At 51.6% G+C, this 57,140-nt stretch overlaps 5 protein-coding genes across 17 annotated transcripts; 3 read left to right on the forward strand and 2 right to left on the reverse strand.

Annotated features, from left to right (window-relative positions):
* Positions 1 to 1,954: 1,954 nt before the first annotated feature.
* On the reverse strand, positions 1,955 to 6,185 carry BCKDK (branched chain keto acid dehydrogenase kinase). 3 transcript variants are annotated; one of them, XM_036413035.2, is made up of 12 exons: positions 6,047 to 6,185; positions 5,118 to 5,450; positions 4,938 to 5,006; positions 4,732 to 4,842; positions 4,418 to 4,465; positions 4,218 to 4,337; positions 4,043 to 4,141; positions 3,845 to 3,918; positions 3,370 to 3,498; positions 3,189 to 3,278; positions 2,471 to 2,629; positions 1,955 to 2,386 (listed from the first exon to the last, which is right to left on the reverse strand). In XM_036413035.2, exons 2-12 carry the CDS (start codon positions 5,298 to 5,300, stop codon positions 2,242 to 2,244), a joined length of 1,227 nt encoding a protein of 408 aa, XP_036268928.1. In that variant the 5' UTR covers positions 5,301 to 5,450; positions 6,047 to 6,185; the 3' UTR covers positions 1,955 to 2,241. The 3 variants fall into 3 exon arrangements, with proteins under 3 accessions (XP_036268928.1, XP_045428492.1, XP_036268929.1); XM_045572536.1 differs by lacking the exon at positions 6,047 to 6,185 and adding an exon at positions 5,659 to 5,863; XM_036413036.2 differs by lacking the exon at positions 4,218 to 4,337.
* A 9,630-nt stretch (positions 6,186 to 15,815) lies between these two features.
* VKORC1 (vitamin K epoxide reductase complex subunit 1) lies at positions 15,816 to 18,157 on the forward strand. Of its 3 annotated transcripts, none has more exons than XM_045572435.1 (3): positions 15,824 to 16,230; positions 17,185 to 17,294; positions 17,704 to 18,157. In XM_045572435.1, exons 1-3 carry the CDS (start codon positions 15,992 to 15,994, stop codon positions 17,910 to 17,912), a joined length of 558 nt encoding a protein of 185 aa, XP_045428391.1. In that variant the 5' UTR covers positions 15,824 to 15,991; the 3' UTR covers positions 17,913 to 18,157. The 3 variants fall into 3 exon arrangements, with proteins under 3 accessions (XP_036268938.1, XP_045428391.1, XP_036268937.1); XM_036413044.2 differs by having other exon boundaries at positions 15,836 to 16,164; XM_036413045.2 differs by lacking the exon at positions 17,185 to 17,294 and having other exon boundaries at positions 15,816 to 16,164.
* Positions 18,158 to 19,641: 1,484 nt separating this feature from the next.
* Positions 19,642 to 24,349, forward strand: PRSS53 (serine protease 53). 3 transcript variants are annotated; one of them, XM_045572542.1, is made up of 11 exons: positions 19,644 to 19,782; positions 20,614 to 20,634; positions 20,735 to 20,897; positions 21,195 to 21,460; positions 21,571 to 21,764; positions 21,916 to 22,135; positions 22,844 to 22,994; positions 23,069 to 23,313; positions 23,397 to 23,542; positions 23,702 to 23,924; positions 24,185 to 24,349. In XM_045572542.1, the coding sequence occupies exons 1-11, from the start codon at positions 19,725 to 19,727 to the stop codon at positions 24,202 to 24,204; spliced, it is 1,707 nt and encodes a 568-aa protein (XP_045428498.1). In that variant the 5' UTR covers positions 19,644 to 19,724; the 3' UTR covers positions 24,205 to 24,349. The 3 variants fall into 3 exon arrangements, with proteins under 3 accessions (XP_045428499.1, XP_045428498.1, XP_036268948.2); XM_036413055.2 differs by having other exon boundaries at positions 21,610 to 21,764; XM_045572543.1 differs by lacking the exon at positions 23,702 to 23,924 and having other exon boundaries at positions 19,642 to 19,782.
* A 136-nt stretch (positions 24,350 to 24,485) lies between these two features.
* On the reverse strand, positions 24,486 to 34,022 carry ZNF646 (zinc finger protein 646). Of its 5 annotated transcripts, none has more exons than XM_036413050.2 (3): positions 33,885 to 34,022; positions 26,282 to 31,636; positions 24,486 to 25,070 (listed from the first exon to the last, which is right to left on the reverse strand). In XM_036413050.2, exons 2-3 carry the CDS (start codon positions 31,554 to 31,556, stop codon positions 24,958 to 24,960), a joined length of 5,388 nt encoding a protein of 1,795 aa, XP_036268943.2. In that variant the 5' UTR covers positions 31,557 to 31,636; positions 33,885 to 34,022; the 3' UTR covers positions 24,486 to 24,957. The 5 variants fall into 5 exon arrangements, with proteins under 5 accessions (XP_036268943.2, XP_045428493.1, XP_045428494.1 ...); XM_045572537.1 differs by lacking the exon at positions 33,885 to 34,022 and adding an exon at positions 32,811 to 33,303; XM_045572538.1 differs by lacking the exon at positions 33,885 to 34,022 and adding an exon at positions 32,694 to 33,303.
* On the forward strand, positions 33,679 to 41,912 carry ZNF668 (zinc finger protein 668). 3 transcript variants are annotated; one of them, XM_036413053.2, is made up of 3 exons: positions 33,679 to 33,815; positions 38,685 to 39,350; positions 39,895 to 41,912. In XM_036413053.2, exons 2-3 carry the CDS (start codon positions 38,704 to 38,706, stop codon positions 41,093 to 41,095), a joined length of 1,848 nt encoding a protein of 615 aa, XP_036268946.1. In that variant the 5' UTR covers positions 33,679 to 33,815; positions 38,685 to 38,703; the 3' UTR covers positions 41,096 to 41,912. The 3 variants fall into 3 exon arrangements, with proteins under 3 accessions (XP_036268946.1, XP_045428497.1, XP_045428496.1); XM_045572541.1 differs by lacking the exon at positions 33,679 to 33,815 and adding an exon at positions 34,049 to 34,246; XM_045572540.1 differs by lacking the exon at positions 33,679 to 33,815 and adding an exon at positions 37,477 to 38,524.
* Positions 41,913 to 57,140: the final 15,228 nt, after the last annotated feature.

A 57,140-nucleotide genomic window follows, 5' to 3' on the forward strand; every position in this document is an offset into this window, starting at 1 on the left:
AGGGCAATGAATGCCAGGTGTCTGGAAGCATTAAAAAAAAACAACAACAACAACAACAGCCGAAACCGGTTTAGCTCAATGGATGGAGCATCGACCTGCGGACTGAAAGGTCCCAGGTTCGATTCCGGTCAAGGGCATGTACCTTGGTTGTGGGCACATCCCCAGTAGGTGGTGTGCAAGAGGCAGCTAAGAGATGATTCTCTCATTGATGTTTCTGACTCTCCATCCCTCTCTTTATCTCTCTGTAAAAAAATCAAAATATACTAAAAAAAAAAAGAAATAAAAAGTTAAAATGGTAATGTCTTCTCCCACTCTCCAACCCTCTCCTTCATCTTCAATCTTGTTATTCTATCTACCCAGTGTTCTGGTGCCTCACTTTTGACTTCCCCTGACATCTTCAATTAGGGATGCTATTCCTTCTAGGATTACCATAAACTTTGTAAATCCCTGATCAGGGTCACTCCACCAGCCTCCTCACTGTTCTCCCTCCTATCCACCAACCACCATTGGTTCTTCTAATGTGCAAATCTGACTTTTCTCCAAAACTTAAACAGAAGTTTCACCCAGACCCCTGGAGTCTCTTCGTTGCTTATGTGTGCCAAATTACATTCTGTGTGTGTGCAAAATACAGCACCAGAGGTTCCCTCTGACTAAGAACTATTTCAAGTATCTCCCGACAGTGTCTGTGGAGCTTAGCTCTCTTGCCTCCAACGCTGGCAGAACTTACAGCTCTGGTCTTCTACTGAGATCACATCCTTTCCTGGCCTCCCGCTCTTCCCTTTCATGCTTCCCCGACTCCCTTCCGGGAGTGTTTTCTCAACAAACCACTTGGATACAAACCTCCTCAGGTTACGCTTCTAGGGAATCCAACCTGATATGATACACGCTTTCCTAGCTTAATACACATCCATGGGCCCCTGCTGCCTCCAGGGTAAAACCCCTGCTTCGCTGTACAGCAAGGGTGAGGAACCTTTTTTCTGCCAAGGGCCATTTGGATACTTAGAACATCCTTTGCGGGCCATACAACATTATCAACTTAAAAATTAGCCTGCACCCGGCCAGTGTTGCTCAGTGGTTAAGTGTCCACCTATGAACCAGAAGGTAACAGTTCGACTTCCGGTCAGGGCATATGCCAGGTTCCGGCTTCATTGCCAGTGTGGGGCCTGCAAGAGGCAGCCAATTGATGATTCTCTCATTGTTTCTTTCTCTCTCTCTTTTCTGAAATCAATAAAAATATATATTTTTAAATTAGCCTGCTATATTTGCTCAAACATCTAATTAACTCACTCCTAATGCCTTGGCAAGGCCAGACCAAATGATTTTGTGGGCGTTATATGGCCCGTGCCGCCATTCCCCACCACTGCTGTACAAAGTCCTGCAGCTGACTGCTGCCACCTGCCTTTCCAGCTTGGCAAGTCACTGGGTTCCGGTGCCCCCCCATCAGCAGTCCCACCAGGCCTTTCTCCTTCCCTGGCAAGCTGGGCAGGGGGGACTCCCCTGCTCTAGGGGACCCTTTCCTATCAGTCTCCCCACCAGGGCCCCACGGTCCTCTGGAGCCTGCCAGGGCACAACCGTGTGTTCCTTTCCTTGCAGCAGCAGGCACAGGTGGTGGGCAGTATTTTTAACCTTACTTGGGCTCAGGAATCAGGTGGCTCGGGAGGTTGCCCAGTCTGGTGACTTTCATCTCCAGAACCTGTGACTGCCAGGAAGGCAGGAGTCAGAAATGGAGCCTGAAGCTGGGCCAACCTGGGCCTTCAATATTGTCCGAGAAGCAGAAACATTTGTTAAACGAAACGAATGAAAGGTCTTTGAACAAACTGCCAGGCACCCCCAGCCCCACCAAGTCAAAGTGCAAGAGACTTGGGGCAAATTCAGGGTGAACACAATGGCCCAGGGAACCTGAATGGGGTCAGAAACGAGCTCACCTGCCCTCCCCACATGGGGCCCGAGAGGGGGCATTCAAAATGTGAACTTTAATAACAGCAGGTCAGAATGGAGTTCCCCAGGAACAAGAATGATCAGGCCGGTGCTGGGGTCCCCACTTCCTCCCCTCCAAGGCCTGGAGGCAGCCAAACACTGGACCCTGTTGAGGAGGAGGGTGTCCGGCTCCATGTAAGTCCATCTGCTCGGCATCGTAAGACCCAGGATGCAGAGGGTGTGGAGCCCAGTGGCCCCGCCTGGCCCAGAAGGTCCCGGCGGCTGTGGCCCAGGCTGGGCAGCGAGCAGGCCGGGGCTGTGGGGTCAGATGCGGAAGCTCTCCTCCCGGCCATCAATGTGACGGAGCCGCAGGTAGACATCCGTGCCAATGCCCTGCAGGGACTGCAGCCGAAGGGAGCCACCGAGGTACTCGGCGTAAGCCCGCGACGTGGGCAGCCCGAAGCCGAAGCTGGGGGAGGAGGGACAGGACAGGAGCTTCAGAGGCGTGAGTCTCCAAGGCCCCGCACCCTCCAGCATGGCCAGTGGGGCTCACCCGTGCATGGGTCCTGTCTGGACGCCACTGTGCATGTCCAGGTGGCCGAAGAGGGGGTTGATCCGGGGATCCTGGGTGCTGGACTCGGCCGTAGTGAAGTGGTAGTCCATGACCCGGTCCAGGTCTTTGTGAGCGATTCCCCCGCCCCGGTCTGAAATCCTGGCAGGACGTGGATAACAGGAGCTTGCCTCAGCTTGGGGGCAGGAAGGGGGGGCTCACTACCTCCCATGCAGACAGTGCCGTCTTGTCCCTTTTAGCCAAAGGTGGAATGCTGTCCACCCAGCCTTGGGCCTTGTTTTTTGTGAGCTACATTTCTCTATCCTCACTCTGCCTGGGCCACTGACTGCTTATACCTTCTACAAGATCTGACCTTTCCAGCCAGCATTATAGACCGTTTACTCACAACTCTTTCCCCATTCTAGGCCCCTCACTCTCGAACAAAGACAAGGCCCTGGGGCAAGCATGCCAAGCATGTCAAACTTGCCCGCATGCCCGTGCGCCTTCTTTTCTTGGCCCGGTTGGCCTTTGAGGTTGACACGCTTGCCCTAGGCCCTGCACCTGGCCCCGGACTCATTCTTATGCAGCTCATGGCAATCTCAGGACCACAGGGTATCTTGTGACCAAGTCTCAGAGTGGGGCAGGTACCGGTTTGAGGTCAAACAGCAAGTCATAAACATCGCCAGAACAACCCGTCCACCCTAACCCACTCGGGGCAAACCTGATGACGAGATCAATATCGTTGTTGGCGATAGTGATGACCACATCTGGGACATTGTAGGGAGTGTCTAGGTGACTCTCCATCGTGGCTCTATACAGGGGGAAAGACCAGTAGTGGGTGGGGGGACCCCAGCTTCACCCCAGTTCCTGGCTGTCGTCTTCCAGCACACCAGCCAGCCCACCTCATGGCGTTCTTGAGCAGCTCGGGCAGCACGTAGTCCAGCGGCATGGGGATGAAGGGGAAGCGCGCAGCCACGTGGCCGTTGATGCGGACGCGGGGGGCGTTGCCGTACTTGTGCTCACACAGGCGTCTGTGCGGAGGGGCAGTTCAGACCCGGACCAGCGTCCTCGAGGAGATGCTGCTTCGCCCATGCCCCCCCCCCCCCGGGGGGGGTTTTGCAATTTCTAAAGACACTTTTGTTTGTTACAACTGGGAAGTACTACTGACATCAAGTGAGTAGAGGCCAAGGATCCTTCTAAACATCCCAGCAAGCACAGGACAGCCCCTCACAAAACAGAATGATCAGACCCAAATGCTAACGGTGCCACAGTGGAGAAACCCTGTGGTAGAGCATGCTCCAGGCAAGGGCTCAGACCGAGCCTTCCCTGCCCAGAGGCACCCCCTTTCCCCCACCTCTTCAGCTGCTCTAGCCTCACCTGGCAAAGTCCACCCACTTTTCAATGATCTTCTTTGGCGAGAGGCGAGTGCAGATGATGCCGACAAAGTCAGGCTGTCAGGAGAGAGAAGGCCAGGATAGCAGCTGACCTGCTTCTTGGCACCAAATGCTTGCAGCCTCTGGATTGCTGAAATAGCCCCAAGCCCCTCCCAGGTGGACCCGGGACCCGGCGCCGCACCTTGTCCTCATGCAGTGCCAGGTGATGTGTGGCCAGCATGCGGATCCCGAGCCTGGAAGTCAGCGTCTTGTCCAGGAAGTAGCGAACAAGCTTCTCGTCCTGCAAACAGCGGGGCCTCAATGATGCTGTGCCCTCCCCAGGCCCCCCAACAGGCCACCACCGTGCTGCCTCTGACCTCTATGTGCTTCCGGCTCTCACGCAGGCCCTCGGCCAGGAGGGTCACCACGTCTTTGTGGTCGTCCAGCAGCTGCCGCACCAGCTGGCAGTACTGGGCTTCATCTGTCTGGTCCTTGATCTGCAGGCCACAGAGTCATGAGTATGGATGGTCCAGCCCTGACCTCTCAACCCCTCACCCTGCCCAGGCCCAGCCCTCACCGGAGGGAAGTCTGTCAGCTTCTGGAAGGCACGGATGTACAGCTCGTGCTGCAAGGAAAAAGTGTCGTAATTCACAAGAACAACTACCTGTGCCTCCCAAAGGGAACTGCCATCGCCCCAATTCAAGAGGTTCAAACCCCCATCGTGGCCTTTCAAGCCTCTGAATATGCAGGTGTGGGTCCGAGTCCTCTGTGACCCTGACACCTTTTGGCTGGCAAATCTCTGCCTCTCTGGTCCCATCTCCCCATCTGCCCCTTGGCTGGTAGGCACACTGGTCTACTGGGGAAACCCATGCTCCCCGGAGGCCAGCTTACCACGTGCAGTATGGTGGGGTTGCAGCCAATGATGAAAGGCAGGCTGCGGAAGCCCTTGATGCGGTGAGCGATCCTCACTGGCAACTCTTGCTGCAAGTACCGGGCACTTTTCTAGTAGAATAAAAGGAGGGAAAGCAGGGCTGGGGTCTGGGTGGCTGGGCCAGAACTCCGGGAACCAAGAGAAAAAGAAGGGGCAGGAATCTTACCAGAAGGTGGCTGCCATCCTGAGAGCGGCCGGAGTACAGCATCATGGTCGGAGTGAGGCGGACTGAGGGCTGGAGGAGGGGCAGGTGGGGCTTGAGCACTGGATCTGCAACCCTTCATCCCCCACGTCAGCCCCACCCCTTCCCTGGACACCCTCTCCACCTGGACACCCCAATGCGCACCTTCTCCGCGGCCACGTCGATGGCGGACTGGTTGTAAAAGGAGGTGACCGTCTTGGAGCGCTCCCTCGCCATCTCCGCGTGGTGAGTGTCGGTGGCCGATGTGGAGAGGGCCCTGAGCAGGAGTGCGGGCCCGAGGAAGGGCCGGAGGGGAGGGCCGCTTCCCAGCACCGACGCCAGCATCATCGTCCTGCTCCTCTGGGCGCTAAGGACCAGGCAGATGGAGGCGACCCCCACAAGGGGCAAGGTGTGGGCAGGCAGGGCTCTTCTCTTGCCTGCGGGGGCGAAGGCTGTCGGAGGATGCTGACAAGCTCAGCCCCAGGGAGCAGCGCCCATCTACAGGGACGAAGGAAGGAGAGTTGTAAGGATCCGGATCCAGGCGACCCGCACCCCCTCTTCACCTGGGCACCGGTATCCTCAGACCTGGGCAATCTCCTTCACCCTAACCCTAACCCTACCCCTTGGGCAATCTCCTTCACCTTCACCCTAACCCTAACCCTCTCCCCTCTACCACCTCCCCGACACACACAGGCACAACCCGGACCTTGCTTCCCGGGGCTCCTGGCTCCGACCCGGGGCTCTGTCTGGTGGTCCGGCTCCTCGGACCGGTCCAGCTCAGAAGCCTCGCCCCGGCGCCCGGGCGCCCTCGTCCAGGGGACGGAGCCACCCCTGCCCAGCGCCTGCGGACGCGCCCGCCCGCCCTGCCCAGCCCCCGCGGGGCCTGCGGACGTGCGGGGCGGGCATCGTGCGCCCGGGGAGGCTGCAGCGAGCTGCGACCCGGAGCCCCCGCCTGGGTCCCCCCCGCGCAGGCCACTTGGTTCAGCCCGGATCCCCCGTATGGTAGAGGCCGGCCCGCGCCCGCCGCGGCCCAGCGCAATGGCGGGGAGGCGGGCGCGCGCTGCGGGCGGGTCTGCGCCTGCGGCTCCACTTACCGCGGGGCCGGAGCTGGGGCCCGGGTCCGAGCGGAGCGGCCCAACTGTCGCCGCCGGGCCACAGCGCTGCCCTAGCCCTCTGTCGTGTGACGTCGCGTGGCTGTGGGCGCCCGGTGCCTCCTGGGAATTGTAGTTTGGAGCGAAGTACTCTCCACCCGGGAAGCCAGCTGGTTCTGGCTGTGCCCTGCTCCTGCACACCCAAGTAAACCCCACGACTCCCTCCGCAAGGCCTCCTCCGTCTCCGATGGCTCCCTGGGGGAGAAACGGGAGAGGGTGGAAGATCCTTAGATGTAAGGCGCACAGACAAAACCCCTGTATTCCTTCCCCGAGGCCTGGCTTTCTCCTTCCAACCAGACCAGCTCAAACCCCAGCTCAGCCACTTCCTGTCTGAGACAAGTTACTTAAGCTACCCAATGCTTTAATTTCCATTTTGGTAAAATGAGGATGTAGCAACCTTGAGGTTGTTGTGTGGTTACGTGAATTTCTATATGGAACGGCCCTGGAATACCGCCAGGTGTGGCATTAGCATCATATAAGCATTAGAGGTGACCATTCATTCATTCATGCCTGCAAGTAACACTGAGTGGGTGACTGCTCTGCCAGGAGAGGAATCAAATAAAAAACACGGGTCTGGAATCAAATAAAAAACCCGTGCCTGTCTGTCCGGGAAACAGCTTCAGTGTCCGCTGTGATGGGGCTGATGAGGTGGAGGGAGCACCGGGTAGGGCCCGACATTGGTGCAGGTGCAGCATGAGGAGGACCTGGCCAGGCACGGGATCTGGACTGGGAAGGGCAAGATGGCCAGAGAGAGAACAGCTGGAGCATCTGAGGACATGGCTGCAGCCATGTGGACCCTGGGAAGGACAGAGTGAATGGGTGTCTAGTCAGATCAGGAAGGGAGAGAGCCACTGAAAAGATTTAACTGTCAGCTTTGCCCCTGAGAACCCTCTGGCTGTAGTGATGGGGAACATGGGGATTGGTGAGACCAAAGGCAGAGAAACCAGTGAAAAGACAGTTATTTTTTCAAAGCAAGAGATGATGGGAGACTGTTCAGTGTGTGTGCGCGCGTGTACCTGTACTGACTAGATTTTTCTTTACTGTGGTTATGTATTTTATAAATATTTAAAAGTTTTTAAATTAAAATAAAAGGTTAAGTGAAGCAGGTGATATCTTTGGAGCCAAAGGAAGGGGCTCCCCACCCCACTACACACACACACACACACACACACACACACTCCCTCTCACACACACACACACACTCCCTCTCACACACACTCTCTCACACTCCCTCTCACACACACTCTCTCACACTCCCTCTCACACAGACACACACTCCCTCTCACACACACACACACACACACACTCCCTCTCACACACACTCTCTCACACTCCCTCTCACACACGCACTCTCACATTCACATATTCCCTCTCACACGCACACTCATACACACACACACTCCCTCTCACACACTCTCTCACACTCCCTCTCACACACGCACACTCACATTCACATATTTCCTCTCATATGCACACTCATTCACACACACACACACTCCCTCTCACACACACTCTCTCACACTCCCTCACACACATACACACACTCATATTCACATATTCCCTCTCATATGCACACTCATTCACACACACACACACTCCCTCTCACACACACTCTCTCACACTCCCTCTCACACACACACACTCCCTCTCACACTCCCTCTCACACACGCACTCTCACATTCACATATTCCCTCTCATATGCACACTCATTCACACACACACACACACTCCCTCTCACACACACACTCACACTCCCTCTCACACACACTCTCTCACACTCCCTCTCACACACGCATTCTCACATTCACATATTCCCTCTCATATGCACACTCATTACACACACACACACTCCCTCTCACACTCACACTCCCTCTCACACACACTATCTCACACTCCCTCTCACACACGCACACTCACATTCACATATTCCCTCTCATATGCACACTCATTCACACACACACACACTCCCTCTCACTCACACTCTCACACTCCCTCACACACATACACCCACTCACACTCTCACGCAGTCATTCACACACTCTCACATTCACACACTCCCTCTCATGCACACTCATTCACACAACACACACACTCACACATAAACACACTCTCACTCACACACACTCTCCCACCCTTTCTTTTTCCTGGCAATGTGCTGGAGGAAGCCAGGCGGCCACTCAGCTCGGAGGCAGGACTGCCTGAGCCCCTGGGAGCTCCGCCAGGAGCGTGCGCAGAGAAGCAAAGCGGGGTGCTTGCGGGGAGCCAGAGCTGGCGCTCGCGGAGCCGCTGTGTGAGCGGGCACAGGACTGGCACCTGTGGCTGCCACCGGGCGGGGGCGGAGGGGCGAGCGCCTGGGCGCGCACTCTGCTGCCTCCCAGCTGCCAAGGTCGGACACGCAGCCCATGATCCCTCTTGCAGAAGCCTGTCCGCATTTAGAGTGGACAGTTGGTCAGGCTCTCTTCCAATAGCCTCACATGTGCTAATTCACTCAGAATACAAGGCCAGTTAAAGAGCTTCACAAATAAAAACAAGCCAAAGGAGTTCATCACTGCAAACCAGAAGAATTATATGAATTGCTGAAGCGGGTTCTTTAGGAAGAGGAAGATAATAAAGATAAAAATTATAAACAACAAATACTTAACTATCAACAAGTGAATCTAAAAGCCAAGGGTATTAAAAAATCTGATGAACAATATTAACTGGTGAATATAATAGAATCAGAGGTATGGAAGGGGAGTGGACTGACGATTCTCAGGGAAGAGACTGAACAAAAACTATGCACCTATAGATGAGGACAATAGGGGGTGGGGAAAGGGCAGAGGGTCGGTGGGAACCTGGTGGAGGGGAGCAATGGAGGGGGGAAAAATGAGGAACATTTGTAATAATATGAACAATAAAGATTTATTTTAAAAAAATAAAGAAGAAAAGAAAAAAATGAAAACTTATCTTCCAAAAATTTAAAATCTGCAAACCTTGTTTCAAATTCAGTTCTAAGGTTTAAACTTTTTTTCTGCGTATTTTTTAAAATATATTTTATTGATTTTCCACAGAGAGGAAGGGAGAGAGATAGAGAGCTAGAAATGTCGATGAGAGAGAAACATCTACCAGCTGCCTCCTGCACCCCCCCCAAAGGGATGTGTCCGCAACCAAGGTACATGCCCTTGACCGGAATCGAACCTGGGACCTTCCAGTCCGCAGACTGACGCTCTATTCACTGAGCCAAACCGGTTTGGGCATTTTCTGTGTATTTTTGATACGATGCAGTTTCACCTAAACTTGATTTGTTCATGTTGCATGTCTGAAAGTGCGTTAAATCTTCATTTTTCAACTGCTTTTCTCAACTAGCTTACATTTGAATGCTTTGACTTGGTCAGACATGTTTGTAATAATCTGATCTTTTCTTTACAGTTTTAACTTAAACCATTTAGTGTTTTGTTATATCAACCATGAAGGATAAATCTTGCAACCATATTGTGTCAAAAAACAGGCTTGCCCTAGCTGGTTTGCTCAGTGGATAGAGAGGCAGCCTGACTAAAGGTTCCCGGTTCGGTTATGGTCAAGGGCACATGCCTGGGTTGCAAGCTCAGTCCCCAGTAGGGGGTGTGCAGGAGACAGCTGATCAATAATTCTCTCTCATCATTGATGTTTCTATCTTTCTCTTGCTCTCTGAAATCAATAAAATATATATCTATATATATATAAATGGCTAAGTGACCATCACATTTGAAACAACTGAATGGATGACTGAACAGGCTGAGTGGGGCAACCAGGCCAGCAGGGGGGTTAGTGAAGGATGACCAAATGACCCAACAGCAGGCTGCATGGGGCTACCAGGCCTGCAGTGGGGCAGATGGGGGCGACCAGACCGGCGGGGGGCGGGGGGCAGTGAGGGGTGACTAGGCCAGCTGAGGAGGGCAGTGAGAGGCAACCAGGTTGGTGGGTGGAAGCAGTTGGGGACAACCAGGCTGATGGGGGGGTGGGGGAGGAGGAGGCACTAAGGGGTGACTAGGCCAGCAAGGGGGGGCAGTTGGGGGCAACTATGCCTGCAGGGGGGGCAGTTAGGTGCAATCAGGCAGACAGGCAGGTGAGCAGTTAGGAGCCAGTGGTCCTGCATTGTGAGAGGGATGTCCAACTGTGGATCGGGCCTAAATCAGCAGTCGGACATCTCCCAAGGGGTCTCGGAGTGGAGAGGGTGCAGGCTGGGCTGAGGGAACCCCGCTCTTCTCCCCCCCCCCCCCGGCCCCCGTGCACAAATTTTGTGCTTTGGGGTCTCTAGTATATACATAAAAAACCAGTCTTGTGCCTTGATTTTAGTTATTAAAAACTGACATATTTCGCTGAAACTGGTTTGGCTCAATGGATAGAGTGTCAGCCTGCAGACTGAAAGGTCCCAGGTTCGATTTTGGTCAAAGGCATGTACCTTGGTTGCGGGCACATCCCCAGTAGGGGGTGTACAAGAGGCAGCTGATCGATGATTCTCTCTCATGGATGTTTCTAACTATCCCTCTCTCTTCCTCTCTGTAAAAAAAATCAATAAAAAATATATTTTAAAAATAAAAAGAGAAAAGGCATATAAATTCATTTGATGTTTAAAATTTTTTTTAAAAAAACCTGACATATTTCTTCTTTCAAGTTCCAGAATTGTTTAAGAACCTTGGAGCAAGATAGCCAACGTACCTCGGTGTGTTAGGACAAGGCTGAATAATCACTGTCTAATTCACTTAAGAAAACAGTGAACCGTGGCTGATTTAAACTTTGAGATCTTATAAAATTGATAATTTTTTATAGGTATCAACACATTTCCATATTTATTATCTTTGAGCATAATATTTTTCCCTTTTATCCATTTATTATTTTTTAATTTCTTTTGGGGGGGTTGCATCTAACACTTCTTGATGTATAATGCAGTGAGTATGATGAGTCTTGGATCTGTCATAAATTTCACTTTGTTTTTTTTGTTTTTTTTGCAGTAATGCCTCGAAACCATCCTTGTTTCCAGTCACTGAAGGAGCTCCATCTGTAGCTACAAAAGTTAGCTTTGAGAGAGGTAGACTGTATTTTTTTTTGCAGAAGTTTAAAAACATGATTAAATGTATCTTGTCCTATACTAGTGTTATGCATTGGTACTAGTTCCAATCATTCCTCAAAAGTGTTGAAATCTTTATTTCATATCGCAAGCATGAAGAAACACAGCTGAGCTACGCCTCCAATGTCTGCACTCTCATCACAGGCGATGGAAAAAGCTTCGAAACCAGATGATTTTGGTTTGATCTGGATACTTAAATTGTCGGCCAACTCAGTAACTCTTCCCCCAACTGTATTTTGAGACAAAGAGATTGTTTGAAAAGACCTCCCATTTCCAGGACAAACAATTTCTGCAGCTTTAATTAGACATTCCTCGATGAAACCACGTCAGTAAAAGGTTTCGAGTGTTTAGCTATCAGCTCCGACAAGACGGAGCTTGCCTGCACCGCGGCTTTGCTCTTGTGATACTGGAGTAACCATGCCCTGCTGTGTATTCAGTCCCAGCTCCAGCTCTTTCAACTTTTCTTGTCTCGTTAATCCCTCACAATGATCATATTTAATTTATGTTATAACTTTGGTACACTAATAGCATTATTCCATATCAAGCAGATTATTTTATTTTTACTTCACAGCAAATATACTCCTATTCCCACTTTTCTTGGAAATTTCAAAGTTTGTCAGCAATTTTTTGTTTATTTTTACTACCACTTGATTTTGCTAGACACATGCTGAATGCCAAGGGCTAAAATAAACGAGTCATCGTTAACATAAAGTAATAGAACATTTTAATAAAAATTAATATTTTCCCTTGCACATTAACTTACCAGACTCTGAATACCTGCATAAATTAATAGCATCACACAAATAAACCTATTTTTCTTGTTCTCCGAAAGCGAAATATTTCCTGTTGCGTACACCAAACAAGTCAGTTCAAGACTAATGATGTGGCAATTGGCTGCTAAAATATTCGCTGCTAATATTAGTGGAGAGAATTTGTGCACCTGCGTGTAAGGCGTGTAAGGGAAATGAATGCAACATGATTATACTAATCAGTCATTAGCGTCAATGTAGTTTGTTATTAATAACGAGTGGCCTGGTATGCAGAATCGTGTACATTGAAAGGAAATTAAGTAGAAGAAATCTTTTAATATCGCTATTCATCCTTTCTCTATAATAGAAGTGTCAGAGATGAAAGAAAGTTAGCAAAATGTATATAAAAATAATATGTAACTTGATTAATAAATAAACAATAACAACATGATATAACAACAACATAGACGTGATATAAAAACAACATTGATAAAAACAATGACTGATCAATTGATTAAACTTATTCTAATATTTCCCTGTATACCACATTAAGAGTGAAAACACTTTTCGCCGAAACCGGTTTGGCTCAGTGGGTAGAGCATAGGTCTGCGGACTGGGGGGTCCCAGGTTCGATTCCTGTCAAGGGCATGTGTATTGGTTGTGGGCACATCCTGGGTGGGGGGTGTGCAGGAGACAGCTGGTCAATGATTCTCTCTCATCGATGTTTCTAACTCTCTATATCTCTCTCTTCCTCTCTGTAAAAAATCAATATATATATATATATATATATATATATATATTAATATATATATCTATATATATTTTTTTAAAGAGTGAAAACACTTTCAGAGTGCTTGACTAATTTCCCTTGTGACGAAGTATTTACAACTTTAACTTTAACATTACATGCTTTTTGAACTCGAGAGAAAGCAACATATAACTGACCATGTCCGAAACGATTCAGGTAGGAATAGTCCTACCCTGTCTAGGGTTTGTCCTTGTGATTTATTAATAGTCATAGCAAATGCTGGCATCCTGGGAAACTGTCTTCCAATTGATTTAAATGGGAGGCCAGTGTCAGATGAGGACAAATCAATTCTTGGAATCAGAACAACCTCTCCTTCCACAGATCCTGTTAATGCTTCAGCTTTGATAATGTTAGGTTGCAGTCTTTTTTATAACAAATCTAGTGCCATTACAAAGACCTCATTTACTATTAAGATTTCTCAGTAGCATGATGATTGCACCCACTTTCAATTTCGGGCATTCCCGAAGGAGTAATACTATTAAGAAATTTGATGGGAAATTTTTCCTTTTCAGAATTATCTGTTGAGTCAACGGAACCATCATTTTCTGGACAAAGAATCATATATTTAGATATATTTTTAATATTATCTATAGATACACTATTTAGCTTCAATAATAGATATGTTACAAATAATTTCACGGGGGATTTCAATAATATGCATTCTGAGAGCTTTATATGTATCGTGCATGCGCCATTCAATGCTTATTTTTAAATTGCTAGTGCACATCATACGTACCAGCCAGCCAGTTAGTCAGACGGTCAGGCCAATGGACGGTCAGTCACTTAGCCTTCTATATATACAGATCATGTATAACAGGATATTATAAAAATTAAATTACAAAATTTTTATTAAAACGTTTCTTACATACTGTTGTAGGGAGTGGTTATAAGGTAAAGCCTCAGACTGACTTGCTGGCAAAGCTGCAAACAAGTCTCAGCTTAGAAGGCATAGCCCTCTTAGCATAAGTAAGCTTGATCTTGTGACTGCTCCCTAGATCTTCCTGGGTAGCTAATGGGCTGTGGGAGGTGCAGCAAATGCTGCCAGAACAAGTGAAACTCACAAGAACATTGTAACTATGGTGACCACTACCTTGTTTACCTCTGACTATAAAATAAAGTCTCAGCCAGGCACAGAAAATCCACCTAGATTCAGCTTATTCTTTTTGTCTTTTCTTCATCCTTCTCCGGCCCTCCCTCAGGCTCCCAGAACCCTTGGCTGTGCTGGCGCGGCACATACTGTTATATTGGCTGGGCCGCAAAATTATTCATTGTGGATCATAGGTGGCCCGCGGGCTGCAAGCCTGACATGCTTGCTTTACACCATTATTTTTGTAGTGACTTGTTGAACAGTAAAAAGTCCTCTGTGGTCCCCTCATCCTGGTATTCATTTAACTCTATAACTCTATAGTCTCTTCTCACACTGAGTAGGGCTGACCTGTCCCAAGGGGCTAAGGAAGAAATGACAGTCACTTTTGAGGCTAAGTGATAAAGACGTTGTGGTTTCCATCTTGCTCCCGCCTAGAGCACTCATCCTGGAGGAAACCAGCCATAGATGACAGGGACTCCAGGAGACTGTGCAAAGAGGTTAGACATGAGTCCTAGCCCTCTATACTAGTTTCCTATTGCTGCTGTAACAAGTTACCACAAGCTTGGTGACTTAAAATAGCATGAACTTACTATTTTACAGCTTTAAGTTCAGAAGTCTGACAGGGGTCTCACCGGGCTAAGACCAAGATGTCAACAGTTCCTTTCTGGAGAATTGAGGGGAGAATCCATTTCTTTGCCATTTCCTGCTTCTGGAAGTCACCTGTATTCCTCAGCCCATTATCCCATTCCTCCATCTTCAAAGCCAGCAACATTGCATCTCACTGTGCCTTTCTTCCGTAGTCACACCTCCCTCCGACTCTTGTTCTGCATCCCTTTTCACTTTAAAGAACCCTTGTGATTACATTGTACCCCAGGATAATCTCTTTGTTTTAAAATCAGCATTTTAGTTACCTTAATTCCATCTTTCACCTTCATTCCCATTTACTATGTAACCTACATATTCACAGGTCCCAGGGATCAGGACATGGGTGTTTGTGGTGGCTGTCCCTCTGCCAACCATGCTGTCTGGAAGCAGAGGCGTGGGCCTGAGGAGCAGCAGCCAGGAAAAGGAGGAGGGCCAGCAGGAGAGGGACATGTCACAGAAGCCAAAGGAAGAGAGCGTTTCCAAGAAGGAGTGCACTACAGTGACTAATGCTGTTGGGAGGTCAAGCCTGACAAGAACTGAAAAAAATTATCCATTGGATTTACTGTCCTGATGACACCAGCCGTGAGTTGGGGTAGTTCTGGGGTCAAGAGCTAGTTTATGGTGTCCTGGGCAGCAAGGAAGAAGTGAATAAGTCGAGGCTGAGAGTGTAAAATCCTCCCAAAAAACTTGATTGTAAAAGAAAATTCGCTGCTGTTTCTAAAATAGGAAAGAGAAGCACAGTTCAGTGCAGATGAGAAGGAAGTAGAGGGATGGCAGCGATGGGTATAAATGCGGCATCTGTGAAGGGGAGTTCCGCTAGCCCACCGACAACCTCGAAAGGAGGGACTGTTGGATTGACCTGAGCTCAGGGTTAGCCAGGCGAGCCTCACTACACCATAGAACAGAGGTTAGGTTACCTTCAAGGGTGTGGTGAGGTGATAACTGGGAATTTAAGGAGAGAAGAAGAGAGACCGGCCGGCAGGCGGCGCTGGTGAGGCAGGGAGGGATTGCTGAGCAAACTAAGGATATTACTGTCCTAACAGTATCTGAAATAATTTTAGGGAAAATGCTTGGTTCTTGATCGGATCGCACTACTCGCTGGATTTCCTGGTCCCGCTGGTCTCTAGGTCCTGGATGTCCCAATGCTTAGAACAGGGCTTGTCACAGAGTAACCGCTAGAGACCGTTAACTGTAATTGATGTACGTGTGCACTTTTTAAAACTTCGGGACTACATTTCCCTTGAGGCATTGCGGCCGCTTGGACTACAACTCCTAGAATGCCCGGCGGGCCGTCTAGTCCATAAGGACCTTTCATCTGGTTTTCCAGTCCCAGCATTCCTTGTGTTTTCCTAACTCGCCAGCAAGCCTATCCGGTCCTTGGAAGATCCAATTGGATCCGGGAGTGCGCGCCCGGCCGGCCCCGCGCGGGCGGGCGGGAGGTGTGGCCGCAGCGCGCCCCGCCCCTGCTCCGTGGCGGTTGCTTTCCGCGGGCGCCGGAGCGGGACACGGAGACATGGGCTCTACCTGGCGCCGCCCCGGCTGGGCGCGGCTGGCGCTCTGCCTCGCGGGCCTGGCGCTCTCCCTCTACGCGCTGCACGTGAAGGCGGCGCGCGCCCGGGACCGGGACTACCGCGCGCTCTGCGACGTGGGCACCGCCATCAGCTGCTCGCGCGTCTTCTCCTCCAGGTGCGCGTGGGAGCCGGAGGCTCGGGGCGCCGGGCTGTTCGTGGGAGCGGTGCACCGGGGCCAGATGTGCATGGCGGCCAGGTTGCCAGATGGCTCTGGAGTCTGGGATTGTTGTGCCAGGAATCAGATGCTTGGGGACCGGCTGCTCCAGGGGACACTGCCCAGCGAATCGGGTGTGTCCGAGATAGGGATGAGGGGCGGGATGGTGGGGAGGGGGGAGATATTGCTGGGGACTATGGTTATTCCTGGAGTAGTGGATCTGGATCCCAAGGAATAACGGTGACGCGGGAGGAGGGGGAGGTAATGTGTAGGGACCCATGCTTGTCATGAGGATGGCCGTGCCTGGGGGTAAGGTGGCAGGTTTGGCTATGCTTGAGGACCTGGGGTTAGTGGGATGACCGAATACAGAGGGGGCAACGGGCGGCCAGGGCGCTGGAGAATTAGGGTCCAGGTCAGAGAGATCCTACCCCGGATTCCCAGTCTCTGGTAACTCTGTAAAGCAGGTCAACTGTCTATCTCACCATGCCATCTTACGAATTATTGAAGGTCTAGGTAGGATGAAAGAGGGGCCTAAGGGGGAACCTTGGCCAGGCCTGGCCTGGGGTGGGGGGAAGATAGGAGCAAACACATGGACTCCTGACGTGGCCAAGGGAAGCTTCCCCAGGAGGTCATCGGCCTTTGGCCTCAAGCTGGGTAGGGGAATGGGGACATAGAGAAGGACAGCGCAGGTGGCTTCTATTTTTTTTTTTTTAAGTATATATATTTATTTAAATTGGTTTCGGAGAGGAAGGGATGGAGACAGATACAGAAACATGAACGACGAGAGAGAATCATGGATCGGCTGCGTGCTGGGGGTGAGCTCACAATCTGGGAAGTGCCCAGACCAGGAATTACAGGTCTGAGCTCAGCCACTGAGCCACACCAGCCGGGTCGGGTGGCTTCTTGGAAATCACCCCCCCAGGACGGGGCCCAGGGCACTGGGTTGACGACACTCCTCACCAGGGCCTTCCCCTCCACCAGGTGGGGCCGGGGCTTCGGGCTGGTGGAACAAGTGCTGGGTGCAGACAGCATCTTCAATCAATCCAACAGCATTTTCGGGTGCATCTTCTACTCGCTCCAGCTGTTGCTAGGTAACCGGCCCTGCCCGTCATGACAGCCCTTCCTGCGGCCCCATTCCTTGCCATCTTGGGGGCTCGTAGAGCTGACGGGGGAGGAACTAATAAGAGCCTTTCACTTGGCCTTGGGAGTGTCAGAGCCAGAAGGACCCTTAACCGCTTCCTAGGGCACCAGTTTTGTTGGAGAGACGGAGTTCTTTTCGGGGGGAATCTAAGGGCTGTGTGTCTTTCCTCTGTAGATGAGATTTCAGTAGGAAAATTCGCTATTTGTGTCCCAGGGATCACTGAATGGAGAGGAAAACCAAGGGGCCTCTTATTTTAGAGGTTTCCCCAGCAGCCCCTGCTGTCTGGTGGCGCCGAAGTTATGGCAGTTTCTAGAGGCGGCTTGTCCCCGAAGCCCATGTTTGACTTTTCTTCCTTGCAGGTTGCCTCCGGGGCCGCTGGGCATCCCTCCTGCAGTTGCTGAGTTCCCTGTTGTCTCTCGCTGGTTCTGTCTACCTGGCCTGGATCCTGTTCTTTGTGCTCTATGATTTCTGCATTGTTTGCATCACCACCTATGCCATCAACGTGGGCCTGATGGTGCTCAACTTCCGGGAGGTCCAGAGACCCCAGGGCAAGGTCAAGGGGCACTAAGCCCTCACTGACCTCATGCTCTGCTTTTGCGTCAGCCTTGCCAAAGGGGAGCACGTCTGGGTCCTAGAGGAGTCTGCAGCCCACCTCCACCATCCTCCCAGCACTGGACATGGACCGAGTGCGCCAAACTCTTCCTCCACCTAGTGCCTCTGGCTCTGCCCCAAGGATTGGTTTCCAAAGCTCCTGTCTTTGCCCAAGGAAGGAGGGTTCTGAGCAATAAAATGTCTTAAATTGGTTAAGTCTGAGCCACCTATCTGCCACGGGCCCTCGTTCTTGCCTCCTCCGGGACCGGGAGGATATGGGTCGGAGGGAGAGAGGAGCGTCTGCTTGGGAAGGGTGGCTAGTTCCTTCTCCAGCTTGTGGAGTCAGCAAGACTCCAAGGAACAGGCAGGCAGCCGCTGCTGCCCTCGGGAGCCAGCAGCCCTCCTGTGAGGGCCGGGCATGCACTTGCGGGAACAAGCTGCCCTCTGGTTCTGTGCATGTGTGCTGGGAAGTCCTTCTCAGTGCAACCCTAACCCTCTGGCTGCCCTGTCTACCCCTCAAGACAGTCTTGGCAGCTCGGAAGGGCCAGGGCCAGGTGTTTTTGGTTTCTTTTTCCTAGTATCACTGAGCACTTAACTGCATGCCACGCACTGTCTAAGAACATGACATGTGTTAACTCATTTAATCCTTATAGCAATTTGTATGAGATAGGTACTAATATTGTCCCAGTCTTGATGAGGAAACTGGAGGTACAGAGAAGCTAAGGAATGTGCCTGAGATGGCACAGCCAGTGTCTGGAGGGGGGTGGGAAGCCCTCGGGGTTTTAATCCACCAGGGCCAGCTGGCTGCAGCGTCTGAGTTGGGGTCAGGGTTCCTGAACCATCTGGGCTGGCAGGAGTTAGACGCCAGGAACAGGAAAAGAATGCACCAGGAATGTCCTTCCCTCCTGACGGAGTTTTCGACACCAGCGAGAAAGGTGCGCACGCCTGCACGCCCTGCCTGCTGGGCAGGTGGGGGCCCAGAGAGGTGTTGAGGTTTGCCAGGTCTCGGCTAGCAAGTAGCATAGCCCTGACCCCTGGACTGCCAGCCCCGAACTCACTGTATCCGAAGCAAGATGGGAGACGGTATGAGAAATCCACTTGGAAATGAAAAGTGAGAACGGGGAGGGCCTGTAATTACCGGAGAGAGCTTCTATGCCGGGAGAGGCTGCATCTGTGCCAGGCTTTGGCCTAAGTGGTTTTTTTGTTTTGTTTTTAAAGTATTTTATTATTGTGTGTGTGTTTTTTTCATTGTTTTTTAAATATATTTTATTGATTTTTTACAGAGAGGAAGAGAGAGGGATAGAGAGTTAGAAACATTGATGAGAGAGAATCATCGATCAGCTGCCTCTTGCACAATCCCCACTGGGGATGTGCCTGCAACCAAGGTACATGCCCCTGACCGGAATCGAACCCTTTCAGTCCTCAGGCTGACGCTCCATCCACTGAACCAAACCGGTTTAGGCAGGCCTAAGTGTTTTTAAATGAAAACTTTCTGCGTTTTTCGGACAAGGCACAGACCGGCTAAATGTCCAAGGTCACTCAAGTAGTCAGTGGGGTAACTGGCGTTTGAACTCAGTGTGTGAGTTCATGGCCACGGCCCAGAGAGGGGTGGCGAACAGCCCAGGGTCACACAGCCACAGCCCCAGGACCAGGAGCTCCTGGCTTCCTTCCAGCCCAGGAGAGCAGTGACACCTGTCTCCCAGCCAACGGGGCGGAGCAGAGGTGGAGCTAGCGAGACCCGGGTGCTTCTCCGAACCGCAGCACAGGCGGCAGAGTAGCCCGGAGCAGCATGAAGCAGAGCTGGGGACCAGGGCTGCTCATCCTGGGAGCCGTGGTCCTCATGGAGGGTGAGCCATCTGTGCTGGAGTGGGTGGGGAGGGGGGTGTGGGGGCTCTGCCCCAGCAGCCCTGCAGCTTGGTGTGTGTGAAGCCTGCCTGTGGGTGACAGTCCGCCTGCGGTGATACACCGTGTCTGGCTGTGTGTGGGGACGTCTGTGTGGCTGTGTGTCCAAATGGTGTGATATTCTTGGGCTGGAGCAGTCTGTCTGCAGGGCTGTCAGCGCCTGTGTGTGCCCCGTGCCCTGCCTGCCCCTATACTCCCAGCAAAGCCCCTTAGCCTCAGCCCCAGCCTTTCCTCCTGTCCCCTCCTGGCTCCGATGTGCAGTGGGTGTGTCTGTGTGAGCCCATTATGGGAAGAGGCAGGACCGGAGCCTCTTTGGTTGAGTCTGGCAGTTTCTGGAAAGGTGGGGAGTCTGAGTCGACAAAATGGGTGGACATGACGCAGCCTCTAATCCCTCCTCGGCCTCCGTGGCTGAGGGCACAATTAAGCTAATGCTCTCCACACACACAGGCTGCCTCCTGACTCAGTGGCGGGGGCAGGGGCTGGGGAGCTGAAGCGTGGAGGGCTGGCCGGGTCCCAAACTGAACCCCAGGCCCTGTTGCTTAGGCTGGAGTGCTGAGCTCAGCTGAAGGAGAGCTAATTGCTCAGTAGATGCTCTGAGTAGGTTCCAATAAAAGCTGTTCCCGGCCACATATAAATATTTTCTTTCTGGGAGGGGCTGGTGAGGTGGCCACCAAGTCATAGGCAAGGGCCCAGGGCCTACCCCCAGCCTGTGCCCTCCACCAAAGCTGGGCCAGGCAGGTAAGGCCTCCGAGTCTCACCTGTGTCTCTCTTCCCAGGTCTCCGAGCGGCTCAGCGTGGTAAGCCCTGGGGACCGGGGGCTTGGGCCTTACCTGGGTCTGGATGGACCTTGGGTGAGGACAGGATGGGCCTGCTCTCCTGACCCACCTCTGTCCACAGCCTGTGGGCAGCGTGGCCCTGGCCCCCCTGACCCTCAGGAGGGCAACACAGGGCCTGGCGAGTGGCCGTGGCAGGCCAGCGTGAGGAGGCAGGGGGTCCACGTGTGCAGTGGCTCCCTGGTGGCGGACAACTGGGTCCTCACTGCTGCCCACTGCTTTGAAAAGTGAGTTGTGGCTGGGGTCCACAGGGCTTCTGACTTTGGGGGTGGGTGATGTGTCCCCAGACTCACAGTGCTGATCCCTGCCCTTAGAAAAGCAAAGGACCGTTTACCGAGACTATGCTGTGTGCCAGGTACTTAGCACATTGCTCTTAACAGCCTTCATGGAGGAAGCCTTAAAAAAGAGAGTCAGGTTGGGAGAAGGAAAGACCTTGCTTAAAGCCAAGATGGTATTCGTCCGTTCGCCTACCTTGTTGTCTTCCATGGGCGCTGTGCCCCCTGGGCCTTGTCCTCTCTCTCCAGAGCGGCAGTGACAGAGCTGAGCTCCTGGTCCGTTGTTCTGGGCTCTCTGCAGCGTGAGGGGCTGAGCCCTGGGGCTGAGGAGGTCGGGGTGACGTCTCTGCAGCTTCCCAGGGCCTACAACCACTACAGCCAGGGCTCAGACCTGGCCCTGCTCCGGCTCGCTCACCCCACAGCCCACACACCCCTCTGCCTGCCCGGACCTGCCCATCGCTTCCCCTTTGGGGCCTCTTGCTGGGCCACAGGCTGGGATCAGGACATTAATGACGGTAAGTCTACCCCAGGCTGAAGTCCAAAGAGGCAGTCCACTTGCCCAAGGTCACACAACCTCAGCTGCCAACTGTCTGCTTCTGCTCTTCTGACCCACCTCTCTCCACAGAGCCCAGACTCCAACCCCAACCCCAACCCCTTCTTCCAGCTCCCAGGACCCTACGGAACCTGCGCCTGCGTCTAATCAGCCGCCCCACGTGTAACTGTCTCTACAACAGGCTGCACCAGCGGCTGCTGGCCAGCCCGGCCCGGCCCGGGATGCTGTGTGGGGGTGCCCAGCCCGGGGTGCAGGGGCCCTGCCAGGTCTGAAGGGGATGCGAGGGGAGGAAGCAGAGGGGAGGGGCCTGGCTTTGGGCTGGGTGCTGGATCTGTAAGGAGGGGTGGAAGGGCTGCAGAGGATGTCTGTCCAGGGCTGGGCTCAGGTGTCTGTCCTTGGCCCCATTGCCTGCTTCAGGGAGATTCTGGGGGCCCCATGCTGTGCCGTGAGCCCGATGGACACTGGGTTCAGGCTGGGATCATCAGCTTCACATCCAGCTGTGCCCAGGAAGACACTCCTGTGCTGCTGACGGACACGGCTGCCCACAGCTCCTGGCTGCAGGCTCACGCCGGGGGCGCAGCCTTCCTGGCCCAGAACCCGGAGGCCCAGCCAATCAGTGACGCGGACAGCTGTGTAGGTATGCGCGGAGGCCGAGTGTGGTGTGGGCACAGCCAGGCCTGTGTGAGGACTCCTGGGCAGCAGGTGGAAGCCACAGACAAATTTCAGCTCGCAATAGAGAACTGGTTCAGGGCATCCACTAACTGCCATATGCTAATCGGGGCTTTTAAGGGCCACCCTGAGTCCCTAGGATGGGAACAGCCCCCTTTAGGCTGCGATGTTTCAGAACGTTATGGGTTTGGAGTTTAGGTAAGAAGAGGGGCCTGGGGTCCAGCTGAAGGTTTGGGGCCTTGCTGCAAGTTTCCAAGCAAGGACCCAGTGAGATTGGACAGGGCGGGGCTCCCTCTCAGAATTCTGGCTTAAATGATTAACAGGCAAATTGCATGCAAAATAATTCCTGGGAAGGAAGCTATGTCTTAATGGTAAGAGAAGCCCTGGTGAGCCAGAATTCTGGAGCCAGCCCAAGCCCGGAGGGTGCAGACAGGTGGGGCTGAGGGACCATTAGCAGGCCACTCCCTTGAGGCCAAATCGTTGGTTAAAAGCTTAGGCCCTGGTTTTGGAATATCCGATCTGCTACTTCCCTGCAGTTACTGAGCTAGAAAGTCACTTCACCTCTTGGGAACTTTGGTTACAGGGGTAACAGAATTCTACTTGAAAGGTTGTTATGAGGGTTTGACGGTATGTGGGGAGCACTTTTCCAGAAGGCAGATGGGAATCCATGTTGCAGCTTGCGGATCCTTGAGGGGAGAAGGCCCCCAGGCAGAGGCGCCCTCCGCATGGCCCTGGGATGCCCGGCTGAAGCACCAGGGGAAGCTGGCCTGTGGCGGAGCCCTGGTGTCGGAGGAAGTGGTGCTGACGGCTGCCCACTGCTTCATTGGGTGAGCCTGTCTCCCTCCCTCTGTACCCGCTGCCCACCCCGCCGCCCAGTGCTGTCAGTGCTGTCTCTGCACAGGCGGCAGAGCCCAGAGGAGTGGAGCGTAAGGCTGGCCGCCGGACCAGAGGAGCACAGCCTAAAGCAGCTCATCCTGCATGGGGCTTACACCCACCCCGAGGGGGGCTACGATGTGGCCCTCCTGCTGCTGGCCCGACCTGTGACATTAGGCCCCAGCCTGCGACCCCTCTGCCTGCCCTACGCGGACCATCGCCTGCCTGAAGGGGAACGTGGCTGGGTCTTGGGGCTGGCCCACCAAGGAGCAGGTATGTAGGACCGGGCCGCCAGCAGCTACCCATCCAGCCTAGAGGCCACTGGGGCAGTCGGGTCTTTCCCTCCCCCACCACAGGCACCAGCTCCCCTCAGACAGTGCCCGTCACCCTCCTGGGGCCTAGGGCCTGCGGTCGGCTGCATAGAGCCCTTGGGAGCGATGGCATCCCCATTCTGCCAGGGATGGTGTGTACCAGTGTTGTGGGTGAGCCGCCCCGCTGTGAGGTAAGCTCGACCCCTGGCATCCTCAGCCTGTAGCTCAAGTACAAGGCCTGCTCTCTCCTCAAGTTCAGCCTTTCTGCCAACTGGCACCCTAACCCCTTCTGCCCCTCACAACTGCTTAGGGGTAAGAGGAAGTCACCCAGTGTCACCTGACCCTGGCAGGGCCTGTCGGGGGCACCACTGGTGCACGAGGTGAGGGGCACATGGTTCCTGGCTGGGCTGCACAGCTTTGGAGATGCCTGCCGAGGCCCCGCTCGGCCTGCAGCCTTCACAGCGCTCCCCACCTACGAGAGCTGGGTCAGCAGTTTGGACTGGCAGGTCTACTTCGCCGAGGAGCCCAAGCCCGAGCCCGAACCCGAGCCCGAAAGCTGCCCGGCCAACATGAGTACGTGGCCCTGGGGCCTCCTGCTGCCTCTCCCCTCTCGACCCCTCTCTGTCTAGAAAGATCTGCTCTGAGTCACCTCTAGAGGCCTGAGTGGGTGGAGCAGGACAGACCATCTGGATCAGATTGTCTGTCATCGTGGGCTTGGCACAGGCCTCTCAATCTCTTGAACCTGTTCCTCCTCCATCCCAGGGGCTGTCAGCACCTCCCTCCTCCTCCTCCAGGAGATGTGAAGCCTCCACCCACCTCTTCCTCTCCCACAGGCCAACCAGCCGACTGCTGACAGGTGGCTCTGAGATGCTGCACACACATCACTGCCTCTGCTTCCCCCCTTACCCCCCCTTCCTCCCGCCACACACACACACACACAGTTCCAGGCGCTGGGCAGGCCCAAAAGCCCAGTGGGCTCTGGGAAGGAGCCTGCCTGGATTGGCAGCTGCCCCGTCCCCCCTGCATGACTGGGAGATGTCACCTGTAGATGCTCCCCACGCTCAGCTCTGCTCTCCGACGCAGGTGTCCGTTTTCCCTCTTCTTCATCCCCTCACAGAATCACACCAGCCACAGACTTGGAAAATTTTCTTTTTTGGGGGGAAGGGGGGATGGTGATGCATTTTTCCTTTTTTTAAACTTAAATAAATTGTTACAAAATAGACTTTAGAAAATAAGTTACAAATTGTAGCAAAAGCCCTCCCCCACCCCCCCCTCCATAGAAGACATTCCTATCCCCGGCTCTCTGAACCTGCCTCCCTGGAGGTGGGTCTGGTTGGTGAGGGTGGCCGCCCCGCAGACCCGCCACAGGTTTCTTGTAGGACGATCAGAGTGAACTGCATGGTGACAGAGGCGAGGGGAGGCCCTTCAAGGACAGGGACAGAGGAGCACCTCACCCCTCTCGGGAAAGAAGCCAGAGCTGGGTCTTCTTCGCAGGGGAGAGGAGAAGAGATGGGGGTGCCCAAACTACTCCTGAGTAGAACATGGAGGCCAAACCTTGCCCTGCAACCTGCACTCTTGCCCTGTAGTGATCTTTGGAGAGTGAGGCTCAGAGGGAGAAGCTGAGCTCTGCAGGCCACTGGGGTGAAGGGTCCAGAAGTGGGGTCGTGGGGGTGGGTGGAGGGGGCAATGACAGGCCCGCTGCTGGTGCCTCTGACGCTCCTGGGGAGAGAGAAGTTACTGAGGGGCACACTCCACACAGCTGGCACTCCCCTCCCCAGCCCTGCCCATGGCCCGGGGAACCTGGAGGAGAGCCCTACAGCCTCAGACTCCCAATGAGTTTCCAGACTTGGCTAACTGGCTCCTCACTCATTCCCTAAAGGTTACAAGACATCTTTTATCTTGAACGCCATCTCATCAGCTCTTAGGGGAACCTCAGCCACCATCCCCTCCTTCCCTGACAATTTCTGGTCAGGGGCCCGCCATCCCAGGACACCCACCCTCCTTGGTGGCCACCAAATGGAATGGGCTCTGGGAGATCTCTAGAGGTGCAACGAGCAAGCCCCGCGCTTGCTGAGGGAATAGGCAGTCCCAGCCTCATCTTCCAGCTCGGCTGGGTGTGGGTGACTCTGAGATTCCCCGATAGAGAAGGGTGATAGGGGCTAATGACTGTTGTTGCTACAGCTGGGCCTGGCTTCAAAGAAACCATCACCTGTGACTCAGCTTCCAGTTAGGGTGCTGGCAGTAGGGGGTGTGCAGGCAGAAAGGGTGGTTTGGTTGGATCCTGAACAGGACGTAACAGCAGGTAGAGAAAAGGGTTGAATAAAGAGAAGAGGCATGAGGCAACACTGATAGGAAAGGACCAAAGGTCTAGTTTGCAAGAAAAGCAGAGAGGGAGCAGAGACCAGATGCAGGGAGCTGGGGGCCATTCACTGGCCTAACTTCTCTGGCCGAGTCAGCACAGAAGCCACAACGTCCAGTCTGGGGGTGCCTCCCTCAACCCATTCCTTATTCCCCGACTCCCTGCCTACTCCAGGAAAGAGCTGAACCTAGATAACCTTTTCCTCTGGGAGTCATTACTGGCTGGGTCAGGAGGGTTTCCAGATGTAGTAGCCAGATGGTACCCAGCTGCCTTCCCTCCCAAATCAGACTCCTCTTTGGCTCAGGCACAGCAGAGGAGCCCACTCCTTATCCAACCCCATCATGCTATCTGTTTACCTGACCCAGGGGTTCAGATCTAGGCCACTCAAAGGTCAGCATCTTCAAACTAGCTTTCTCATTCCATACCCACGCTCCTGGTCACCTCTTGGAACCCAAGGACCCTTTCCTCTCACTCCTTGCTTCCCCACTTCCTAGGGGCCAGATTTTGCCCTCCACTGTATGCCCACCTCCTGTGGGACCCTTCACTCCTCTGCCCGTTCATATCCCCGTACCAGAGCTGGCCACTGTCCGTTCCTCCTGGTGCTGCTGCTGGTGCTGCAGAAAGCTGGTGAGGCGGCGGAAGTGGCGGGGACAGTGGGGGCAGGAGAAGGGCCCCTCCTGGGGTGCATGGACCCGCCCGTGGCCCTCCAGCCGGGCAGCTGTCCGGAAGGCCTTGCCACAGATGCCGCAGCGGTGGCGTTTGGGGTCCGTGTGGGTCCTGCCATGGTTCTTAAGGGAAAGCAGGTTGGGCAGAAGTTTGGGGCAGAGGGAGCAAGGATAGAGTCCGGTTGTGTGGGCCTTCTGGTGATTCAACAAGCTGCCAGCATGGCGGTATGAACGCCCACACTGGGCACAGCGGAAGGGCCGTTCCTCATCTCCAGCCACTGTGGCCTTGACGCCCTGCCCTGCGTTAGCTCTCTCAGCACTCTCTCCGGGGGCCCTGGGGGCATCTGTTGGGGCCTTCTGGGCTTTGCCTTGACCAGCGAGATCTGCCTCATCCTCCACAATCCCAGCTTTGGGGCCTCTGGCGGCCTCTCTCAGGGGCGGTACCTGACTAAGGCCCTTGGCATGAGTTTGCAGGTGGCTGGCTAGTTCATGTTGGAACTGAAAGGTTTGGCCGCAGTCGGGGCAGGCAAAGGTCTGGGAAGGTATGTGGTTGTGGCTGTGACTCTCAGTGGCCACAGGATTCAAGAACTTGGAGCAGAGCAGGCAGTAGTGGCAGTCTGCCTCATGGGTGTGGCGGTTCAAGGGGCCTTCCGACTGGCAGGTCTTACCACAACGGCAGCAGGAAAAGGGGTGGCTCTCTGGCTGGAGCGGAGGGGTGCTGTCTCTATTGTCCCAGCTGTCCACATGACTAGGTCCATTGGGCTGGCTGTTGCCAAGGTGGCAGGAACTTATGGGGACACTGTCTGCTGACTCGTCTTCCGGCCCGGTCAGTACATGACCCTGAGGAACCCAGTCTCCATCATGATTCACCGGTCCCCCGTCTCCTTGCCATCCATCTATTCGCCCCATGCGCCAGGAGACTGGCCCTGTGGCATCTGAACCTGCTGACCTGATGGGGCTATGACTCTGCTCCCCTGGCCTCACGGCTCCAAACTGCCGCTGGGGACCTGACTCAGTGTCACCAGACCTGTCCTCTAGTCCCTCGTCACCAGCGAGGTTCCCCCTGCCGCCCTCTGGGCCAGCAGGACCGCCCTGAGCGCTCTTGGCCTCCTCGTGCTCTCGCAAGTGCCGCTCCAGCGAACCCCGGCCGGGGAAGCCCTGGCCGCAGAGGGCGCAGCGGACAGCTGCCCGCCGGGACCGCCCTGCTCGCCGCCGCCGGCTCTCCGAGTGTAGCTTCTGGTGGTCCTTCAAGGCCACGAGGTTGGAGTAGGTCTTGGGACAGGTGGGACAGCGGTACTGGCCCGTCTCAGGGCTGCACCGGTGGTTCAGGAGGCTGCTGGCGTGGCGGTAGTTCCGCCCACACTGCCCACACCGGAAGGGCCAATCTTCCCGAGCCAGTTTTCGGGTGCCCCCACCCCCACCCCGCTCGAGGTGGATGCGCTGGTGGTTAGCCAGCTGTTTCCGCAGGCGGAACGCCTTCCCACAGTCCCCGCAGCGGAAACGCCGGGGATCTGCATGGATGCGCCGGTGGTTCTTGAGGGACATGAGGTTTGAGAAGCCTTTGGAGCAGGCCTGGCAGCCAAAGTGGCCGGTCTGGTGGCTCTGCCGGTGATTGATGAGGCTGCCGGCGTGCTTGTACGACCGGCCACATATCTCGCAGCTGAAGGGCCGCTCGGAACTGGCCTCGGTCTGGCAGCCCTTCTCCACGGTCTCGAACCTCAGCTCCATCTCCTCCCCCTTCAGAGTGGTCTCCTTCCATGTCTCTTCTTTCACCCTCGCCACCTCCTCTGGGGGCTCTATCTTAAATTCCTCTTGGAGCGTCTCCACTTCTGCCTGCTCCAGCCCCTCCTCGGCCACATTCTGGGGCTCACTGCTGCTTCCGGCCTCGGGGACGGGCCCCACCTGGGGTTCGGAGCCTTTGCAGCGAGGGTGGTTCCGCAGGTGATTGCGGTAGGCAGCCAGGTTGGGGTAGCAGCGGGAGCAGACGGGGCAGGTGTAGTCTCCAGTCTGGTGGATCTTGCGATGGTTCACTAAGCTGCCCCCATGGCGATAGGTTTTGCCACACTGATTGCAGCGGAAGGGGCGGGGCTGATCCTCCTGAGAGCTTTCCCCACCCTGCACGCAGAGGCTGCCTGCAGCCGGGATACCCACTCCCTCTCCAGACTCTGTGTCTCCACCGTCTGCAGGGAGAGAAGCCCCTGTGCCCTCAAAGACGCCATCTGCAACAGCTTCCGAGGTGTCATCTGACTCTCCCACGTGGTTGGGAGCCTTGTCTGTGGTGTTCCCAGAACTCTGACTTTGGTGGTGACGCTCCAGGCTCCCCAGGTCATCATAGGTTTGACCACAGCAGCCACAGATGTGCCCATAACCGGCTCCATCCAGTGCCTCCACCTCCCGCTGCAGCTGGTTCAACAGCTCTGTTTCCGAGAGCTGAAGTGGGGTACTATGGGTGGAGGCTGCCGCTGTGGCTGCTTCATCTTCCCCCTCCCCCTCCGAGCCCTCAGTCATGCCAGAGGAGCCATGAGCCTGGCGCCGGTGAAGCCTGTAGCCAGCCCGCCCAGGGAAGATCATGCCGCAGAGGCAGCAGAGGAAAGGCTGTGCCGGGGCCGCCTCCCCGGGCCTGTGGTTCTGGAAGTGGCTGCGCAGGGCAGGCAGAGAGTCAAACTCCTTCGGGCAGAGGGAGCACTGATAGATGTCTGGTGGGTGGCAGGGCCTGTGGCTCAGCAGGTCAGCGGCATGGGGGAACGAGTGCCCACAGTCAGAACATGTGTGGGAGACCTCAGCCTGCCAGCCAGTGACAGCTTCCACAGAGTGGGGAGAGCTGGGCTGGCCGGGGGCCGGTTTCTGGTCTTCGTTCGCCCCAGGGAGGTCATCGCAGAAGCGCGTCCCGTTGCTTTCCTCCTCACCTGGCATTTCCAAGTTGTCAAGAAAGCAGGCTTCCTTCCTTTCTAGTCCTTCCTCAGGACCTCTGCTGTCTCCATCACCCTGGAAACAGGCCTCATCCCTTCCAGGCCCACTTCTGTCTCTTTCAGCATGGGCCTGCGAAGAGCCCCCAGCACTTGCCAAGTTGCTTTCGGCTCCACCAGGACTTTCCTCTGAAGGGCCCTGGGGACAGTCCAGGCCCTCATTGTCTTCTCCCAAGTCCTGGGCCCAGTTCCCACCTGAAGGGAGCTGGGCTTCTCCCCCACCCCCAGCGCTGCCAGTCCGCCTCCAGTGCCGCCTGCTCCGCCGCCGACTGTGGCGTCGTAAATGGTTCTTCATGGCAGCCATGGTGTGGAAGTGTTTGGTGCAGGCGCCGCAGCTGAAGTCCCCCGTCTGGTGGGTCTGCCTGTGGTTGATAAGGCTGCCTGAGTGGCGATAGCTCTTTCCACAGTCTCGGCAGGCAAATGCCCGAGGAGGCGACACCCTGGCCTCGGTCTTGCCATTCCCCCCTTCTCCCTGGGTCCGGCTGTGACGCTCAAGGCTCTCAGGATCTTCAAAGAGCGTCCCACACATGTGTGTCTGCGGTGCTGTCATATCTACTGCTGGGGGGACCTCAGGGGCCGCCTCTTCATGTTTGCACCCAGGCTCCTGATCTGTACACGGGGCTGCCTTTGATCCCGCTGAGTCAGACTCCGCCTTGCGGTGGCTGGGGGGACCTTCAGCCCCTGGGCCTGTGCTGCGACGAGCAGACTTGCAATGGACCCGCACGTGGTTGCGCAGGGCCATGAGGTTGGGGTACTTGCGGGGACAGAGCGAGCACTGGTACTCTCCCGTCTGATGGCTGTGGCGGTGGTTCACTAAGCTCCCCCGGTGGCGGTAAGCCCGGCCACATTCATTGCACTTATAGGGGCGGTGGTCCGGGGGGGTGGCAGGAACCTCTCGTTCTTTGTGGGTGGTCTCCGTCAGAGGCAAAGGAGGTGGCAGCTTGGATGGCTGCCCATCCTCTGCAGCTCCTTGCCGGGGCCTGTGATGAGCCCGCACGTGGTTTTTGAGAGCAGCTGCGTTGTACAGCTGCTTGGAGCAGATGGAGCAAGGATAGACACCCGTCTGGTGGCTCTTGCGATGGTTGATAAGGCTCCCAGCGTGGCGGTAAGTACGGCCACAGTCCCCACAGCGGAAAGGCCGGTACTCCTCCGGCCCACTGTCCTCCAGCTCCCCAGAGCCATTCAGCATCGGTGTACTGGGGAGCTGATCCCAGCTGCTCTCGTCTGTGTGCCCATTGGTGGTGGTCATCCCTTTCTCTTCCCACAGCTGCTTCTGTCTTTCTCCCTCATGAGATTGCTGGTGTTCCAGCAGCTCTTGGGGGAGCCGAAAGGCACGGGGACAGCGGGGACACTGGTGAGGCCGGTATTGGGCATGGAGTCGGGAGTGGTTCTTCAGAGCCATGAGGTTAGAGAACTCCTTGAAGCAAATGGTACAAGGGTAGATGCCCACGGTGTGGCTCTGGCGGTGGTTGGTGAGGCTCCCTGCATGCTTGTAAGTCTTGCCGCATTGACTACACTTGTACCGCCGCTCCTCCTCAGCAGGAGAGGACTGGGTGGGCTCCTGACCGCCTGTGAAATTCACCACGGATTCAGCCAAATACTGTTCCAAATTGCTCAGGAGGCTGCTGGCTGGAGTGGAGAGCAGTGGGGCTCTGCCCGAGCTGGTGATGGATCCCCAGCCCTCTGCACCCTCCTCAGGGTTTGGCTGGCTTTCCCAGTCTTCTCTTTGTCTGATGGGTGGATCTTCCCAGGTGTCCAGAGCTGCCCTGGGGTCAGGCCCAGAGTCATGGCCAGGTGTCTCTTCGGCATGTTGTCTCTGATTCCCCCAGCTTTCCCCATGGCCAAACCTCTGGCCCCAAGAGTCAGTAGACACCGTCTCCCTCTGGAGGCGTGGAGTGGCCTCCTTGGGGCTTCCCTCAAGAGCATGAGTCCTCACGTGGCTCTTGAGGGCCATGGGATTGATGAAGTCCTTGCCACAGGTGGTGCAGGGGAAGAGGCCAGTTTCATGGGTACAGTGGTGGTTGACCAAGCTTCCGGGGTGACGGTAGCCCTGCCCACACTGCTGACAGCGGTAGGGCTGAGGGGTGCTATCAGCCTCCTCACTGTCCTGGTTGGAGGATGGATGGAGCAGTTCACGGTGCTTTGACAGTTCCAGGACACTAGAAAAGAGGTGCTGACAGTCACAGCAGCTGAGTGAGGTGGGCACATCCTCCATGGGGCAGTGTGGCAGAAACCTGGAGGTTCAGGAAGAGCAGGCAGGTGGTAGAGGCATCTTCTTCTCGTGGTGCCCAAAGCCTAGGAAGAGAGGGCAGTGGTCAGAAGGAAGGCCTGAATTATCTTTATCTCTTGGCTGTATGAGCAACAAGTTTACCAGAGGTCACAGAGTGGCTCCCCAAGCAGCAATGCTGAGGGCCCTGCTTTCCACTGGATCTAATCTGGAAGCACCATCACTTAAGGCAACTCTGTACACAAGCTCCTCAGGTATGGGAGCTTCCCTGGGCCTAGCTCACCCCTAGAGGTATAGGGAAGGAAAGTCTAGAGGGACGTGACTGCCTTCTGATCGGAGACCTATTAACCTGCTCTTCAGACCAAATCCAAAAAGTCTTACTGCCCCTAACCTTCTCTCTATAATTCTGAAACAAACAACGTATCTCCTGTGACATCTTAAAAGGAAACCTGAACCTTTTCTAGGGCTCTGAATAAGAGAGGTCCAGTCCTTACCCCTCAGCTAAGCAGAGTAGCCCGGAGGCACTGAAAAAGCAGTCTGTCCAGGTGACTGATGATGAGGCCCTGAGAGATGTAGTTAGGGTTGCCCTTCAGAGAAGGGGCTGGCTTGTCCCCCACATCCCCTATTCCTCTCATGGTCACGTCTTCTTCCTAAAAGACTTTCTTGGCCACTTCTTTCACCTACTTCCCCTGAACACAATCTCCCATCATGAAAATTCCACCCCATTTCTGGTTGTTCTTCACCCTCTCTACCTTCTTCTTTCTGACACCTCCTCACTACAGCCTCGCTGGTGCCCTTCTGCTTTTCTTCTACCTCCTCTCATAATACTGATGACAGCAATGCATGCTAATTGAGCATTACCGCATACCAAACACTGTGCTAAATAAAGAATATTCATTGTGTCTCTTAATCCCAACACACGGCAATGCCTGTTGTCCCAGTATACACACGAGCAAACCCACAGATTCAGGCAACCTTCTTTCCAAGGCTCTTGCACGCTCCATAGCAGGAGCCCGTGCCTTCTACATCACCTTGGCTTTCCGACGGATTCTCTACTTCCATTGGACCCCGGTACAACTATCCCCGACTAAACCCCCTCACTGAATCTGCGCCCCGAACTCTCACTTCTCAAAGCCCCTTCGCTCAAGAGTGAATCCCCTTTCTTGGCCGTTTGATCTCCTGACCAGACGTGTCCTCTCGCCTCACTGATCTTCTCGGCCGGTTTCCTCTTAAGACCCCTACCTCACACGGGCGGCCCCTTCTCGTTCCCGCCGCGGGTGCGTCCGTTGGGGACCGCGAACGGGAGCGCGCCTGCGCACTGGGACCCTCACCCTAACTGCAGCGTGCGCCCCCAGGGGTGGCTGTGGGGGGCTCTCGCGCTCCCACACACGCACACTCCGCCAGGGATCCCAGGGGTGGGCGGGGAGGGGGAGAGGGAAAGGAGAAGGGGGAGAAGGAAGGAGGTAAAAAGGGCGCAGCTGACACGAGCCGGGAGCACCCCCGGCTCCGCGGACACTTCCTATTGTTACTAGGAAACAGGAAGTGTTCTAGCCGCAAAAGCTTCCCCGCGAAACCTCCCCCTGGAGAACACTTCCTGACCCGCCTCCGAGCACCCAGTCTGCGCAGACACACTTCCGGTGCTAAGCCAAAATAGCCGAAATGCTCCTCAGGCTCCGCCCACACAGGTCAAAGCGCCGGTCGTTTCTGTAACCTCCGCCACACTTCCGGCAGGAGCAGCGAGCGTGGGTCCGGTCCATTTTGGCTGAACGTGGATGAGGGAAAAGGGTTCTGCAGACATAACCTCAGTACTTTGGTGACACTTTGCGAGGGGCTCCCTGAAAAACCCAAGACAGATGGAGGGAGCTTTATGCACTCCTCGCTGTGAAGGGAAATGTAGAATATGAGGACTTGGGCACTACAAGCTTGAACATGGCCTATCTGTCCTCCCAGCTTATAGTTGTTGGTGGTCTGGCAGGGTCCCGGTGTACATAGTAAGCCTGTCCGGCATCCCCTGTCTTTAACCCCCACAGAGCCCCCCCTGCGACTTATTCCTCTGCCACCCTCGATAAACTCTGTGGTCTTCCCTGTCGGTGAAGCTCCCTTCCACTTCCGCCCGCCGGTCCCGCCTCTCCGTCCCCCCCACCCCCGCTCCGCTGGGTCCTAGCGCCGGCTCCTCCCTGCAGCGTCTGGGCTCCGCTGGTGAGCGGAGCTGTAGCTGACGCCACGGAGCCAGCCCAAGTCCGTCAGGTAGGAAACGTCGGCGGGAAGCCGCGGGGACCCCCAGGCGTCCCCAGCGCGGATAAAATCCGAACGGACCTGTTTCCCTGTGGGTGCTGAGGGCGGATGGGGTTGGCCCGGCGCGAGCGGCGCGGGCGGGGCGGGAGGAGTGCGGCCCCGGGAGGGCGCGGGCGCGCTGCGGGCCCAGCGGGTCCTAGAACCCGCCGGCTGTCCTCGCGGGCCGGCTGTCCTCGCGGGCCGGCTGCTGCGGACGCCCGGGCTCCGCCGGCGCGGCCGCCCGCCTCGCGCGGCGCGGGCCCGGGGGTCCTAGAGCCCGCCACGTTGCGGGCTTTTGTCCCTGGCGCTCAGCCCGCCTAGCGAGAGCCGCGGCGCCCGCGGCCCCCTCCCTGGCCGAGGTCCTGGCCACCCCGCCCGCGGTCCTAGAGAACGCCATTTTGCAGGTCTTTGTCCGGCCCCGGCTCTCGGTCCCATTCATTTGTTCATTCTGTCATCCTTTGTCACCCCGGGCCACGTTCTCCAAGGCCACGCTTCCCGGGGCTCATTCCTAGACGAGGCCGCTCAGGGCCCTGGCCCGAGCAGACCCCTAGGCGGTTGCAGGGGCGAGAAGCGCAGCGTTTCTGCAGCTCTCGGCTCCTCAGCGGATCTGCTAGGCCTAACGCCCTTCAAACTCCCGCCTCCCTCAAGAAAACGGGGGCCTAGTGCCGGGGCGCCCCTACTTCCACCGCCTGTTCCTGAGGGCAGTGGGGCACCGGTATTGATTGGAAGGATGCAGAAGAGTTTTCCCATGAGAGAAGGAAAACCGAGGCAGAGGGCAATGCGGGTGGAGGTGCAGTCAGGTGGAAGGTTTGAGAATTGTGGCTGGAGCTTAGGTTGCTGTAAGGAGGGGCAAACACCCTGAGCTGAGGCTGGGAAAGTGGGTTGGGGTTCGGTTGTGAACTGACCAGATTGGAGGCCTAGGAGATCATTAATTTTCTCCTCTGCACGCACTGTTCATACTTACACGTCTGCCATCTCACCGAGGGTGTGAGGCCTGTGGGTGACTATTTGCTTAGACATGGGAGACTAAGGTGCAGAGACTATAAAATGCGGCTCCTTTCTCGTCTCACCCCAGCTCCCAGGGTCCTCGCCTAGACTCCCCAGGAATTAAGTCTCTGCACCCCCTTCAGGTAGCAGGACCTCATCCCTCTCCTAAGCCAGCAGTGAAGCCAGACAAGCCTTCCTCACTTCAGCAGTGAAGCCAGTGCGGGAAAGAGGCGTGATGCTGTTTGGACTCGGGAACACGGACGCAGAGACATTAATTAGTAGTTGTTGATGGCCAGTCTCACACATGCCTGCTGTGGGGAAGGCAGAGGCTAGAGGCCTGGGTCTGATTTGTGTCTCAGAGGTTGATTCTTTCCGTTTGTTCTGGGGCACTCGTCACCGTTCTAGGTGTAGTGGGTACAGAATAAGGAAGGTTCCCGGCTCTTTGCCAGCCTAGATTCTTGTGCTGGAGACAGAGAATTAACAACTAAGCCATAAAATGTGTAAGTGCTATCAAAGTAATAATCAGGGGACAGAGAGCAAAGTTTGGGAGGCAGGCCTTCTAGCTTTGAATACTGGCTGTGACTATCACTACTTCATTTCCATGTGCCTCAGTGCCCGTGTCTGTGATGTGGGGGGCATCACTGTCTAGCTTAGCCTATTCAGACTGCCAGAGCAAAAAAACAGGCTGGGGGCTTAAGCAACAGGAATTTGTTTCTCACCATCCTGGAGGCTGGGAAGTCCAAGATCAAGGTGCTGGCCAGTTCCTGGAGGGGACTCTTCCTGGCTTGCAGGCATGCACATGTCCAGTCTGTAACCAACTTCTAGGCAGCTGTGAGACAGCTTGAGTGGTACACATAGAATTCTGAGAATGATACCTGGCCGGGGCTGAGCTTGCAAGAAGGAACGCTATCCGTGTGAGCACCACAAAGGAGATGAAAGGGGGGGAGGACAGAGTGAGTAGCAGGGGCGCCGATAGCTTTAAGAAAGATGGTCTGGAAAGCCCTCTGAGAAAGTGACAGGGACCCGAGACCCAATAAAACCAAAGAGATGTTCCACAAAGAGCCTTGGGGCAGCGGTTCTGGCAGAGGGGACTGTGTGCCAAGGCCCTGAGGAATCTGGCTCTCTGAGGAAAAGAGAGGAGCCTGTGCGGGTGGAGCTTAGTGAGACCGGAAGAGGAATGGACGTTGAGGTAGGCAGGAGTTACATGGTTCAAGGCCTCGCTGGCCACGACAGAGATACTGGCCTTTGTCCTGGGGACAGTGGAAAGCCTTACGATTTGGCTAATAAGCCTTAAGGAAATGAAGACAGCCAGAGAGCGAGCCCAGCCCAGAGGCCTAAGGACTTGGGTTTGAGTCAGGGCTCCTTGCCTAGCTGTGTGTTCTTGGCAAGTTTCTCCCTCGTGGGGCTTCATACACATCTGGAAACAAGGGGAAGACGCCTTTCTCTAGAAGCTGTGAAGACCCAAGGATTGGTCTTCGGTTCCTAAATGTTGCGTGTTAACTGGAATGACCCAGAAAGTGTGTTCACGGTGAAGATTTCTGTCCTGCCCCACCTCCCTGGATGGGCATTCTCGGCCAGGGGTTCCCACACCTGTCGGGGAGACACCACTGCAGGGAGCGGTAGGGGAAGAGGCCTCACTGAGCTGAAGCGAGGATTTTAGACAGAGGCCTCGCCTGGCCCTCGCTCTTCATGGAGCTGGGCGCCTGCTGGGACCAACCTGGTGCTCCCCAGCTTGTCCCCTGGGACGTGCCTTAGGCGGATTTACCCACCCAGCTCTCTGGTTTCTGGTTCACCGACAGGAAGATAGGCCCAGAGCTAAAAATCCGGGGTCCAGCCCTCAGAGAGGGGAGCGGACATACAGGATTCCGGCTCTGGTCTCAGGGCGGTTCTGCAAGGATGGGAGAAGGCAGAGGTGCAGCCTGAGCTCAGAGTCCGGTCCGTGGGGTGGGCCCACGTGGCAGACAAGACTGAGAGCCTAGGTAACCGGGAAAGGACCCGACAACTCAGGCAAGTTAAACAGCTAGGCTCACCTCCCAGCTGCGAGTTACTAGGCGTGGCCGTGGGCTAGTTGTTAAGCACAGGCCGTATTGTTTCTCTGGGCCTCGGTTCTCTTACCTGTGAAAAGGGAATAATAATAGTACTTTCCAAAAATAATAATAATAATAATAATAATAATAGTACTTTCCTCATGGTGTGGGCAGGAAGTTTAAGTGAGTTAAAACATGTAAAGAGCTTCGGTTACTGCCTATTATTTAGCAAGTGCTTTGTAAATGTGAGCTATCATTTTTTTAATTAAAGAGAAACTTGATCCGTCGGGCTGTCCAGAGATGGCCTGGAAAGGAGGGAGTGAGTGCCTCATCCGGAGATACGGAGAGATCCCCTGGAAAGTTGGTTCTCAAGCCCTTTAGCTCACTTTCCAACCCCAGAATTTAGTGGGAAAAGTAAAACAACAACAAGGTGCTGGTGGACAGCGTTGGGTGGGATTGGGGCCAAAACCAAAGCGGAGTCGCAGGAGCTTCCTGGGTGAAGGGCTCACAGGGAGGGCTGACGGGGCTGGCAGCAGCAGGAAGGACCTGGGAGCTTGCCTGGCGTGGAGGAAGCCATGGAGCGGCGCCTAGTGCTTTAGGGCGGAGACGCCGGCCGCCTGTGTCCACTGGATTGTGTATGGGGTGGGGGCCTCCAGGGCGCTGGCTCTAAAGATGCAGTCATTGCCGCTCCCTCTGGGGGCTCCAGTGCCCTCCCTGGACCATCACTTAGAAGCCACCAAGCCCTGAGGTGAACAGATAGGGGAACAGGCTTAGAAAGGAGCAGAGGAAGAACCGGCCCCCTACCTCCCAGCCCAGCTCCTGGGCTCTTCAGGCTCCCTTTCCCACTGCAGGTCGTCACCCACCCGGGCCGCCCCAGCAGCTCTGCCGAGCACTCCTTAAGTGGATCTGCCCTAATCCTCTCCCTTATCCCCCGGGAGGATGAGCTGGTGTTAGGGCTAATGCAGCTGCTAATCCTATTCCCGCCAGCCTGAGCCACAGGAACAGCTGTGCGGACGGCATCTGGCTCTGATGCCGCCCAGCCCTCCGGTTTCTGGTTCACAGATGGGAAAACTGAGAATGAAGGGTCCTCGGCTGGAGTGGGAGCCCAGGAGCCAGATCAGATACATCCATTATGGCTCAGAGGCTTCTAACCGCTAGCGCTGGTTCACGCTGCCTAGAGAGTGACAGCTTCCTGTGACCAGAGCCAGGGGAGCGGGAGCCACAGCGATTCCAGGGCCGGGGTGGCCAGGATTCCTGTCTGGGGTGGAGTCCCTTAGAGCCGTGCGAGGCCGGGGTTCTGAAAGCTAACCAGCCAGAGTGGAGAAACAAAATGCATACGCTGGGCCTGTCACTTCCAGACAGATCCCAGTCACCACAGCGAGCCCACTGGCTTCGCCCGCTCTGGGGCCTCCCTCTGCCTTCCCTGGGCACTTGGAGACCACAGCTGTGTCTGCAGCCTTGCCTAGGACCTGCGTCCTGGCACAGGCCGTGGATGCCGAGCTGAAGAAGGATGGTGGGAAGGATGGAACCAGGGTGTTCTGGGAAAACTCGGGCCGGGAATGAAGCGCAGGCAGACATGGGGATGAAGCCAGCCTCCTCCCCTAGTCGTCCTGAAGTCACCAGTCCGACTTCTCTCCTCAGTGAGCAGACCCGAGAGGAAACGGGCAGGTCAGAGCCAGGGATGTTGGGAAGGAAGGATGTGGCTCTCCGGGGGGAAAGTGCAGATAAGTTGGGTTCCCACTGAGGCCCCACGGGGCTTTGGTGCCGGGAGAGGCCTTGGAGAGTGGCAGAGGGCTGTGGCTTCTGTCTGACTTGGCTTCTCTCACAGAGCTCTGCCCGTCGAGGCCATGGAGGTGGAGTCGGTGGAGGCCCGGGCCCCGGGCCCCGGCTACAAGCGCTCGGGCCGCCGCTACAAGTGCCTGTCCTGCGCTAAGACGTTTCCAAACGCGCCCCGGGCGGCCCGCCACGCCGCCACCCACGGGCCCGCGGACGGCGCGGAGGAGGCGGCAGAGGCGAGGCTGAAGCCAGAGGCGGAGTCCGCAGCGGAGGACGCCGGCGGGGACAAGGCGGCGGGGGCAGCCGCCAAGCCCCGGCCGTACGCGTGCCCGCTGTGCCCCAAGGCCTACAAGACGGCGCCGGAGCTGCGCAGCCACGGGCGCAGCCACACGGGCGAGAAGCCCTTCCCGTGCCCCGAGTGCGGCCGCCGCTTCATGCAGCCCGTGTGCCTGCGCGTGCACCTGGCCTCGCACGCCGGCGAGCTGCCCTTCCGCTGCCCGCACTGCCCCAAGGCCTACGGCGCGCTCTCCAAGCTCAAGATCCACCAGCGCGGGCACACGGGCGAGCGGCCCTACGCCTGCGCCGACTGCGGCAAGAGCTTCGCCGACCCCTCGGTGTTCCGCAAGCACCGGCGCACGCACGCCGGCCTGCGGCCCTACGGCTGCGAGCGCTGCGGCAAGGCCTACGCCGAGCTCAAGGACCTGCGCAACCACGAGCGGTGAGGCCTGCGGCGCTGGGGGAGCGGGCTGGGTGGTGGCGGGACAGCGGGGCTGCCCTGGGCCAGAGTGGCCTGGGCCTGGGTCTGGGAGCAGAATGAGCGGTGGGAAGGTGAGTGGGTGGAGCTGTGGGCAGTGTTGGGCAGGGGGTGGGGCTAGTGCTCCCGGGTCGGTTGGGTTGGTGGGTGGGTGGACAGGACATGGGGGGCAGGCTGATCTGGGATGGGGTCTGGAGGAGGCAGGGGGGTCTGATAGGCCTGGGTTCTCGGACATCAGGAAAGGGGCCGGGCTTGAAGTTGGGTCGCTGCTAGAGACCAGGATGGGTGCATGGGGCCTGGAAAGCCTAGGTCTCTGGAGGGCAGAGAGGGGTGTTTTCTGGAATCTAGATACGCGAACTGAAGGTTTCTTACTCCGGGGTACAGCTCTGGATCTTAGGGGGTTGGGCCAAGCTCCCCAGGACCGGAGGGCCTCCTACGTTCACCGTGCAGACGGCGAAGGGTCAGGCGCCCGGCCTGCCACCTTCATCCGCTTCCCCAACTCCCACAGGTCCCACACGGGGGAGCGCCCCTTCCTCTGCTCCGAGTGCGGGAAAAGCTTCTCCCGATCGTCCTCGCTCACCTGCCACCAGCGCATCCACGCCGCGCAGAAGCCCTATCGCTGCCCCGCCTGCGGCAAGGGCTTCACGCAGCTCAGCTCCTACCAGAGCCACGAGCGCACCCACTCGGGCGAGAAGCCCTTCCTGTGCCCGCGCTGCGGCCGCATGTTCTCCGACCCCTCCAGCTTCCGGCGCCACCAGCGGGCACACGAGGGCGTGAAGCCCTACCGCTGCGAGAAGTGCGGCAAGGACTTCCGGCAGCCCGCCGACCTGGCCATGCACCGGCGGGTGCACACCGGCGACCGGCCCTTCAAGTGCCCGCAGTGCGACAAGACCTTCGTGGCCTCCTGGGACCTGAAGCGCCACGCGCTGGTGCACTCGGGCCAGCGGCCCTTCCACTGCGAGGAGTGCGGGCGGTCCTTCGCCGAGAGGGCCAGCCTCACCAAGCACAGCCGCGTGCACTCGGGCGAGCGCCCCTTCCACTGCAGCGCCTGCGGCAAGTCCTTCGTGGTGTCCTCCAGCCTGCGGAAGCACGAACGGACGCACCGGAGCAGCGAGGCCCCGGGCGCCGCCCCGCAGCAGGAGCTGGTGGTGGGCCTGGCGCTGCCCGTCAGCGTGGCTGGCGAGGGCTCGGCGGCCCCCGCGGCAGGGCCAGCGCTGGGGGACCCTCCGGCCGGGCTGCTGGGGCTGCCCCCGGAATCGGGCGGCGTGATGGCCACCCAGTGGCAGGTGGTGGGCATGACGGTGGAGCATGTGGAGTGCCAGGATGCCGGGGTCGGGGAGGCGCCTGGTCCCCTGGCGGGGACGGGCGAGGAGGCGGACGAGAAGCCTCCGCAGTTCGTGTGCCGGGAGTGCAAGGAGACGTTCTCCACGCTGACTCTGCTGCGCAGGCACGAGCGCTCACACCCGGAGCTCCGGCCCTTCCCCTGCACCCAGTGTGGCAAGAGCTTTTCAGACCGGGCCGGGCTGCGCAAGCACAGCCGCACGCACAGCTCGGTGCGCCCCTACGCCTGCCCCCACTGCCCCAAGGCCTTCTTGAGCGCCAGCGACCTGCGCAAGCACGAGCGCACCCACCCGGTGCCCATGGACACCCCCGCGCCTCTCGAGCCACTGGTGGCTCTGCTGGGAATGCCTGAGGAGGGGCCGGCCTGAGCCCGTGGCCCTTCCTCCGAACTCCCCGGGGTTCGGCCCATGGGGTGCCTCCTGCGCCGCCCTTTGCCCAGCTCACTCTCCAGACGCCAGGCCCCTGTCCCCCAAGCAGCAGCTCACCTTCCGGGCAAAGAGCCCGGGGCCGGCGGAGGCGCACCTGCTGGTGACGGGCTGTGAGGAACAGTAAAGCATTCCCTTGGACCCCAGGTTGGCTCCTGTGTTCTAGTTGGGGGTTCGGGAGGGAGTTTGGGCATTAGACAGGGTTCACTGCAGATTCCTAGGCTGGCAGATTAGAAACTAGAGGGTCTAAAGTGTTTTAGAATGCCTGTGACAAAGGGTTCATGGTCAAGCAAGTGCAGGAAATTCCCTGTGCCTTTCTTGGGGGTTCTTGATTAAAAGTGTGTTAAAGTCATTCATAAGTCCTGCAATGACCAACTCTATTTAGCTCTGTTTATCCCATACTTATGTAACCATGGAAACCTTTTACTGCGTAGTTTTCCTTCTATCCTTTTTACAGAGAATAAACTGAAGCCCACAATTAGTATATTCCTTATGCACTGCAGTAACAAATTGGAAGATATACTTGAAAAAGAAGGGGCCCCTTCACAGTTACAATTCCCATAAACTACAAAGTAGCATGCAAAACCTATAGGAAGAAAATGCTCTCTCCGGAAGGAGTTAGGCATACACCATGTACCTACATGGGAGAACATTAAAAGATGTTGGCCTGCAGAAACCGGTTTGGCTCAATGGGTAGAGCGTCGGCCTGTGGACTGAAGGGTCCCAGGTTTGATTTGGGTCAGGGGCGTGTGCCTTGGTTTCAGGCACATTCCCAGGGGGGGGGGGGGGTGCAGGAGGCAGCTGATGGATGTTTCTAGCTCTCTATCTCTCTCCCTCTCTGTAAAAACATTAATGAAATATATTAAAAAAAGAAAAAGATGTTGGCCTTGGCCAGTTTGGCTCAGTGGATAGAGCATCAGCCTGTGGACCAAAGGGTCCTTCGTTCGGTTCTGGTTAAGGGCACAGACTTCGGTTGTAGGCTCCTTTCTGACTCAGGCCCCGTGTTTCTCTCACATTGATATTTCTCTCTGTCTTTCCCTCTCTCCACTCTCTCAAAAAGAAAAAAATAATATATATATAAAGATATCTTTGGGTGAGGATTAAAAAAAAAAATGATGTTGGATTCTACCCAGCTTAATGCTTAAATTCATTGCTATTCAAAAAGGGTTTTTAACAAAACTTGAAAATCCAAAGTTCATATGCAGTACATTTTTTAAAAATGGTAGAGGTAAAGTGTTTACATACTAGATAGTCAAACACCAAAGCACAGGAGTAAAAACAGTATTGGCACAAGAATAAATTAGTGGAGTCGGGGAGAGGGTTCAGAAACAGCCCTAACTATTTCTGGGAATTCAGTTTGTGATAAAAATGATTATTCAAATTGGTGGTGAAAGATAGGCTGTTAATGGCTTTACAGTTATATCTATACGCTGAAAGGTTACACATCTTTCTAAGCAATTTTTCAAAGACCAAAATGAGTAAAAATGAGGCTTCACTTTTAGTGTAACTTGGTACAGCCTGTTGGGAAGATGATTTGATTACATTTCTAAAAAAGTTAAATGGATATTCCCTTTGGCTCGGCAAGTATACCTAAAGAACTTACACCTTAAATTTCTTTGTCCACTTAAGTAGCAAAATTGAGGGTAATGTTTAATACAACAGAACTTGTGATACTGGTAACGCCTTAAATGTCCATTAGCAAAGGACTAAGGCCAGCCACTGTAACCACATTGTGCAGCTGTTTAAAAAATGAGACATCGATCTGTTTTTAACAATATCAAAAAATATGTCAAATGAAAAGTGCAAAGGAGCATGGTTAGTATGGGCCAAATTACACATAAGTGCTTGTTTCTATAGAATATTTCTAGAAGGATACTTACCTGATTTTGGACTATAAATTTCAGCCACTAAGGCTTTCCCCATTTGTAAACCAAAACAGGTCCTCTTCCATGCTTTTGTCATTTCTAGACTTGGGCCACCGAGTTGGCAACTTCAGGAAATGTGTGCAGTCTAACTCCAGGCCCACGTGCCAGTCAGCAGCTGGCTCCAGCCTAGGACTGGCATGCCAGGTAGCACCAGGAATAGAAGTAGTGGGCAATCCCTTGATGTCAGGGGACAGACAGCATTGCCATGCCCAAGCTTTGGGAAAGGCCCTCATTCCTGTTCTTCATGATGCAGAAAGAATCATTGATCAGCCTCCTACACTGGGCATGTGCCCTTGACGAATCAAATCCGGGACCCTTCAGTCCACAGGCTGATGCTCTAGCCATTGAGCCAAACCAACTAGGACCTCATTCCTGTTCTTCATAGCCTAAGAAGGGGGCATGTAGCAACAGCAGGGGCCAAGGTGTCATGACTGCAGGAAGAGGGTACTAGTTTGACCAAGGGCACTCACTGCCCATCCACATCCAAAGCAAGACAAGCACTGACCCCAGATCTCCTGCCTGTTCTGGGGCCAGAGTCTGAAAGAAGGGGTCAAGAAGAAACAAACTAAATGGGGTTGGAACAGGGTGACTTTGGTTACTACTGACGTGATTTGTGACCTTGAGCAAGATGATTTATCCTGGGAGTTGGGGAGGCATCTTTTAGAAATTGGTATAAAGACACCATATATTGGGCATTTGTCTACAATGAGAAAAAGTGGGTCTGGGCCTAGACCACTCACTGACCCCTTGGTTCCCCTCTGACACTCCAGGCATCCCTTAGCCAGGCCTGCTTCCTGAGGACTTAAACAAGCTATAAAAATTAAAAAAAATTAACAGCTATATTAAGATGTAATTCATGTGCATACAGTTAACCCATCTGAAGTGTATAATTTGATGATCTTTAGTACTTTCACAGGGTTATGCAACCATCACAATCTAATTTTAGGATACTTTTATCCCCCTAAAAGGAACTTTATGTCCCTTAGCTGTCACTGCCTATTGATCTCTTTCCCCCTTGCCCCACACCCACCCGCACCTAATTCCTCAGCCTGAGTCAACCACTAATCTTATGTCTGTCTCTATGGACTTATCTATTGTGGGCATTTCATGTAGGGATCATGGAATATTTGGTCTTTTGTTACTGGCTTCTTAGCATAATGTTCTCAAGGTTCTTTCATATGGTTTTTCCTTTTCATTGTCAAATAATATTCCATTTTATGGATATACCACTTTTATTTATCCATCATCAGTGATTGGCAATGGGCTTCCATTTTTTTCAGTTGTGAATAATGCTGCTCATGAACATTCACAAGTTTTTGTGTGGACATATTTTTCAGTTCTCTGGGTATATAGACAGAAGTGGAATTGCTGGGTCATACAGTTACTGTTGTTTAACCATTTGAGGAACTGTCAGACTTTCCTAAAGTGGCTGCACCATTTTACATTCCCACCAACAGGGTATGAATGTTCGAATTTTCCTACATCTTCATCAACAGTGTTATTATCTGTCTTTTTTATTATAGCCATTCTACTGGATGTGAATTTCTGTTTTGATTTGCATTTCCCTAATGGCTAATGATGGTGAACATCTTTTCATGTATTTATTGGTTATTGTATATCACCTTTGGATAATGTCTATTCAAATCCTTTGCCCATTTCTTTGGTTGCTATTGGTAAGCCTCACCTAAGGATATATTTTTTCCATTGATTTTTCAAAGAGAAAGAAAATGGAAGGGAGGAAGAGAGAGGGTAGAGAAAGAGAAACATCCAACACATTGGTTGGTTGCCTCCTGCACATGTCCCACCCACGTGTGGGAGTGAACCCACAACCCAGGTACAAGCTCTTGTCTGGGAATTGAACCTGTGTCCCTTTGGTGCCTGAGCCGACGCTCTAACCACGGAGCCACACTGGCAAGGGCCTTTGCCCATTTTTTAATTGGGTTGTTTGACTTGCTATTAGTGTTAAGAGTTCTAGATATAAGTTCCTTATGATTTGCAAAAGTTCTCTCCCATTGTGTGGGTTGTCCTTTTACTTTCTTGTTGGCGTCTTTTGAAGCGCAAGTTTTACATGTTGGTGTCTTTTAAAGCGCAAGTTTTACATTTTGATGTCCAATTTATTTATTTATTTTTTTTGTTACTTGTGCTTTGACAACCATATATAAGAAATCATTTCCTAATTCCGGTCATGAAGATTTATCCCTATGTTTTCATCTAAGAGTTTTATAAGTGTTTATAATCCACTTATAAACTTAAAAGTTTAAAAATGAATATAAATGTTTTATAGCTAAGAGTGCTTATATTTAGGTCTTTGATCCATTTTTTATTAATTTTTGTATATGGTTTGAGGTAGGAAGTTCAATTTCATTCTTATATATGTGGATATTCAACTATCCCAGAACCAATTGTTGAAAAAGCTTTTCTTTGTCCATTGAATTATCTTGACACCATTGTTGGAAATAAACTAACTGTAAATATGAGGGTTTATTTCTGAGCTCTCAGTTTTGTTCCCTGAACATGCCTGTATATCTTTATTTATGCCAGCACCACACTGTTCTGCTTGCTGTAGCTTTGTAGTACATTTTAAAGTCAGGACCTGCGAGTCCTCCAACCTGTTCTTCTATTTCAAGATTACTTTTGTTTTTCTGGGACCCTGGCATTTCCATATGAATTTTAGAATGAGCTTATCAATATTTGCAAAAAAGAAACAAAAGAGAAAAGGAAATGAAGATAGCTGGAATTTTGATAGGAATTGCATTGAATCTATAGATCAGTTGGAGTATTGCCATCATAATAATATTAAATATTCTGACCAAGGAGCATGGGATATTTAAAATTTTTATTTAGATGTTTAGTTTCAACAGTGTGTTCTAGTTTTCAGTGTATAAATGTTATAGTTCTTTTGTTAAATATATAATTATTTTATTATTTTTGTTGCTATTATAAATGTAATTGTTTTCTTTGTATCATTTGTGGATTGTTCCTTGCTGGTCATGAGAAATACAATAGATTTTTGTACATTTTTCTTGTATCTGCAACCTTATTGAACTAGTTTATTAGCTTTAATAAACTAGTTTGTGTGTGTGTATTACTAAGGGTTTTCTATGTCATTGGTAAATAATTTGCTTCTTTTCTAGTCTGATATCTTTTATTTCTTTTTCTTGCATATTACCCAGGCTAGAACTTTCAGTACAGCAGTGTTTCCCAAAGTGTGGTACACATACCCCCAGGGGTACAGGAAGAGTTTGGTGGGGGTACGCGTTGCACCGGAGTTTGATGGGGATATGCACTGCACCGTGCTTAGCTGCGCCTAATTCTACGTTCTCATGAGTACGAGGGGTACTCAGCATTACGAAAATTATAGAAGGGGTACGTCAAAAGTTTGGGAAACACTGCAGTACAGTATTAAATATAAGGGTGGGAGCAGACACCCTAATTTCAGGGGCAGGACAGCCAATCTTCCACCATTTAAGTATGATGTTAGTAGTGAATTTTTGTATATACTTTTTGATAATCAGCAAGTGAAGGATGTTCCCCTTTATTCCTAGTTTCTTAAGCTTTTAAAAATTATGAAAGTGTTGGATTTTGTCAAATGTATTTTTTGTTTCTATTGAGATAATCATATTTTTTGTTGTTTAGTCTATTAATACTAGAGGTCCGATGCACAAAATTTATGCAAGAGTAGGCCTTCCTTCCCCCAGCTGATGACACCAGCTTCCCTCTGGCACCTCGGGCCCAGGCTTCCCTCGCAAGCCCTGGCTTTGTCTGGAAGGATGTCCAGAAGGACATCTGGTCTAATTAGCATATTATACTTTTATTATTATAGATTCTGTATTACATTAGTTGATTTTGGATGTCAAACCAACCTTGCATTCCTCAGATAAATCCTACTTGGTCATACTGTACAATCATTTTTATATATTGCTACATTTGGTTTGCTAAGAAAAACAAAACTTTGTTGAGGATCTGCATATCTATATTTATATGAAATATTGATCTATAGTTTTTTATTTTATTGTTTGATTTTAGAGAGAGAGAGGAGGAAAGGAGAGAGAAACATTGATTGGCTGTCCACTTATTTATGCATTCATTAGTTGCTTCTTCTATGTGTCCTGGCTGGTGCAATGCTCTAACCAATTGAGCTACCCAGCCAGAGCCTGTAGTGTTTCTTGTGATGTCTTTGCCCAGTTTTGTTATCTGGATAATGCTCAGATAGTCTGACTTCTGACCCTCAATTTTCTTCTGCTCCAACTTCCTTTACCTCCGTGGCTCTCTACCAGAACTGTCCCAGGTGGTGAATGCTTCTTGGGAGTGTGAAACCATAGGCTCTGCTGCTGGCACAATAGCTGGCATCATCCCTCAGTCTGTACTGTAGACTGGAATCTTCATCCTCTCCCCAGCCCAGTGGCTAGATAAACTGACATTCCTCACAGGAGAATGTCCCAGGATTAAGGCTGAGGCAGAGGTAGGGCAAAGCAGCAGGCCTTGTAGGTTGGGGCAGTTGTTCTGGATTCAAATGAGGAATTTTGGAGACTCATTCTCAACTACTAGTACATACACACAGCCCACTCTCAACAGAAATCCCTGCCCTTACAGCCTGCCTTTCTTACAGTCCCTACCCCAGCTCTGACCTCATCTCTTATCTACTTCTTCCACTCAGCATGCTGGCCTTCTGTTTATTATATTTGTCCCAAGTCTGTGGCCTTTGCACTTGCCCTTCCCTGGAGCTGGAGCCCATTGCCCTAAATTTTCCCATGATGCTCATTCTCTTCAGTCAAGTCTCAGCTCAAAGTTTACTGAATTGGGTTCCTATTGCTGCATCTTTAAAATTTTTTTTAATTGATTTTTAGAGAGAGTTACAAAGGGAGAGAGGAAAAAAACATCAATTTTTTATTCCACTTATTTATGCATTCACTGGTTGATTCTTATATGTGCCTTGACCTGGGATCAACCCACAACCTTGGTATATTGGGGTAACACTCAAAAACTATTTGTTACCTATAAAGGAGGTCCCATAAAGCTGTCACTTCTTTTTCATCAGAAACTCTACAGACCAGAAGGGAAAGGATAAATGAAATTGATATAAGAAATTTATCAGCTATAGAAATCAGAATATTGTTTACAAGAATGCTCAATAGTATGCAAAAAGATACAGAAACTATGAAAAGTGACTAGTCAGAAATGAAAAATGATATACCAAAAATAAATAACACAGAGGAATGAATAAACAGTAAATTAGGGGAAGCTGTAGATTAGATCAGTTAATTATAAGACAGGCTAGAAGAAAAATCACTTGGAGAACCAAAAAGAAAAAACAATTAGAAAACAGGACAACTGCCCTAACTGGTTTGGGTCAGTGGATAGAGATTGACCTGTGGACTAAAGGGTTCCGGGTTCGATTCCAGTCAAGGGCATGTACCCTGGTTGTGGGCACATCCTCAGTAGGGGGTGTGCAGGAGGCAGCTGATCGATGTTTCTCTCTCCTTGATGTTCCCAACTCTCTATCCCTCTCCCTTCCTCTCTGTAAAAAATCAATAAAATATATTTTTTAAAAAACACAGAACAACTTAAAGGACCTGTGGTACAACATATAATGTAACAATACTCGCATTATAGGAGTACCAGAAGGTGAAGAAACTGAGCAAGGGCTAGAAAACCTGTTTGAAGAAATGATGGCAGAAAAGTTACCTAACCTAGTGAAGGAAAAAGTCACCCAAGTTCAGGAGGCACAGAGTCTCGAGCAAGAAGAACCCACACCTAGACACATCATAATTAAAATGCCAAAAATTAACATCAAAGAGAATCTTAAAGGCAGCAAAAGAAAAACAATTTGTTACCTACAAAGGAGGTCCCATAAGGCTGTCACTTATTTTTCATCAGAAACTCTACAGGCCAGAAGGGAATGGCATGAAGTATTCAAAGAAATGAAAACCAAGGATCTGAAACTAAGACTACAATATCCAGCCAGGCTATGATTCAAAATAGAAAGGGGGAAAAAAAGAAAAAGAAAAAAAAAAAAAGCTAAAAGAGTTTATCACCACCAAACCAGCATAGCAAGAAATGTTAAAGGGACTGTTGTAACAAGAAAAATTAGATGGGAATAAAGAATTAAAATGCCTGCTTTTGTCACCATGCCCAGCTAGGGGTAGAGCATCAGCCTATTGACTGAAGAGTCCTGGGTTCGATTCTGACCAGAGGCATATGCCCAGGTTGTGGGCTCAAGATTAAATGCTCCAATCAAAAGACATGGGGGGGGGGGGGAGAGACATAGAGTAGGAGATTAAAAATGGTGGCAGAGTAAGTGGATGCTACACACACATGCAACCAGGACCAAACTGGAATTACAACTAAAACACATCAAAAAATAAAAATAAACACACACACACACACACTAAACCCTAAATAATCAATTGAAAACTAACTGGAGAGAATCCTGATAACCAAGGATGGAAAGTGGAGACCACATAAAGACTGGTAGAAAGGGCGAAGGTGTGAGAGGCTGGACAAACTACCAAGAAGAGAAGCTCAACTTCTGGAGAGATATCACAACTGTGTGTGGTTGCTACTGAGAACTCTTGCATCTAATACCCAAGGTAGTGCCCCCCTAGCCCCACCAGTAGAGACCACCAGAACTGAGAAAGGTGCCCACATAACATCTGATTGTGAAAAGCAGCAGACTTGTGGTCTGCCAGGGAAAAACAGCTGGAAAGGGCCAATGCACAAAATTCCATGTGCAGCCACTTGTGCTCTGGCAGAGGGAGGACAGAGTGAGCAGAGGAGCTGTGTGAGCAGAAGCTAGGATTGGGGGTTTTGGGTGAAAGTTCAGAAGGCAGACACTCTGGTTTCCTCTGCTGAGTTATTCCCTCACTCTCTTTGCTGCAGAGGTTACCTTTCTCAGGCAGACATTTGGTATCCTGGAGGTTTTGCCTGGTGGGAAGACAGTTGACCGAACCTATTGGAAAATACATTGCCCTATAATGTGGGGTTTCTGAGGCCCATTAAGACACTGAGAATAACAATAAGCTCCCAAGCAGAAGCAATTGCCCCACCCTATTGGGAAAACTCTCACCACACTTGTGGACAATTGCCTGAGGGCTACTCAAGACTGAATCCAATCAGTCTGCAGGTAGAGGCAGTCTCTGGAGACTTTGAGTCTTTGCCTGATCTAATCAGAAATAACATTTGACACTATCCTGCACTAGAGATTGAGAGGCATAGCAGAACTACCTAATACATACTCACAAACCTAACAGGTACCCAAAATGAAGAGTCAAAGAAACAACCCGCAAATGAAAGAACAAGATAATTCTCCAGAAAAAGAGATCAATGAAATGAAGATTAGACATTTATTTGATATAGAGTTCAGAAAGATGCTAAACAGAATGAGAAAAGGTACAGTGACATGAAAAAATAAGTCAGAAATAAAGAATGACATAACACAAAAAATAACACATTTGATGGAATACACAGCAGATTAGGTGAAGCTGAGGATCAGATCAGTGAATTAGAAAATAGTATAGAAAACATCACTCAATCAGAGGACCAAAGCAACTAAAAAACAGGAATACAGTTTAAGGGAGCAGTGGGACAATATGAAACATAACAATATTCACATAGTAGGTGTGCCAGAAGAGGCAAAAGGGGAGAAAGGGATAGAGGACATGTTTGAAGAAATAATGGCAGAAAACTTTCCTAATCTGGTGAAGGAAAAAATCATACAAGTTCAGGAGGCACAGAGTCCCATGCAAGAAGAACCCAAACAGCCCACACTCAGACCCATCATAGTTAAAATGCCCAAAGTTCACAACAAAGAGAGAATCTTAAAGGCAGCAAGAGAAAAACAAACTTATCTACAAAGAAGCTCCCATAAGGCTATCACTGATTTTCCATCAGAAACTCTACAGGTTAGAAGGGAATGGCATGAATTAATGTAATGGAAAGCAAGGATCTGAAACCAAGATTACTATATCCAGCAAGGCTATCATTCAACATAGACAGTGAAATAAAGAGCTTCACAGATGAAGAAAAAAAAATGGTTAAAGGAGTACATCACCACCAAGCCAACATTACAGGAAATGCTAAAGGAACTACTGTAATGAGAAGAGAAAATAGAGAAACCTCTATTTATAGAATTAAAATGGCAATAAATAAGTACCTATCAATAATAACCTTAAATGCAAATGGATTAAATGCTCCAATCGAAGACATAGAGTAGCTGAATGGATACAAAAACATGACCCAACAATATGCTATCTACAAGAGACCCATCTCGGGACAAAAGACACACAGGATGCTGGTTTGGCTCAGTGGTAGAGCGTCGGTCTGCAGACTGAAAGGTCCCAGGTTCGATTCCGGTCAAGGGCATGTACATTGGTTGCGGGCACATCCCCAGTAGGGGGTGTGCAAGAGGCAGCTGGTCATTGTTTCTCTCTCATCGACATTTCTAGTTCTCTATTTCTCTCCTTTCCTCTCTGTAAAAGATCAATAAAATATATATTTTTTAAAAAACCACACACACACACACACACACACACACACACACACACAGGATGATAGAGAAGGGATGGGAAAAATTTTTCCAGGAAAATGGAAAATAAAAAAAAGCTGGGGTAGCAATACTCATATCTGATGAAATAGACTTCAAAATGAAGTCATCACAGGAGACAATAAAGGTCACTACATAATATTAATGTGATCAATCCAACAAGAGGATAGAATCCTGGTAAACATATATGCACCCAATATAGGGGCACCTAAATATATTTTTAAAAACTTCTAGAGGACTTTTGCTAAAACCGGTTTGGCTCAGTGGTAGAGCGTCGGTCTGCAGACTGAGGGGTCCCAGGTTCGATTTCGGTCAGGGGCATGTACATTGGTTGCAGGCACATCCCGGTAGGGGGTGTGCAAGAGGCAGCTGGTCGATGTTTCTCTCTCATCGACGTTTCTAGCTCTCTATCTCTCTCCCTCCTCTCTGTAAAAAAATCAATAAAATATATTTTTAAAAAAACTTCTAGAGAACTTTAAAAGAGAGATGGACAACAATACAGTCATAGTAGGGGACTTTACCACTCTGCTGACTTCACGGGGTAGATCTTCCAGGCAAAATATTAATAAGGAAACAGTGACTATAAGGACACACTGGATCAGATTAATTTAACTGATATTTCTAGTACATTTCACCCCAAAGCTGCAGAATATACACTGAGTGGCCAGGTTATTATGATCTCTGAACGCATAATAATCTGGCCGCATAATAATCTGGCCACTCAGTGTGTGTGTGTGTGTGTGTGTGTGTGTGTGTGTGTGTATTCAGCCCAGTGCATGAATTTGTGCATGGGTGAGGTCCAGCCAGCCAGGCCAGGGGGAGGGGACACGGGCGGTTGGCCTGCCTGCCTGCTGGTTAAACTCCTGGTTGAAGGGACAATTTGCATATTAGCCTTTTATTATATGCAGCCTTTTATATTATATATAGCCTTTTATTTTATTATGCATTTAGAGATCATAATAATCTGGCCACTCAGTGTAAATTCTTCTTAAGTGCACATGAATCATTCACAAAGATAGACCATATGTTAGTACACAAAACAAGTCTCTACAAGTTCAAGAAGATTGAAATCATATCAAGCATCTTCTCAGATCACAGTGGAATGAAATTAGAAATCAACTACAGTTAAAACACCCCAAAACATTCAAACACATGGAGGCTAGATATCATGTTATTAAACAACTAGAGGCCCAGTGCACAAAGATTTGTACAAGGTTTGTTCCAGAATGGGCCTTCCTTCCCCTGGCTGCCACCATTGCCTTCAATCGGCCGGGGCTGCCTTTCTGCCTTCCCACACTGCCCGGAGGCTCAGGCTACTGGGCAGTGCAGAACGCCTGCTTTTGTCACCATGGCAATGACGCAAGCTTCCTGCCCCCACTCCTGGCTGCTCAGTCCCTGCATATGCAAATTAACCTACCAGCTTTGTTGGATTAATTTGCATAGTCACTCCTGATTGGCTGGTGGGCATTGTGAAGTTATGGTCATTTTGCTTTTTCTCTTTTATTAGTGCAGATGAATGGTTTCAATTAGATCAAGAAATCAAAAACTTCCTGGAAACAAATGAAAATTAACACACAACTCCAAATCTCTGGGACACAGCAAAAGCAGTCTTGAGAAGGAAGTTCATAGCACTACAGGCCTACCTAAAAACAAACAAACAAGAAAAATTAATAATAAACTATTTAAACCGACAACTTAAAGAACTAGAAAACAATAAGAAAAGCCCAGAGTAGTAAGTAGAAGGAAGGAAATAATAAAGATTAGAGCAAAAATAAATGACATTAAGACAAAAACAAAACAAAACCAAAAAAAAAAAAAAAAAAATCAATGAAACCAAGAGCTGGTTCTTGGAAAGGATAAACAGGATTGATGAGCTGTTTGCCAAACTCATCAAAAAACAAAGAGAAAAGATCCAAATAAATAAAACCAAAACCGAAAACAGAGAAGTAATAACCGACACCACAGAAATACAAAAGATTGTAAGAAAATACTATGAACAACAATATACCAACAAGCTGGACAATGTGAATAAAATGGACAAATTCCTAGGAAAATACAACCTATCAGGAAAAAATCAGAAAACCTGAATAGGCCAATAACAATTGGAAAAATTAAAGCAGTAATAAAAAAATAAAAACTCCAGCTGAAACCGGTTTGGCTCAGTGGATACAGCATAGGCCTATGGGCTGAAAGGCCCTGGGTTTGATTCTGGTCAAGGGCATGTACCTTAGTTGCGGGCACATCCCTGGTAGGGGGTGTGCAAGAGGCAGCTGATGGATGTTTCTCACTCATCGATGTTTCTAACTCTCTATCTCTCTCTCTTCCTCTCTGTAAAAAATCAATAAAATATATATTTAAAAACAAAATCTCTAGCAAATAAAAGCTCAGGTCCAGACAGCTTAACAGGGGAGTTTTACCAAACATTCAAAGAACTAACACCTATACACTTCACACTATTCCAAGAGGAAGAAACACTTCCAAGCTCTTTTTATGAGGCCAGCATTATATTAATTCCAAAACCAGAGAAAGACACTACAAAGAAAGAGAATTAAAGGCCAATATCCCTGATGAATATAGATGCTAAAATCCTCAACAAAATATTAGCAAATCTGATCCAGCAATATATTAAAAAGACCATACACCATGATCAAGTGGTATTTATTGCCGAAACCGGTTTGGCTCAATGAATAGAGCGTCGGCTTGGGGACTGAAAGGTCCTGGGTTCAATTCCGGTCAAGGGCATGTACCTTGGTTGCAGGCATATCCCCAGTAGGGGGTGTGCAAGAGGCAGCTAATCGATAACTCTCTCTCATCGATGTTTCTAACTATCTCTCTCTCTCCCTTCCTCTCTGTACAAAATCAATAAAATATATTTAAAAAAAAAAGTGGTATTTATTCCAGGGATGCAAGGCTGGTACAATATTTGCAAATCAATAAACATAATATAATACATAAACAAATTGAAAAACAAAAATCACATGATCATATCAATAGAAACAGAAAAAGCATTCAACAAAATCCAACACCCATTTTTTATAAGAACTCTCAGCAAAGTGGGAATAGAGAGAGCATATCTCAACATGATAAAGACCATATAAGATAAACCTACAGGGAATATCATACTCAATGGGCAAAAACATACGACATGATATCTACTCTAATAAAAGATAACGATGCAAATTGGCCACACCTTTATGACCCCCACCAATCAGGAGTGGGTATGCAAATTAATCCACCATAGATTGTGGGTTAATTTGCATATGCAGGCACCAAGTGGCTGGGGGTGGAGCAGGACACCTGTGTCATCGCCATGGTGACAAGCAGGCATTCCACACTGCCTCCAGCTGCTCCAGGACTCTGAGCAGCATGGGAAGGTAGAAAGGTGGCTCAGACCAGAGCAAAGGCAGAAAGGCAGCTCTGGGCCAGAGCAAAGGCAGTGTCGGTAGCCAGGGGAAGGAAGGCCCATTCTTACATGAATGTTTGTGCATCAGCCTCTAGTCTATATATATAAAAGGCTAAGCAACCATCTGACCATCTGACTGGCCAGTAGGTACGATGTGCACTGACCATCAGGGGGCAGATGCTCAATGCAGGAGCTGCTGAGCTGCAGTTACTGACAGCAGTAGTTCTTGGGTGACGCAACCCTGATCTAGAGAGGAGGGAACCCGATTCCTCATGAGGCCCCACAATTCCACCAGGCTGTGGCTGGGATATTTCTTTTAATTAATTTCCTTTCAATGTGCACAAATCTGTGCACCAGGCCACTAGTTGTACATAAAAAGCCCTAAAGACTCTACCAAAAACTACTAGATTTAACTAATGAATTTGGCAATGTAGCAGGATACAAAATTAACACCCAGAAATTGATGGTATTTTTATTCACCAAAAATGAATTAGACATTGAAAAAAGAGATAGAGGAAGATATAAAAAAGTGGAAGAATATACCATGTTCATGGACTGGTAGAATTAACATCATTAAAATGTCCATACTACTCAAAGAAATCTACAGGTTAAATGCAATCCCTATTAAAATGCTAACACCATCCATATTTCACAGATCTAGAACAAATACTCCAAAAATTTATAGGAAACCAAAAAAGGCCCTGAATAGCCACAGAAATCTTAAGAAAGAAGAATAAAGTTGGAGGGATCATAATTCCAGATATCAAGTTATACTATGAAGCCACTGTAATCAAAGCAGCCTGGTACTGACACAAGAACAGGCATATAGATCAATGGAATAAAATAGAGACCCCAGAAATCAATCCAAGCCATTACACTCAATATTTGACAAAGGACGCAAGAATATACAATGGAGGCAAGATAGTCTCTTCTTACAGACTATCTTGGAGTTAGTCTAAATGGAGTTAGGAAAATTGGATAGATACATTCCCCCCCAAAAAAAGGAAACTAGGAAACTAGACCACCAAATTATACCATACACAAGAATAAACTCAAAATGGGTAAAAGACTTAATGTAAGTCATGAAGCCATAAAAATGAAGAAGAAACCATAATCTCAGATATGTCTCATAGCAATATGTTTGCAGATATATGTCCTAGGGCAAAGGAGAAAATAAACTAAGAAGAAAACAAATAGATGGTACTATATCAAAATAAAAAAGCTTCTGCACAAAATGAAAAGGGAGAATATATTTGGCAATGATAAATCAGATAAAGTTTTAATATCCAAAATATATAAGAAACTCATACAAGTTAACAAAAGGAAGATAACCAATCCAATTAAAAAAATGGGCAAATGACCTAAATAGACACTTCTCCAAAGCTAACATACAGATGGCCAAGAGAAAAAATGAAATATGAAAATATGAAAAAATGCTCAAAGTCACTGATCATCAGAGAGAGGCAAATTAAAACGATTGTGAAATATGGCCTTATACCTGTCAGAATGGCTATCATCAACAAATCAACAGACAAGTACTGGCGAGGATGTGGAGAAAAGGGAATCCTAGTACACTGCTGCTGGGAATGCAGACTGATAATATGGAGTTTCCTCAAAAAATTAAGTAATATGGAACTGCCATTAGACTTACTGGTCCCACTTCTAGGAATATATCCTAAGAACCCCGAAACACCTATTAGGAAGACTGTATGCACCCCTATGTTCATAGCAGCACAATTTACAAAAGCTAAGATCTGGAAACAGCCCAAGTGCCCATCAGCAGACGAGTGGATAAAAAGCTGTGGTACATTTACACCAAGGACTACTATGCAGTAGTAAAAAAGAAGGATCTCTTACCCTTTGGATAGTATTTTTTCCCCCTAAAGTTTTACATAAGTCTCCTTTTCCCCCAATTTGACCCACCCCCTCAGCCATTCCCATCCTGGGCAAGCCCCCACCGTCCCAGTGTCTGTGTCCATTGGTTATGCTAAGATGCATGGGTATAAGTCCTTTGGTTACTCTCTGATACCCCTCTCCTCCCCTCCCTGCCATTTGTCTCCGAATCTATTCGTTCATCAAATTATGTTGATCATATGAGTGAGATCATGTGACGTTTAT

Source organism: Pipistrellus kuhlii, unplaced genomic scaffold (assembly GCF_014108245.1).
Source record: "Pipistrellus kuhlii isolate mPipKuh1 unplaced genomic scaffold, mPipKuh1.p scaffold_m20_p_48, whole genome shotgun sequence".
Taxonomy (NCBI): Eukaryota; Metazoa; Chordata; class Mammalia; order Chiroptera; family Vespertilionidae; genus Pipistrellus; species Pipistrellus kuhlii.

Coding starts and splice junctions, on each gene's coding strand:
- VKORC1 (XM_045572435.1), top strand. CDS start 15,992: ATGGGCTCTACCTGGCGCCGCCCCGGCTGGGCGCGGCTGGCGCTCTGC. Junction 16,231..17,184: donor GCGGTGCACCGGGGCCAGAT/GTGCATGGCGGC, acceptor CCCCTCCACCAG/GTGGGGCCGGGGCTTCGGGC. Junction 17,295..17,703: donor CTCGCTCCAGCTGTTGCTAG/GTAACCGGCCCT, acceptor TCTTCCTTGCAG/GTTGCCTCCGGGGCCGCTGG.
- BCKDK (XM_036413035.2), bottom strand. CDS start 5,300: ATGATGCTGGCGTCGGTGCTGGGAAGCGGCCCTCCCCTCCGGCCCTTC. Junction 4,338..4,417: donor AGCTGACAGACTTCCCTCCG/GTGAGGGCTGGG, acceptor TGTGGCCTGCAG/ATCAAGGACCAGACAGATGA. Junction 2,630..3,188: donor GATATTGATCTCGTCATCAG/GTTTGCCCCGAG, acceptor ACGTCCTGCCAG/GATTTCAGACCGGGGCGGGG.
- PRSS53 (XM_045572542.1), top strand. CDS start 19,725: ATGAAGCAGAGCTGGGGACCAGGGCTGCTCATCCTGGGAGCCGTGGTC. Junction 19,783..20,613: donor AGCCGTGGTCCTCATGGAGG/GTGAGCCATCTG, acceptor CTCTCTTCCCAG/GTCTCCGAGCGGCTCAGCGT. Junction 21,461..21,570: donor GGATCAGGACATTAATGACG/GTAAGTCTACCC, acceptor CTCTCTCCACAG/AGCCCAGACTCCAACCCCAA.
- ZNF646 (XM_036413050.2), bottom strand. CDS start 31,556: ATGGAGGATGTGCCCACCTCACTCAGCTGCTGTGACTGTCAGCACCTC. Junction 25,071..26,281: donor ACGGACAGTGGCCAGCTCTG/GTACGGGGATAT, acceptor CTCTCTCCCCAG/GAGCGTCAGAGGCACCAGCA.
- ZNF668 (XM_045572540.1), top strand. CDS start 38,367: ATGGTGGGAAGGATGGAACCAGGGTGTTCTGGGAAAACTCGGGCCGGG. Junction 38,525..38,684: donor ACCCGAGAGGAAACGGGCAG/GTCAGAGCCAGG, acceptor CTTCTCTCACAG/AGCTCTGCCCGTCGAGGCCA. Junction 39,351..39,894: donor GACCTGCGCAACCACGAGCG/GTGAGGCCTGCG, acceptor CAACTCCCACAG/GTCCCACACGGGGGAGCGCC.